Consider the following 72,089-nt stretch of genomic DNA (forward strand, 5'->3'; position numbering starts at 1 on the left):
CTACTGGTATGGGAGCGGGCTTGAGTCTGGTAGCCAGCTGATGCTCAGTTGCCCATCCTAAATCCATGAAATTGCCTGCGGCTCCGCAGTCCAACATTGCCAGTACCTCGAGGGGAGCTGATTCTGACAACCAAAGTACAACCTTAAATACCATCAGACTGTTCTCTTCTGTACCTTCTAAGGTTCTTGAGCTGTTGCAAGGATACTTGTCTAGTCCCCCGACTCTTCCCTTGCAGCAGAGCGGGGGCTGAAGTTTTCCTTCCGTCGAGGTGGGACCTGCGGACAGTCTCTGAGTAGATGTTTAGAGGAACCACAATACATACACAATCCGGTCTCACGTCGTCTCCTTCGCTCTTCCGAAGTCAGGGGACCTCGAGCTGCTCCGACTTGCATGGGTTCTTCTACCATGTTAGAAGCTCTTGATTGAGGTGAAGGAGGAGGAAGATTTAAAGCCTGAGGAGTTCCTCTGGGTCTTCTTCTTTCTTGTCTTCGTTCCTGTAGACGAAATTCGATCTGGAGTGACAAAGTAATCAGCTCTCGGAAAGAAGCTGGTCTGGCCACTCTAGCTAGTTCATCTTTAATATCTTCGTGAAGACCTCGTCTGAAAATGGTCTGTTGAGCCGAATCTGGCCAGTCAGCCTTGGCAGCTAGTCTCTGAAAGCGAGAGATGTAAGTTTGGAGATCCGTGCTTCCTTGACAGACGTCTAGAATAGCCTCCAAAGATGAGTACAGCACTTCGGGTCTGTCAAACCTTTCTTTAAACACCTCCAAAAAATGGTCATAGTCGTTCAGAGATGGATCATTGTTCGTTACCAACGGAGTGACCCATGATAAGGCATTTCCTGAGAGGTTAGCTATGATGAAGCCAACCTTTGATCTGGCTGAGTCATAAGCATGGGTTCTGAAGGCAAAGTACACTCTACACGCATCAATAAAGTCTTTAAAGCCTCCTGGGTAACCATTATACTTCCCGAAGGAAAGTGGCATTGTAGGCAAGTCGCCGTATTCATCCCGGCGTAACACTACCTGTTGTCGGAGTGCTATATTCTCTGTTCTCAAGGCTTGAACTTCGACGGTTAGATTCTGCATAGCGGCCACCAATTCCTGATATTGTTCCAAAGAAGCCATAGTGTGAGTCGGGCGTTGTATGCTGTCAAGCTCAGGTTTACGCTCCCCCTTCTCCTCACCTGAGACTTCCGAAGAACTCCCCTTAAATGTAGCTTCCGACCTCTTTGGGTTCTTCTTCTTCTTAGGATTGTCTTCCTTAGGCTTCCCACCTCTTCGGTCGTGTAAGTAAGGTCTGGCCCCCCCAGAGGCCACCGTGGCAGAGTTGAGAACCTGCCCCCGGGGGCCCCCACGGGGCCAGCCTCGCCCCAGGGAAAAAGCCGGAAGGCAGAAAAAACCCTGGATATGGTGATATTCCGATGGATGGATGGTAGTTCCAAAGACCAATAGTCCAATGAGAGTAGCAAGATGATTATTGAAAAGACTTATAATTTGCCATCCGGGAATGGCAGAAAGGATGGAAAACTCAATTCAAGACTGAACTGGAGACGGCAAGCTGGGAAGGTGTAGAGAAAAGAAAGGATGCAAGAGCGGCACTACAGAGAAAATAAGGAAAAGAAAGGAAAAAAAAGGGAAAGAACGGCTAGTGCCGTGAAAGTAATTACAAAGGTAAAGGCAGAAAACAAGGTAGTATTAGGAAATACGGCCACACCGTACGAAAAAGGAAGGTTAGCAACCCAAGGATAGAGTAGGACTGGAAAATCACAGGCACAGGATACAGCAAAAGGAAAAAGCGGATCACAGATTTCTTTAGCAAAGTCACAAAAGTACGAGCGAAGTAACGAGAGGGTATACAGATACAACGCACTGGAGGAAGGGGCGGGGCAGGAAGTTATAGTGTAAGCCGCCATGTTGGATGAGGACTAGAGCGTGACTCTGAGTAGGTTAATGCCTCCAGTAATCCCAAAGCCTCCACCCGCCGATCCTGACACTAGGCTGCTAATTGCATATTGCACTTTATCAACACTAAGTTGTATATTGCAAATTTGCACAGTTAGTAAACATTAATAAGGCATTTGCACTTTAAAAGCATATTTCAAATATATGTATTAAAACATATTCCTGCCTTTGAGCACTATGCACCTTACCCCGAACACCGTATTACCTTTTCAGCATTTGGCCTGATGACCCATATATACTATATGCCTAAATAGTAAGAACTAATCTTCACATTAGGCTACAGTTTGCTACTGTGGTGAATTATGTACCCGACAGAGTTAAGTCTTTAATTTATTTGAAAGGAGCACAGTCATGCAATGTTTCCAGAAGTAACTACCTCTAGCCATGTGAACAGGGAAACTCAGTCAAACGGCATGTAACGTATCTTGCTAGTAATGTGATTGTACAAAATGAGTGAGCTGAAATACTTATCAATGGCAACACTTGCTATGGACATGTGCATGATTGCGATCCCTGTACACTGTTGAAAAACGACAAAAATAAATAATGTATTTTTTACTTCTGATGCTCCTTTTGATAACATTACTGTTTACGTACTGTGATTAACCATGCTGTTTACACCTTTCAAACATGGCAGATTTTAAATCCGTGACTGCCTGGAAGTACATGCGACACTCTATATGATAACCATAGAGATGATGTTAGTTCATAAGTCCTTCCTCAATGTTTACAACCTCAACGTGAACAAGCGGTGTGTTCGCCGCAAAACGTGTCATCGTTTTCGTGCAATCTTTCTTGTCCTGGACATAATTTATTAAAGAATTATTTTTTGTTTGACTAACGTTGGTTTCCTGCCTCTATGTTTGGCGAAGATCACTGGCTCCAAACCGCTTCCTGGAGTGCACTCCACTCTTCTTGTATCACGGTACAAGGACTTCAAGATATATATATAGTAAAAAAAACTTTATTAAAGGGACGTTATGGTTAAGTTGCGCAACTAAAAACCTATTAAATTCACAAAAAAAAACATTGTTACCGGGACGTTATGATTCAACGTAAAACCGAAAAACCCTTGACATTCGCCAACTATGGTAAGCTAAGCAACCATAACTCGCACCACCACCGTACACTGCTAAGACTAACACCCAAGACATCAAACATGACATCACAAATGTCATTGATGACATCACTGTCATGTTTGATGTCTTGGGCGTTAGTCTTAGCAGTGCACGGTGGTGGTGTGAGTTATGGTTGCTTAGCTTAAAATAACTGGCGACTTTCAAGGGTTTTTCGGTTTTACATTGAACCATAAGGTCCCGGTACCAAAGTATTTTTTAGTGAATTTAATAGGTTTTTAGTTGCACAACTTAACCATAATGTCCTTTTAATAAAGTTTTTTTTACTGAATTTGATAGGTTTTAAGTAGCGCAACTTACCTATAACGTCCCTTTAACAAAGTTTTTTTACTAAAGGTCATCGGTTTGTTAGTAGTGGCACATAACCATACTGTAAAGTAACATCTGACTTCATTGCACACCTTGCGGAGAATGCCACATGACCAGAACCGGCCTTAGGGGGAGGGGGCAAGCAGGCCGACTGGCCAGGGCGCCGCGCTCCCCAGGGCACCATTAGCCCCCACCACACCAGCTCGGGACACTCTCTCAAGGGCTCCGTGAAGCTGGCGTAGCGGCAGAAGGCGCAGCAGGTGGGCACATTCAATGTCAATCGGGTGCGTAGCACCCGATTGACACCAAAAGCGCCCCCCTGCAGCAGGCGCCTCAACCAAGAAAAGGGACAGTTAGCCCCACGCCAGCTTGGGGGAGTCTTTGAATGGCTCCCTCGAGCTGGCATAGTGGCGGCAGACGCCTCATTGTTGGTCAATGCATCCGCGGAGCGCCTTTAGGAACAATAGGGTGCTAATGCGCCCTATTAATAGAATTACCTCCTTGCTGGAGTGAGGAGGTTTAAAAAAAAAAATACACTCCGTAGCCATGCCCCTGTTGACCAGGGGCACGTGGGGAGGATGGCTGCCAATTCGCCCAGGGTGCTGCTGCCCCTAACACTGACCCAGCACATGACCATATATTGGCGCACAGCAGGGGACGTGTCCGAGAATCCGTACACACCTAACAATAAGATCTATCCCGCATGGACAGTGTGGAAGTACATTTTTTACTGATGTACAAACTGCCACCTTCAACATTTCCCTTGCACAGCTCTAACACCTATCCGTAGTGAGCCATTAACAATGTAGCACACAGTGCATACTTTTACCAAAAATACTATTTATCTGAAAACGACATGAGCTAAGGCCATCCCTCCTCCCCAAAAAACAGCAGCACTGCTGTAATGAAGGAGCATGAGAAACACTGCCCTTACCCTAGAAAGAACACACGCACAACATTTTCCCCCCTTCTGCCTAGCCCCCCATATTACTGTTTGGTGCCTTTTTGCTCATTTCCGTCTACAACTTTCCTTCTTAGCTGTCCTTCCAAAAAAAAGCCATCCACAAACAAATTAAGTGTTCCTGTAAGAAGCACCTTTCACAGTTTAAGAATAGTAAAAAAAATATTTGCATACAAAACAAAATGCTTTTCCAAAATGGTCACCATAGAAAGGAAAGGTGTTTTTTCCATACATGGCACCTCTTCACTTTCCATGACAGCCTGCAAATAGCACAAAGGAAACACTGTTAACATATTATCACCAGCACTTCTTTCCTTCCTTTCAAATGTATCGTAATGTCGAACAACTTTTCCACAAAGCCAGTCCTAGGTGGACATGGCCACTGTAATCTTATCTTTTCTCCCTTCTGGTCACAACCAGTAGCCACATTGTGCGGATCATGACCTTATACCAGTGGTCTTCAAACTTTTTTGGCCTGGGCCACCCCTGAGCAAAGTTTGGGCAGGCCGGCCCCCCCCAAAAGTGCCAGATGGACAGTATGTAGAAATTGCTATGAACTTTTGTGTGCCGTCACCACACCCTACTCCCAGTACAGACCATGGGCTCTCCCCAGCCTACTCCCACCACTATCCCAGTGCTGCTGCCCATCCTGCTCCCACCACAGTCCCATAACACAAGCATACACACATCCATACATATTTAAATAAAAAATAAATCACCGTAAACGTACCTTCTGCAGGGGCCTGCGCGTGGTTGCTAAAATGTCCCGCTCAAGGTTGCTCTGCCTGTATGTCCGAGGAGGCGCAGGAGCACCCCCTCACACATACATACATGCAGTGCCCCAGCCAGCATTTCCAATGAGCTATGCAAGGCTGGCAAAGCAAAATACCCCCAGTGTTGCATGGCTCAGTGATCATGTGCGGCTGGGGAAATTAACTGTCAAAGGCAAGCAGTGTTTCCCTTTGACAGTTCAGCCAGCCCAGGAGCACTCCCTCAGCTGGAAAAAGCAGCTGAGGGATTGCTCAGTGTTTCACTGGGCTGGCTCCTCGGCTCCTACATAATGGGTGAGGTGGCCAGTGGGCGGACGCCCCCTCACGCATTATGGATGAGCTGGCAGGCTTGTACTGGCCCATACCGCAATAGGGGATGACCATACCAAAAATGCAAAAAGTTAGCGTAGGCCAGTCAAAATGGGCCACTTTTTTAGCCAATGTGGGCCAGTTTGATGAGTTGCTTCACTATGCAGCTAGTAATTTTGACCATTGTTGCTGAATAAATATTCTTTAAATATCACAATCTGTTTACATTTGAACAAAAAACAACCCCTTGGGTACTATTCAAACAGTCTGTGACTAAAGGACTGAATATCCATTTGCAACTGCTGGCCATTGTTTCATTGGTGCCTAAGACCGTTTTATGGTCCATTCTGACCATGTGAGCTGCCCCTTCCCATTTTCTCTAATCTAAAAAAAAAAAAAAAAATGTAATATTTTTTATTTTTTACATTTCATGCTGGGCTCTGGCGACTCCCCTGGGATGCGGCCGCGCCCCCCTGGGGGGCGTGCCCCACAGTTTGAAGACCTCTGCCTTATACCATGACCCCTACATTCTGCCCAGTCCCCATGGCTACAGCCTACCCCTCAGTCAATAAATGTTTACCGCAGCGTTTTTTAAAAACATTACAAAACTTGTGTAATACGAAAACACTCCCACATCTCCTAACATAACCAACCCTAGTGATATTCAACACCTTTCAGGATGACGTTGTAACGCTCACCTGATTCCCACGGAGGCGCAGGTCTGGCTTCGAGTGCTGATGCTTCTTCAATGGTGAAGCGCAGGACTCTGAAGATGGACAGGAAGGGCCCTCAACTCTGGCTTCTCCGGCTCGCAGGAATATTCCCCTGTGCGTGAAAAGGGAGTATTACCTGCTGACTGAGTTATGATCAAGCCTCCCACTCTCTTCCAACCCTCCACGATACCCTTCCACGATTCCCTGTGAAGTCTCACCTTAGGGTCAGGAAGGATGAGCTCTCCATCCTGCTTCTGATGCAGGGGCGCGTTGAAACCCAGTTACTTCACTGGATTGAGGATTGATGGGAGTTCAGGTAAGCTTGACTATTCAGGTAAGGCTCTGTAAAAGTTCTGTTGCAAGTTCAAAAGTCCAAGCTTAATAATAATGTTCATTGTCTTTTTGCAGCAAGCGCTAATGTTTATGTCCTTTTTTCCCCTTAGGGGCCGGGGTTCGGAATGCCGGAGATATGGCGCCGACCCGAAGTGAAACCTGCAGTTCCAGTTCCAGTGAATGGCAGGTTAGTTCTGGATGAGCGCTCGGGAACTGACTTTGCATATGCTCATTCAATGTCTTTGTCTTTTTTCCCCATAGGGGCCGGGGTCCAGAAAATGCCTGGAAGCGGCAAGACCCGAAATGAAATGAGGTAAGTCTTATTCCCTTCCTTCTCTCACCTCTTATTCTTGTCTTTTTCTCTAGGCTCTGGGAAGTGGCTGTGTATCCGGATGATCGCTGCTGAAGATGGAGGAACCCAGGAAAGGTGAGTGAAATGCAGCGCTGCAGCGATCGTAACGAAATGCTTTTAAAAATAATGTCTTCCCTTTCAGGATCGTCGGTGATGTCTCCGTGGTGCAGATTTAGATGGTAAGGTCTCTTGTCTCCCTTTGCAGGTGACCCAGGATGCTGACAGGCGTGGCTGAAGTCCAGAAGCAGGAGCTGACACAGTGAGCGTCCAGCTGCGAGGAGCAGAACAACGCGAAGCGTGAGTTGCTGATCAGGTGTGGTTTAAATAGCTTTGGAAGAAGTCCCAAGTGTGTATCCTTCCTCCGATCAGGTATGTATCCTTCCCCGACCACACCCCGGTGGAAAGTAGTCCCACAGGTAAAGTAGTTCCATTCAGGCCTTAAGTGGGCCTGGATGTGGCAGCATGATCTGCATCAGGTAAGTGCACATGAAAACACTTGCACACATGTATAGCTTTATGAGCCTGGCGCCTAAGGCGCCAGGACAGAGGTCCAACATGAGCCTGGCACCTAAGGCTACAAAGGGCCCCAGCTTGGGCCCGCTGGCACTCCCCTGGGGAAAATGATGCCTGCCTCTGGGGTCGCTGGGTCGGACCTGGCTCCTTGGAGGTAGGCATCATGACAGTACCCCCCCTCAAGGCCCCTCCCAAGGTTCTTCCCTCCGGGGTTTGGGCTTGTTCGGAAATCTCCGGTGAAACCTTTGTACTAATCGAGGTGCGTGGACATGGTTACTAGGCTCCCACGATCTCTCTTGAGGTAAATATCCCTTCCAGTCAACAAGATAGAAGAGTTTCGACTTTACCACCTTGGAGTCTAAAATGTCTTTAACTTCGAATTCTAATTCCCCTTCAACTTGAACTGGATCTGGAGGCTTGGACAATCGGGTTCCTGGTTCTACTGGCTTCAAAAGTGATGCATGAAAAACTGGATGAATACGCATGTTGGACGGTAGATCCAGTTTAAAGGCCACTGGGTTGATTATAGCTTTGATGGGATAAGGTCCTATGAATCTGGGATTGAAGGTTCGTGGGCCCTTGAGGGGTAAATGTTTTGTTGCTAGCCATACCTGGTCTCCTACTTGGTAAGGAGGAGTTTTACTAAGGTGCAAATCAGCGTTTTCTTTATACTTTTTCTTGGCTTGCTGTAAATGAGTTGCAGCTTCTTTGAAGGCTCGGGTTATTGTGGAATGCAGATGATTTACTGCGGGAATTTTCAGGGTCAGAGGTGGATCTAGGTCAGAGTTCCGAGGATGGTGACCATACAAAGTATAAAAGGGGGTGTGTCCGGTTCCAGAATGCACTGAATTGTTGTATGCATATTCTGCGATCCAAAGGATGTCTTTCCAATTTAACTCGGATTGGTGTAACATGCACCGAAGATATTGCTCGAGGGTCTGATTGGTTCTCTCGGTTTGTCCGTCGGTCTGGGGGTGGTGGCTGGTGGATAACCGCACATCTATTTGTGCTAGTTGGCAACACTTCTTCCAAAAATGTGAGATAAATTGACTTCCACGATCCGAGACTAATATGGAAGGGAAACCATGTATGCGAACTATATTCTCCAGGAATTCCTTGGCCAAGGTGGAAGCTGAAGGCAAACCCTTTAAAGGGATAAAGTGGGCCATTTTGGAGAATAGGTCCACAATTACAAGGATTGTGTTGTAACCAGCACAAGGAGGCAGATCTGTTATAAAGTCCATTGGCAGGGTGTGCCATGGCGCCAGTGGAATATCCAAGGGTTGAAGTAGGCCGGCTGGCCTTTTCTTTTGAGCCTTGTTTTGGGCGCAAATTCCACAAGACAGTACAAAAGACTTTATGTATTTTCTCCAAGAAGGCCACCAGAAGTGGCGTTTAATTTTTTCCTCCGTTTTAGCGATACCAGGGTGTCCTTCCATTAAAGATTCATGAAGATGGGCAATAACAAGTTCTTGCAATTCTTTACTTGGCAGAAACAAGCGCTCCTGGAAGTAGGGTAAGTCATCCTTAACGGTGTAATGAGGACCCTTCTGACTCCATTCCAGTAAGGTTAAAGAGTCTAGAAGTTGTTTTACTTGCGTTTGGATGTCCTCAATAGTGTGCAATGAGGTTAAGCCTAAGATTCTTTGCTCTGGTATGATGGGCACAGGTTCTAAGCTCGAATTAGATTCTTCCATGCCAATCCGGGATAAGGCGTCCGCTTTTCCATTCTTTCAGCCAGGGCGATAGGTAATTACAAAATCAAATTCCGCAAAGAATAGAGCCCAGCGGAGTTGTCGTGAAGATTGAGCTTTGGCCGTTTTTAAATACTGTAAGTTTCTGTGGTCCGTAATTACGGTGATGGTGTGTCTTGCCCCGAGAAGGTAGTGACGCCAAGCCTTGAAAGCAGATTTGATGGCCAGTAACTCTTTATCGGTAATTGCGTAGTTGATTTCAGGAGGAGAACATTTTCTGGACCAAAAGACCACTGGGTGTAGTTGGTTAGTTTTTGGGTCTCTTTGCAACAGGACAGCTCCCATGGCCGAACTGGATGCATCGGTTTCCACTATGTACGGGAGATCGGGGTGCGGGTGCTTCAATACAGGTGCAGAGGTGAATTTGGTTTTCAGATCCTGGAAGGCTTGTTCGGCCTCAAGAGTCCATTCGAAGCGTTTGTTTTTCTTTAGGAGAGCAGTGATGGGTTGGACTGTTCGGGAAAATTCCGGGATGAATCTTCGATAGAAATTGGCAAAGCCAAGCATGCTCTAAACTCCCTTCACCGAGCTTGGAGATGGCCATTTGAGGATGGCGTCCACCTTTCGCGAGTCCATTCGGACTCCTTGAGGTGTCAGGATGAATCCGAGAAACTCAACTTCTGTGGTATGAAAAACGCATTTTTCGAGTTTTGCAAATAATCTGTGCTGGCGCAGTTTCTCAAGAACTGCCCTAACATGTTTTCTGTGCTCAGATTCTGAAGAAGAGTACACCAGGATGTCGTCAATGTAAACAATGACACAGACATCGATAAGTTCCCGAAGAACATCATTCATAAAGTACTGAAAGGCGGCAGGTGCATTGCACAAACCGAAGGGCATCACCTGATATTCGAAGAGCCCAAACTTGGTGCGGAATGCAGTCTTCCATTCGTCGCCTTCTTTTATGCGCACCAGGTGATAAGCTCCTCGGAGATCTAACTTGGTGTACACACAAGCGTCTTTCACCTGGTCGATAAGCTCAGGGATCAAGGGCAGAAGATAACGATTCTTAATCGTTATTTGATTTAGGGCGCGATAGTCTATACACGTTCTAAGGTCGCCTTCTTTTTTCGGCACGAAGAACAGAGCTGAAGAGAAAGGAGACTTGGACGGGCGAATAAAACCATTGGCTAGGTACTGATCTAAATACTGACGCAAATGCAGGTTCTCAGGTTCCGTAAGAGCATAAATCCTACTACAAGGTTGTTGAGCATTGGGTACCAGATCGATTTGGCAATCATGAGACCGATGGGGAGGTAACGTGTTAGCCTGTTTTTTCTGAAAAACGTCTTGGAATTCTTGGTATTCTGACGGTAGCTGTACAGGGGTGGAAGTTGCTGAGGCTAGACCCATAGCTGGATTTCTTGGATAACAAGTTGGTTCACAATCAGGAAAACTTATCTTCTTTGCTCGCCAGTCAATTCTGGGATTATGTGTTTCTAACCAAGGAATTCCAAGAATTACTTGAAATTGTGGGGCCTTGATCACATCAAACACGATTGCTTCCCAATGTCCATCCTGACCCACCAGTGTCACTTCAACAGTGGAATGCGTTACAGGCCCTGAGGCTATTTTGGTTCCATCTACTGTAGTAATGACATCTTGGGTTACTTTCGGGCGGAGAGGAAGCTTAATCCTGGAAGCCAATTCACGGTCTATGTAATTTCCAATAGCTCCACTGTCGATGTATGCTTTTATAGCATGCAACTGCTGAGGCTGTTTTGGGTCCAAGAGCACCATTAGCATGAAAAAAAATGCGAGGTCAAAGAGTTAGTTTTCAAGCTCGGCAAGCGGACCCCTACGCTTGCCGGGCTAGGTCGTTTCCCGAATCAGGTGTCACTAATTCGTTATCAGTAGCTCCAACCACCTTCTTAAGCGGTTTAACTGGACAATTTCGAAGAAAGTGACCGGAAGTCCCGCAATACAGACAAAGTTGCATTTGCCGCCTTCTCTCTCGTTCTTTCTGCGTTAATGGTCCTTTAACACCACCGATTTGCATAGGTTCAGATACGTCGGTACTCTTGGAGTTAGCGTGGGTTTTGATCGGTGCTCGGTTTTCATACTTGAACCAATCTGCTTTTCTATTTTGAAGTCTGTGATCAAGTTGAACCACCAAGTCAATGTAGTCTGCGCCGACCTGGGGTGGGTTTACTATCTGAGCTAGAACATCCTTAAGCTCTCCGCGCAGGCCTCGATGAAACAATGTGATCCTTTTGCTTTCTGGCCATCCAGTTTCCACAACCAGTCTGTTAAAGGTGGCTATGTAGGACAGAAGATCCTGATTACCTTGTCGTAAGGATAGCTGTTCGTTATCAAGGGCCTGTCCTTGAGAGTGTCGAGCGAACAATCTTTCCATGCTGGCCTGGAAGCCCTGAAAATTCTGGAGAATGGGATCATCCTGATTTACCAATGGGATAGACCAATCGGCAGCACTACCACTGAGGTAAGATAGTATAAAGGCTACCTTAGTCTGGTCGTTAGGGAAGGCTCCGGGTCTGCATAGAAAGTGTAAATGACATTGGTTCATAAAGACGGCATATTTCTTGGGATCCCCCGCAAAACGTTCAGGCGGGGCCAAAGGCATGTGTCCAGGTAGATTAATTTGTACCGGGTTACTCAAACCCATTGATGTGGAAATGTCTCCGGAATTAGGTAAAGGAGTGAGCCCTGCCTGGGCCTGTAATAACCTTTTGGCTAGGTCATCTGTTCTTTCCTTGGATAAGATCAGTTCTCTTTTGAGAGTGTTAGTCTCCTGGCAGGCTGAGTGCACCTCTGCCCGTAATTCCCCCAAAAGCTGGGCCAGCTGGTCAGTCTCGGAAGTCTCCATAGCGCCCGGGTGGGAAATTGTGGGTAGGCTTCGCATTCTGTAACGCTCACCTGATTCCCACGGAGGCGCAGGTCTGGCTTCGAGTGCTGATGCTTCTTCAATGGTGAAGCGCAGGACTCTGAAGATGGACAGGAAGGGCCCTCAACTCTGGCTTCTCCGGCTCGCAGGAATATTCCCCTGTGCGTGAAAAGGGAGTATTACCTACTGACTGAGTTATGATCAAGCCTCCCACTCTCTTCCAACCCTCCACGATACCCTTCCACGATTCCCCGTGAAGTCTCACCCTAGGGTCAGGAAGGATGAGCTCTCCATCCTGCTTCTGATGCAGGGGCGCGTTGAAACCCAGTACTTCACTGGATTGAGGATTGATGGGAGTTCAGGTAAGCTTGACTATTCAGGTAAGGCTCTGTAAAAGTTCTGTTGCAAGTTCAAAAATCCAAGCTTAATAATAATGTTCATTGTCTTTTTGCAGCAAGCGCTAATGTTTATGTCCTTTTTTCCCCTTAGGGGCCAGGGTTCGGAATGCCGGAGATATGGCACCGACCCGAAGTGAAACGTGCAGTTGCAGTTCCAGTAAATGGCAGGTTAGTTCTGGATGAGCGCTCGGGAACTGACTTTGCATACGCTCATTCAATGTCTTTGTCTTTTTTCCCCATAGGGGCCGGGGTCCGGAAAATGCCTGGAAGCAGCAAGACCCGAAATGAAATGAGGTAAGTCTTATTCCCTTCCTTCTCTCACCTCTTATTCTTGTCTTTTTCTCTAGGCTCTGGGAAGTGGCTGTGTATCCGGATGATCGCTGCTGAAGATGGAGGAACCCAAGGTGAGTGAAATGCAGCGCTGCAGCGATCGTAACGAAATGCTTTTAAAAATAATGTCTTCCCTTTCAGGATCGTCGGTGATGTCTCTGTGGTGCAGATTTAGCTGGTTAGGTCTCTTGTCTCCCTTTGCAGGTGACCCAGGATACTGACAGGCGTGGCTGAAGTCCAGAAGCAGGAGCTGACACGGTGAGCGTCCAGCTGCGAAGAGCAGAACAACGCGAAGCGTGAGTTGCTGATCGGGTGTGGTTTAAATAGCTTTGGAAGAAGTCCCAAGTGTGTATCCTTCCTCCGATCAGGTATGTATCATTCCCCGACCACACCCGGGTGGAAAGTAGTCCCACAGGTAAAGTAGTTCCATTCAGGCCTCAAGAGGGCCTGGATGTGGCAGCATGGTCTGCATCAGGTAAGTGCACATGAAAACACTTGCACACATGTATAGCTTTATGAGCCTGGCGCCTAAGGCGCCAGGACAGAGGTCCAACATGAGCCTGGCGCCTAAGGCGCCAGGACTGCGTCCAAAGGGCCCCAGCTTGTTCCCGCTGGCACTCCCCTGGGGGAAATGATGCCTGCCTCTGGGGTCGCTGGGTCGAACCTGGCTCCTTGGAGGTAGGCATCATGACAGACGTTCCTCTACAGGACAGCCAAATGCGCCCATAAGCACCTAAGTGCCGTGATGCAGAACCTGAAAAAGAACACACAGCAAAATAGAGAGAAGCACGTTACATTTTGAAATAATAAAGTGTTTTTTAAAGGAAAACATTAACAATTTTAGAATTTGTAAAGTACTTTAATTTCACAATAAACTGTCCGAGACCATCGGACTATTCCCATTTTCAATGAAATAGTAACTTTGTTTATTCCGTCGTCAATGAAAAGGTTCATCGTGAGCCACACGTTGATCTTTTCTCATACACAAAGTATTCGCTTTCGATAAAGCAACTGCTTCAGTCGCACAGTGATTTCCAAGATGTCAGCATGAACTTTGGACTACACCACCATACAAGATGTTATGTTACTCCTAATGGCCACTCCAGCGTACGGACAAATGGGGCTGGGCCGGTCGTCCCACAATACAGTGACAGTTAGGCAGCCGGTCACGAGTATGTGCATCTGGCGTCCAAAGAACCCATCACTTGGCATCAGGAATCCATGGAAATCACAGTACGGCAGAATGTAGCTGTTCAGAAAACATAACAGAAAATACGTATCAATACCCAACCCTTACCAAACAATTGATAAAAAGACAAAAAGAATGTGGAAACTGATACACAAATCGATGTGGTCATACATGACATTTTAAAGAAATAATAGCGTTGCACATGGGTGAACCTAAGGATAGCCTACAAACGGTGAGAATCTGCATTCTCCATAATGGTAAAAAAAAATTGACAGCTACACAGAAAGATAGTACCTCAGTTATAATGCCAAAATTACTGTTCTGGAAATAACAAATTAAAACTTGTTCCGGTGTAGAGTCGTCAAAAGTAAATGTACACAATATTTACCGGCTCCATTGTCTTCGTTATAACCCAGACAGCGAGGTACTTGCAGCAAAAAAACTTCTTCAACTGATATTACATGTGTTTTACAAACGTTTTGAATACATAACCTTATCAAATGGTATTTTTCCCAAACTTGCACTCCCTGCATTCTTACAGAATGTTTCCCTTTAGCTCAAGGTCAAAAAACAATTGACCCTTATGGGTTTCTTTCGGATGCGTGGGCCTACTGAGCTTGCAACCACAAAAGCAAAGCAAGTGACCTTCGCTCAGAATGTAAATACATTCGGACTTTTCAATATGTCTCAACGTATGCATGTGAAGTGGTACTTCCATACACTTGCAAACCCGCTCATTCCATCAAACACTGCAGGTGGCTGCCTCAGATTTCAAATTCTACAACGCTATTTACCGTATGGCTTAGATGACAAGAAAACACCACTTTTTGCCTTCCTGCTCCACATACCATCCCAGCCTCATTAACCCTCACCTTCCGATGCAATATTTCACAAGTTTAACAAGTGCATCTTTGTGTTGTTTCATATGTGTTAGCGGTGATATCTGCGTACACCAAAACACGAATAAAACATGGCGGCCGCAGCAACAGAATCTGACGCACATCACGCCGTTCAACACCCAATCAGTGAATGCACCACATGTCCGCGAACATGCCGCTACGGATTAGCCAATCGGTATCTTGTCCGCGGAGCGAACAGGGAAGTGTGTCTGCGGAGCGGACATAGATATCACAAATTTATTCAGATGTACTTTTTGGTCGTTTTAAAGAAAAGTACTGGACGGATTGGCACCAAATTTACAAAAGGCTACTTTCGGGTCCAAGCTCCTGCTCCTGCTGCATATTTGGTGAAATTCCGTCCAGCCGTTTGGGCTGTAGACGTGCGCAAACTTTTCCCCCCATTCAGTCTATAGGGAAAAAAAGACGTTTTGGGACCCCCCACCCCACTATAACTTTTCCACCCCTGGGGAAAAGTTTATTTGCAAATAAATTCAGAGTGGCCCATATACTTTTTTTGCAAAGTTTGGTGAGGATTCGTCCAGGGGGAACAGAGTTATAAGCCGCCCAAAAAGTGCTCTTCTTATGGAAGCAGCAACTTAACCATAACTACATGGCCACTACTGTGGTAGTGTAATATATATATATATATATATATATATATATATATATAGCCATAAAAAGATTCTTATCCACAAGATCTCTAAGCTATAGAGAACGTTCTCTAATGCTACTTGAAATGTTAACATTCTGTCTAACACACAATTATTTTATGTTTGATGGGCAATGCTACACCCAGATATGTGGCACAGCGATGGGCACAGCGGTAGCTCCCACATTTGCAAATCTATTCATGGGAGCATGGGAGGAGAAGTTATTTGCGGAAGAGACAATGGAAATGTATACCAACAAAGTTATCCTTTGGCGTCGATATATTGACGATTTATTCATCTTATGGGAAGGTTCAGAGACAGAGTGGAAAGACTTCTTTCAAATCATCAATACTTGCAGTGGAAATCTAAAATTTACAGAGCATCACAGTAAAATTGAAGTAATTTTTCTGGACATTATGGTGAAAATTGTAGATAACAAAATAACAACCGAGGTATACAGGAAACCAACAAGTACAAACACAGTTCTACATGCAAAAAGTTCCCATCCTACGACTCTAAAGAACAGCAAACTATATGGAGAGTTCCTTCGCATGAAAAGAAATTGTAGCGAGACTCCCACTTTTATACAAAATGCCAAAATGGCAGCAAGTAGATTTCAAGCTCGAGGTTATAAAAGATCTGTCATCAACCGAGTTTACAATGAGTGCAACAAACAGACTAGGCAAGAACTTCTAACCAAAATAACAACGAAAAATGCGGAAACAAAGACGAAACATACTAGTAAAGAACAAATGACGAGATTCATTACAACTTTTAACAACGGGGCCAAGGAGATCAAGAAAATATTGGCTAAACGCTGGCATATCCTGAGGAAAGACAAAGACATTAGCTCAGTGATTAATGTTAATCCAAGTGTTACTTTTAGGAAAGCCAAGTCCCTACAATCCAAAATCTCTCCTAGTATGTTTCAATCTAAACCCAAAGAAAATTGGCTTCCAGAAAAACCAGTAGGATTTCAGAGATGCATTAAATGTAAAGCATTGGACCAAATAGCAAACAATATACTAACCCACGAACAGGGCAAAATGTTACAATCACGAAAACTATATGCTGCAGTACGAAATTTGTAATCTATGTAATCACCTGCAGCTGCAATCTCTGGTATATCGGAAGCACAAAGTTGGAAATTAAGATCAGAATCTTGCAGCATCTTAGAGCAATTAAGAACTTGGATCCAACCTATCCTTTAGCAAAACATTTCTCTGACATACATGGAGGAGACATTCAGTCCCTCAAGTTCTTCGGCATAGACCAGGTATAGCCACACGCAAGGGGAGGAAACAGAGAGCGCAAATTGAAAGTCGATATATAATTGACTACAACACCAAGTCCCCTGGTGGACACAACAAAGATGATGAATTATATACATTCATTGGGGAATGATATAATTAAAACAATGTCTCAGAGAAATCCTAAAGTTCCTAATTGGATATTGGAAAAAGAAAATAGAAGTTTTGATTGATCCAGCATAAATGAGATAAGAACTTGATGGCAGAAACAAAACATTGCTAACATTGGATAATAACCTAGCAGTCTCACTGAATAAGTGCTTTTTTCTATGTGTGATTTTTTCTATGTGTGAAAGTTTTGACGTTTATTCAGTTGTGTTTTATACAGTTTTAATCACTTTCTCACATGTGCACATTTAGATATCCGGGTTTTTAGCACATCTTTTTTAATATATCTTCTACTGACACCATGCTGGTTTTATCATTCAACAAGCAAGCAAAAATAAAGGGATAGACAAACAAAATTATGTACAGCATAGCAAAACATTAGAATCTAAATAAGTATGCAAGCCCTAATTCATAGTCATTATATTAAATAGATATATAGTCTATATTGGATCTAAATAAGGAAATAGATAATACTAAGGCAAATATCAAAAGTGACCAAACAATACAAAAGCGCAACTGATGTTGTAACTTTTAAAGGCACTAGGCACTTTATCAAAATAGAAGGCACTGCACCGTAAAGCTGATATTGCACAATGGCGCCTGGCACTATATTTCTTAATGTATTGATATTGAATTGCATGTGAATTTAGCTTGCTTAGTATAGCTCATAATTAAAATATCTATCAAACAGCACACTTTGCCAAATATCTAAGATCACTTGATCTTTATTACCATCAGATCCAATATATGAAAATTCAAGCAAGGGAATACATATCCACTGTGTGTTTTATTGATAAATGTTAGCACTTTATATTCAAGCAATTTTTGCACATAATAAATTAAATTGTCTTTCCCTGTTGCCTCCTTTATTCACTCTCTTTCCTAAGCACATGCACTTTTTGCAAATAAACAAATATATTTTTTTTAAAAATCTGTTTTTTTTTTAAATATATAATCTCCCATCATGTTTAGGAAATAGGTAGTGAGTATACACTCACCAAATATGGCCGCCATTAGAAGGCAAACAACATTGGTTAAAGCACAAGTCTAGTGTTTTAAAAATATTTTTAAAAAACACAGGAAAGAGGTTGAAGCTAAACAGGAAAAGAAATAAAATACATTGCAAACAAGGTATCAGTTACAATCCAACGAAGGCCAGTTTGGGGTGAAACGCGTTATTGTGCTTTTTCACGGGTGTGCTTGAATGTCCACACCAAAAGAATAAAGGACATTTTTTCAAATGAATGACTGTGTGGCGTACCTTTCTTGAAAAGCGAGATGGAGGAGTGCCGCTGTTTTACAGTTCGGTTTTTGCTTTGGATATATATATATCGTATATATATATATATATTTTCTTGTTTCTAAAATACACTTGCAATTCCCAAAGGGAAAAAAATAAACAAAACAAGTGTGTATGTCCAGGGATGAGAACCAATAATAAACACAGACATGCAATCTCTCACAGCGTAAAGACTGCAGAACAGCATAAAGTACACCAAAGCAATCGGCCTTTTGAAGAAGGTGAGACTTTATTTCAACAGTATTTTTAGACAGATGAAAAAGTCCACAGATTGGGAAGTTAAGTGTCTTTTAGGCTGTGGAATACTCAAAATCGTACCAATTCATTTGGAAGAAGCCTCTAATTATGAAAATTAAGGGATATCCCCAAGTTCTGAGTATTTTCACAAGCAACAAAATACTTAACAGTTTGGAAACCACAATGATTGAATCCTCTAAGCAACCAAGTATTTCCGGTCTTTTGTAGGAAACTGTCCTACATTTTGATTGCTGAACATTTGGATCCTGATGAAGACTGTTTTGCGACACAAAGCAATTGATGCAATATTAGGGTCGAAACATGTAGTTCTATTTTCATAACTAAAAGATAGCATATATTGACTACACAATTGATTTCTTTTGATGGCGAATTAACGAGAGACATCAAATAATTATCTCAGTCTATTTCGGTGTCAAAGGCGGAAACACAAAGAACACATGATAAACATTTTAGTGGATGAATGTGATAAGTACGCATTAGAGTGATTGAGAGTTGTTTATGGATGCAGTGATGTCATCATCCTTTGTTAAATGTACTTATGTCGCACAGAAATCATGTATATATAAGTGTTTTAATTGACTATTCGTTTTGCTTTTGTTTGATCTTTTTTGAGGTAACTTTAAACAAGGAAATACAATTCCACTGAGATAAAATTAGGGACACTCTTGTTTCTTAATAAATGATTAGGGACCAGCTCTGAGTTGCAAGGATGGCCAGGGCCCAGCCATTCACATGCAAGCCTCCCCTCTAAAGTTCCAGGGGTGTCAAGGGCGAGTGCGGTTTCCCTCAGTCCCACCTCTAAGAGGCCAAGGCTCAAGGAAGGAGTGTTCACAGGCCAGGGGCGCATCTGGAGGGCCAGAAAAGCTAAGACAGAATTGGTGCCCCTCAGGAACCGAAGTGGGAGTGCAGCAGCGCATTGGCGCGCAACAGCACATGTCAGCTGTGAGCAGCAGTCACTGACGCAGCCCCAGCTCTTCTGACTTTAAGAGACGCTGTCCTCTACGTGCACCCTATGATTTCCAGCGCACTTCCGTATACACTGGTGTAGAACGCGAATGGGGTTATGGCCCAAGTGCCTAGACGCTGAGCCTTATCCTAGACCTCTGGAGGTCACACCATCTAGTTTTAGGGCGTCCAATGTGGCGCCTGTGGGAACCCCCCTGCAGCCCCCCCCCCCCAAATGTTGATTGAATCTGGATCGTGCCTGAAAGCGCGAGGCTCTCCAGCCTACTGTCTCCTGTCTCAAAGAGTCCCCCCAAACGCACACACACACCTCCACACCCCGCCCCATAACTCGATAAGGACGTTACCAGCCCAGACTGGGGGGCGGCCGAGCCCCCCTCTGCACCGCAGGGCTGCGGGGATTTGGAAAGTCAAATGCCTTTAAACCTGGGGTGGGCACTGGACACCGCTTTGGTGTCTTACACTTGAAAGGGCTCTTTAAACTGTCACATTTACCGCTTTGCAGTTTCTGAGAGGGGTTCTTAGGCAGTCAGGGACCGCCCTGGCCCTGATATCGATTCTTGACAATCAAAGGGGTTGATATTCGCAAAATAAACATTCCTTCTTGCCCTGATAATCTGCAGTGTTTGCCAGTCATTGATATGATATGGGATTTATAAAGCGCCAATACACAAGTGTTTGAAGGTGCGACGAGGCAAGGGAGGGGGAACAGAGGGAAGACAGAGACAGCGATCTTACTAGGCTAGGTGACATAGAGATCATGTAAGTGCGGGGGTTTGGGGGTGGGGGGCTAGTGGGGAGAGGGAGGTGGCAGTCCAGCACATGGGATAAACAGTAAGAGTAAATAAAAACAATACATAAAAAGTGCGTCCAGCTGGTAGCAAGTGCAAGGGTAAGTACAGACATCAGGTGTCAAGTGCTGGTAGGTGGCTGTAGGGATACAGAAACAGCCCCCGAGTGCAAGGGTTGCCAGGGCGGCAGTGCAGGTGTGTAAGTGGCAGGGAGGGGACCTGGGCCCGAGATCAGAGGGTGGCCAGGTACCCAGTGCAGTTTCAGATTCAGCCAGGAGATCAGCAGGGGAGAGGAGGAGAGAAAGCAGAAGCAAAGAGGAAGGTCTTGAGGTGCTTCTGGAACCAGAGATGGTTCTCGTCAAGTTTCAGAGAGGCAGGGAGGCTGTTCCAGAGGGAGGCCCCATCAGAGGAAAGAGATCTACCACCAACTAGTTGCATGGAGAAGCGACTGATCCTGAGGGAGTTGAAGGCGGATGAGCGAATAGCTCAAGAAGTTAGATATTTAGGAAGAAAGAGTTGGAGGTATTGAGGTCCCAGAAGGCCTTGTGGAAAATGCAGAGGGTTTTGAACTTAATCCTCGCCGCCACTGGGAGTCAGTGTAGAAATTTCAGTCCTGGAGAGATACGATCCCTGGGCGTGAGGCCAAGGACAAGTCTCCCAGTCCTGTTTTGGATGAGTTGCAGAGGGCATAGAGTAGAGGCAGGCAGATTTAGAAAGAGGTTGTTGCAGGAGTCCAGCCTAGAGAGAACCAGAGCTCTGGAGACAGTGAGCTTTTGGGGGAAGGAGAGGAAAAGAGGAATACCTTTGAGGAGGTGCAGCTGATAGTGTGACTTCTTAGAGATGTCAGAGATGTGAGGAGAGAAGGAGAGTGTGGTTTCGAAGATGAACCTGAGGATTTAACCGTCACAGGTGGCAGCAGGAAGAGGGCCAAGAGAGGCTGGCCAGAGAGTGACAGGAAAGGAGGGAGCGGGTGTGCCGATGAGGAGAATCTCAGTCTTACTAGCATTAAGAAAGAGATCATTGGCGGCACACCAGTCCTGGATGGCGGACAGGCAGTCAGAGATGAGAGAAGAAGAAGAGGTGGTGGAAAGAAGCCTGAAAATGAGCTGTCATCTGCATAGCACTGAAAATTGGGGCAGAAAGCGGCAATGTGGTGGGCAAGGAGTGCCAGGTATAGGTTGAACAGCCAGGGAGAGAGGTTAGACCCATGGGGAACACCACAGATAGAGATACAGATAGAGATACAGATAGAGATAGAGATAGAGATAGAGATAGAGATAGAGGAGAGGAAGGAACCAAGTTGGAACTGGGAGGGTCAATCGGAGAGGAAAGAAGTCAGCCAAGCCAGGGCCTGATCGGTGATACCCAGGTTATCACGCAGACAGTTGAGCAGGATGGCATGGTTGACTATGTCATAGGCAGAAGAGAGATCAAGTAAGATGACACAGGGGGTATTGGAATCGAGGTTGGAAAGCCGGTCTTCATGGATGTTCAGGAGAGCAGCTTCCATGCTTCTGGCAGCTCTGAAGCCAGACTGATAGTCATGGAGACAACAGATTTAGTGTGAAGATTAATCTGGGAGATGGCCAGCTTTTCCAGGAGTTTGCCCAGTAAAGAAGTAATGGATATTGGGCGATAGCCAGGCAGGAGGGGTTGCAGAGGATTTCTTAAGATGAGGGTGCACAAGGGAGTGCTTCAGGCGGGAATGGAAGACTCCAGTGGCGAATGAGTGGTTCCAGAAGTCAGCCAGAACAGGAGCCAGGGTGTCAATGTGGTCCTTGATGGTTTTGGATGAACAGGGGAGAACCTGTTTTGATGAGACTTTCATAGATCAAACTTGTCTAGAAACCGCTTCTGGGGAGAACAGGGAAATCGATGACGGTCCGATAGCACAGCGAGTAGAAGTGCTCGCTTTGACATCCGTGCACAGCCTGCTGACACAGGTTCGAATCCTGGCAGGGCCAAACTCAGCCTTTCATCCTTCCGAGGTCGATAAATGAGCACCACACACCGTGGGTAATAATAAGCAGCGCTCAGATACCTGATGGTTTGTAGCGCTATATAAATGCTAAATTATTATTATTATTAAAAGGCATAGAAGGAGGGAGGCTAGGTGGCCAAAGAAGGGCCAGAGGAAGAGCAGGGAGTAGAGGGAAGAGGTGGAAAGGAAGTGAGAGAGGACAGGGTGTCCTGAGTTTTAGAGATGAAATGTGAAGCCAGGGCCGTGTAAAGGGCCTGGGAGGGGACAAGAGAGGTAGAGACTGCAGAATGTTTGGCCAACTCCTTGCAGATTTTAAAGAGTTCAGCCGAGTTATTGGATGCCGCAGAGACACAGGCTTGAATTTGGGCTCTCTTCTTGAGGTGGACAGAGAGCCGGTATTGCCATTGGAGCAGGCGGCAGGCCAGTTTGTCAGAGGATGTACTGGAAGCAAGCCATTTCCTCTCAGCCACCCTGCATTTGCATTTAAGGGATAACTGAGAAGTTAGGTGGCAGTGCTGGAGTTGGCTTGGCCTGAAGGGTAGAGAGGGTGAGCATGGAGAAAAGGAGAAAGTGACCACTCCATGAGAGAGGAGTGGTGAGAGGGATAGAAAAGGGAAGGTCTGAAGAGATCAGAACATCCAAAGTGTGCCCTGCAGAGTGAGTCGGGCCAGTGGGGAGAATAGGAAGTGAGGGAGAGTCGCAGAGGTCTCAAAAGAGTCCAGAGGAAGGACAGGAAGCATCCAAGTGGATGTTAAAATCTCCCAGAAGGAGGAGTTGAGTGGAAGAAGGGTGGTCTGCCCACTCACAGGGGAACTAGGAGATCTGACCAAGTGGCCAATAGATGGTAGCCACAGTAAGGGAATGTCCAGGAGAGAGAGAAAGCCTGCAGATGAGGCATTCGAAAGAGGAGTAGGCCTACGTAGGAATGACAGAGGTAGGAAATCACTCCGGGAAGATCAGGGCTACACACCCTCCAGAATGTTTGGATCTGGGCTTGCAGAAGATTTTGTAGCCATCAGGGAGGAGAGTGTCAAAGCTTGTGACAGAGTTGGCCGTGAACCTTTTCTCAGTAAAACCATGGACATCAAGGTCAAGTTCTTCCAGGAGGTGGCAGGTGTCAGAGGATTGTTTGACAGCTGAGCGAGAGTTGAGAGTGGCAATATGGAGAAGGTTGCCATCCTTGAAAAACTTCCGGGGAGGGGTACAAATCAGAGGTACGCCCTGCAGAGGTGTAGAAGAAGCCCAAGGGGGGCAGAAGAGGAAGGAGGAGAGGGTAAGGTAGCCAAGGAGGAGACAGCAGGGGGAAGCAAGGAAACCGTGGAGGGGAGAGAGGGGACAGCAGGAGAAGAAAGGAAATTGATGAGGCGCGGAAAGTGTCTATCAAAGAGAAGAAGGTTGGCCTGAGGGCCTTGGACCAAGACAGTACAATTCAGGTAAATATTAATGATGACTTTAGAGGAGTGGAAGTGGGGCAGGAAGGCCTCCCACTGGGTGCCACTTTTATTGGGAGAAGAAGAGAAAGGAGAGAGCACAGCGACCATATGTAGAGTCCATAGATCTGGCGAGGGAACGACAAAGAGGATGTCAGTGAGGATTTGGCTAGAGGAAGCACTGGTATAGGTGTCAGAGATAGGGAGGCCTGGGTTGGAGACCAGGATGTCCTTTTTAAATTTCTTCCTACCAGATTTAGTGAAGAGAGCCGGATACTCGATAGAGAAGCAGTTAGAAAATATAGGAGAAACAGAGAGCACCATAGAGTAATTAGGGAGAGGGGAGAAGAAGAAAGTGGGTGAGAGGGGGGGAGGCGGGGAGACACTAGGGAAGGACACATGGAGGGGTGCAAGTAGACGACACAAAGAGGCACGAGACAATAGTCGACAATTGAACAATATGACAAGAGCTTAGACAATAGTAGAACAATTTGCTAATTGAACGATTTGCTAAGAAGACAAAAAGAAAAACAACAATGACAAAGTAGTTGGCGAATGAGAACCTAGAGGAAGGAAGAGTGCAATGGAACATACAGCAGTACAATATAGAACAGAGCAGTCAGTGAGGCGAATACAAAAAAACACCAAAAACCAACACAGGAGAAATTGGCAAAAGTGGACCTAGATGAGGGAGGAATATAAGGAGAAATAGACCACAGCACATAAAAAGCCCAGGCCTCATAGAATCGATATACGGCATTCACCTTTCTGATATTAGAGCCACAGAGAGATTATCAGATTAATTACAAAAGTAATTTTTTATAACGTGCTTAATACTGGAGACCAGTCTCTAAACCCAGGACCGGGATTTGAACCTGCATTGCTCTGTCGTTGCGCCCGAGATTTCCTCCCGGCCGGGAATTAGAAGCTGCATTCTAATTCCATTGAGGCTCATTTTCTTATATTCAACACATCTGCAGAGAGTGCCTTACCGCTACCACTTCTGCACTGTCATTTCACCAGATTACCACTAAAGAGGCAAGGAAATCCAGGCAGGTCCCAGATTCCTGCCCCCTACACTCCCCATGCGGAAAATCCAACCGGATCTCCGCTGTGCATGCATGGACAGAACACACGGCAGAGGTTGGTCATGGAGGCCTGCCTGAAAGAAACGTGGTGCCCGCCATTGCTGGTGCCTATGGATTCTGTCTACTCTTAGCAGGAGCTCACAGGGAGGCAACATCCATAGAAGTCCCTACCCGCCGCCATCCGCCGACGAAGAACGATGCTCATCTCTGCACAGAGAAGTCAAACTCACAGAAAAAGGAATTCCCACTCTGGTTCCCAATGCAGCAAAGACTCTGTAAATATTGTTTGCACGAGTGTTAGTGCATCATCTCTATTCTACAGCGTCATTAAAATGAAGGTAATTGTGTGATCCTGGGCAATTCACTTCAACTCCCTATGGTTTCTTTGTCCACCTATATTGGGAGCTCTGCAGAGACCTTCAGTCCTTCAGTACTAAGCCACAGATGGTTTCTAAAGAGTGCATAAGGACCCACTTGTGTTCAAAAGTGTATGCAACTGGTGGATATATTCTGTGCACCCTCCTACCCCTGCCACACCCACGGGAGCAACTGCAGGAGGTCCAATACCCTGGACTTGCACTGTCTCCTGATCCCGCACCCTTGGCCACTGTGGCCCCTGCTGGCCCAGAGACTTCCGGTGAGTGCTGGTTTGTCTACTGCACTGGTAACCCTCAGGGGAAAATCTCCTTCCAAACAGTTCCAACCACCTACAACAGGGCAGTTGGGCAGGAAAAAAAACACTGCCACGGGGGAGTTCCTCTTCAGGGGCCTGTCGCTGGTGCAGTGGTGCAGGGCCATCTTAAGCACTTTTGGGGCCCTGGGCACAGACATCTTTGGGGTCCCCCTCCACCAAACCAAAGGAATTAAGTGATCAAGAATATCTGCCCGCCCCCCGCCGCAATCACAACCCATAGGTTGACATGCTGCCTCACAGCATTAAAAATAAGGATGTTTACTCCTTTTAAGTCCCCTTGCCCTCTTTATTCTTGCTCTAATCAGAATGATAAACAAGTACCATTTGAAGGCCAACATTATCAGTCTACGAAGAGTTTATTTCTGTTCTAGCATAGATTCAGGAGACTTTTTATCAATAGAATCCAGGAAGGTATGGAGCCTGTAGTATTAATGCAGGAATGTATGTAAAAGGTACATGTAACCCAGAATAGACAGAGAACTCACATTTGCTGCCTCACAGAATGCAAACGTGCTCAAGCATGGATAGAGGAGACCAATTGGTAGGAAGGAGAAAGCTACACATACCATAGCATGGATAGTGGATGCAGATTAGAAGCTACCAGGAAGGTGTTTGTATCCAGACAGACAGAGATTATAAGTGACCATGGTTTTCAAATAGTGTTGCCATTAGAGATCAAAAGAATAAAGTGCCTGTGGTGTGGAATATATCAATGCTCACCATTCTAGTGGAAGCACCACTATAGCCAGTGAAACCACGAGTGAGGCTGCGTTGAAGGTCATACCCTGAAAAGTAAATCTCTCTGAAGGGCTGACCATTTTGAAAGGTTTAGGGACTGGCAATGTGCTATTCTAATCTTGCATAGGAACACGTATCTCTGCAATGCGTGCTTAACACACTGAGCTAACCTCTGAACCATTGTGGCACTCAATTTACCAATATGCATTTCAAATTTGGCTATTGCACATGATCAACATAATTCCTACAGGAAGAAAGAATTCTACAGGAATTGTGCCACAAGGAACACACACACTATATATACCACAGTAAACAGACAGCATTACATGATGAATTGATCGAGGCAGAATGTACTTGCCAAAACAGACAAAACAGGCACAACAGCCTCAGCACCATGCCATAAAATATCTTGATGTGCGCTATTTAAGTCTGGTGAACAAAGGAATGTTATTTCTTTAGATCAGGCAGCCTTGTGGGCCCCTCCAAGGTTGGGGCCCTGAGCAAGGACCCAACTTGCCTTCCCATAAAAACGTCTCTGCAGTTGTGGGGGGAAGTGGGTGATGCCTACCCTGACTGCAGATAGCCTTTTTTACCACCTGTTCCGGGGTGAAGCACCACCACCTCTGCCCCCACAAAGCCCACCAAACTGTCAGCTGAAGGGGCCGGAAGGGTCGTTGGCAGTCCGGAACCACTTGCCCAAACTGGCAGCCCTGGCAAGGTGCCCAGGGCTCAGAGCAGCGACTTACAGCTACCAGGAATTTTTACACAAGATATACGGAATGGCACGGACACTAGATGCCACACGATAAGATTTCACTTTCACGCAGCTCTGCGATTTACCAGCCACTTTTACTGCACATGGCCAAACAATCAGTGCCTTGAGCCCTGATGTCGGACATAGTCCGAAATGCATTGGCATACAAACATAATGGCACTGAATAGTTGGGCTACTTCGAGCCTCTGAATAAAAATTTGGAAAGATGGCTACACATGCATAAATCTTTGTCTTATTTAAGCCAAGTACTTGAATAAGAAGCTTGATTTAACATATGCCAAATGCAACTCCAGAGGAGAGCTAAACGAGAGCACACCTAGAATAAGATTAGTTTCGGACTCTTTCTTTTCTCAGATAGTAGTAACCTTGTGCCAAGGCCTCAAGGCGTGTTCTGATATTTACAACTCTTTAACTAACGAACTTCATAAAACCAGATCACCAAGGTGCCCGGGGCTTGCCACCATTGTGATACCAAAACATGGCCTTCCTCCAAAGGCATTTCTTCTGCATATCTTCGACGAATACAACGTGCCTCATTTACAAAATGTTTAGCGCAGCGCAAAGTGACTTTGCTCTGTAAAAGTACACTTTGCGTTGTGCTAAAAAACACAGTTCCGCTTCACAGATCATACTTCGCTCTGCCCTTTCCCAAATAGCGCTCTGTGTGAAAGTTTTGCACGGGAGGCACGGGAAGGGCTATCACAAAGAATAGAAAGGGGTCAAAACATGCAAAATCCTCATTAAACAAGGAAAATTAGGAAGAACATGGGTTTGGGTAGGTAGGCACCACGCCAACAACCAACATGCCCCATCAAGTGCTAAGTAAATCCTATTCACAGAAGCTATTGCCCAATTGTTTTGACTCCAAATGAGAATGCTCTTCCCGCAATCCTACCACCATCTGTGACCCATCGCAAAGCGCAATGAAAGCTCACACATAAAAGTGCAATGTAACCCCAATAAACATACGATTGCCACAATGCCGGATCTTGCATTGCTAGCACTGATATTACTACATGGAAGGAGAAGGAGGGCCAGAATATTCCATCCATGAAATCATTACTTGGGATGCCAGATGAGGAGGTGTATGGAAGATACTGCTTCCTTCCCGATGTCATCCTAGACGTGGTCAGGGAGTGGGAGAATAACCTGGTATCACCCACCATGTGCTCACCTCTTGTCAAAGTGTTATCATACTTACACTTCTTGGCCACAGGATTATTCCAACATACAACAGCCATTTTAGGCAGTATAGCACAGTCCACAGAGTCAAGGTGGCTCGACCAGATTGTGCGCTGATTCCTAGTACGTGTACATAGGCACATTCACATGCCGCAAACACTACAGGCAAAGCAGAGAGTGTGCCAGGAATGATATGCATTTGCACACTTTCCCTGTGAGCCATCGACTGAATCCATGTAGCACTGCAACCCCCCAACCTCCTGCAACACAGAGCACATTTATCACAACAGGAAGCATTGGCATTCCATCAATGTGCAGCTGATCTATGATGCCAAGGGACACATCATACATGAGAGCTACATCTTCTGCTATTCCCTTAATCTACCAGGGTCTGGCACCAGGAACCTTTGGAAACAGCTGGCTAGTGGGTGAGTATCAACTATCAAGCACACACAAGCAGTCGTCACATGACACACACAAACACAACATGCAATTAATAACCATTTACCTCTTTGCAGGGGACAATGCCTACCTGCTGTCACCATTCCTGTTGACGCCCATCCGGAATCCAGCTACCCCAGGTGAGGTACACAGCACACATAGCCACTAGGGGCATAGTGGAGTGTACATTCGGAGCGTGTAAGTCACGGTTCCACTGCCTTGACCATACAGGAGACATATTGCTAAATGCACCCCCTGTAGTATGCAAAACTATTGTGGCATGTCGTGTCCTGCATAATATTGCCACTCATGGCATGGCCGTAGAGGAGCAGGACGTCTTCTGCCCTCATCCACAGGCACCACCAATTCTCTTAGCAGACCAAAGGGCACACGCACAGGGCAGACATAACCAGGTAGTACAAACCTACTTCAAATGAATACAACCCCTGTGGAGCACACACAGTAAAGGCACATCCCTGATGGCCTTCAATACTGCAATTGGCTAATCCAGCTTGCCCATAACAACACCCTGAGAATGCATGTCTTGGATTGGCAAACAGTGTGTGCTCCATAACATTAAAAGTACACTGCAACCTCATTGATATCCTTGACATAAAGTGGACAAACCATGTCCATACGCATGTCATGTATGAATAAAATTGTCCATGTCACATGCACAAAATACCTGGTATTGCAAGGTCAGCCACTGGAATGATGGCTCCATCACATGTGTTCCACTGAGTCCCATGCATCAAGTGCAAAACAAAAACCTCTCACCTGACTGCCATCTTGCAACTGGGTCCGTCTGCACCATTGCAGCTGGTTCTGCTCACCACCACTCAGCACTGCCATGTACGTGCTCCTGCAATGAGGAAAAGCAACAGCTGCCCATCCACCTACTCCTCGTACATGTCTCTGATACTCTCAATATGTCCCTTGTCCCATCGTGAAAATGCACACCAGATCTCCCAGACAGCTATCTAGCCGCTTGCAGGATATACACACCTACAATAGATGATGCAAGGTTACACAACCCTGACTATCAACAGCCCTTGATAACCATGATGGGAACACAGCAGCAACACGGCACATGAGAAAGACATTTAGGCCTCCCCTGCATGCTTCACACATCACCCGCATGCAACCTTGTCATCCGAATTTCCCAACTACGTGGATTGTAAGAGTCTTGTGTGTTGCATGCCCATGTATCATGGACGGGGTAGACAGGGAGCCAAAAGAGGTCCTGGAAATAAATCTCAAAGTGGACCCATATCACACTCCCACAACAAGCCCAACACTTTTCCCATTAAACATTTTTGAAATACTACACAAAAGAGGCCCAGGTGGCAAATGCATACCATTAAATTACCAGACTTCTCTATAGGCCAGTCCACCCCTAATCAGATAGTGGCTACTTGACAAGAAACATGTCATGAGGCGGCATGCAAGACTGGCATGACAGGAGTGTAAATTTAATGGCAGACCAAAAAAGAGCTACTGCATCAGCCCTCATCAAAAACATGTGCACAGGAAGATCCCGAGGAGACTGACCCCAAGCAGCAAGTCGTGGATGTGCAACCAGTGACACCAGTAACACAAGGAACATGCATAGCTGATCAAGGAGACATGCACACGCACACAACTATGTAGGCCAACCTGCATCTTCAGTGACAGTGACCATCACCCAATCATCACCATATCACATGTGTCATACAAACCCTGCGTGTGCCTCATCATGCCACTATTGGGAAGCATAGGTCACCAGCTATGAACATATATGAGAGTGCATAACCTCACCTAGCAGTACAGCTGTTGTGTTGTGAATCCCTTGTCACCTCTGCCAAACATTGGGCATCTGCATTGGTGCTAGGAGGGTCAGTGTCCAGCAGAGGGAATGTGGTCTTTGGTGGGAAAAGGGTGCTAGGAGGGTCCTCGAAGGGACTGTGGGCACTTGATGGGGCAAAATACCTGAAAGGACCTTGGAGATGTGTTTGCTTTGGACAACCTAAAAGAGTCTCTCTGACAGATTGCACATATACATACCAATGTGGAATGGAATGTTCACCTGTATGTGGGAGGCGGTAGCAGTCCACAAGACCACAGCAGTTGACTCCACTGAGCATGGCCAAATATACAGTCGCCCGGCTGAAAAATGTGCCCATTACCACGAGCAGTTGGCTCATGGCCCTCGAGAGCACAATGGCCATGCCATGAGGATTCAAAAATACAATACAATCTACCTTGAAAGGGGCGAGAACAAAATGTCAGTCCACCTTGGATAGGGTAAAAAGAAAGAAAAACAATGTGCAACCTGCAATGGGGGTTTGATAAAAACATAAAGGAAAACAATCCATGCCCTTCCATTGGTTCATGGATACAAGGTTGCATAAAGATGGGGTGGTAATGGAAAAAGCATAGGGGTGTATGGGGCCATGGCCTATAGCATTAACTGCATTGTTCAGTTGGTTCAGTTGGAACTCCCATTCTGTGTTGGACCCCGCGATGGTGCATTCTCACCATGCATGGCCAAAAACATGTCTTCATTGGCTACGGCCACCCGTGAGAGGGATGTGTGCATGTGTGACCCAATTGCTACAAGGTCCTTTTGATGGGTGTCATGAGTAGACACAGAGTCATTATGCATGCTGACCCTTGACTTCTCCAACTGCATGTTGAGAGATTGACTCAAGGAATCCATCTCTTGGCAGTGGATGTCCCTTGTGGCAAACATTTCATCATGCAGAGATTGCCTCAAGGAATATGTGTCTTGACGGTGGGATTCCTTTAAGGCCAGTATCTCCTCATGCAGTCCTTTACTCTGGGAATCCATGTCTTAATGTTGGGATTCCCTTGAGGCTATCATCTCCACATGCAGTCATTTTCTCTGGGAATCCATGTCTTAATGTTGGGATTCTCTTGAGGACAGTATCCCCACATGCAGTCATTTACTCTGGGAATCCATGTCTTAATGTTGGGATTCTCTTGAGGACAGTATCCCCACATGCAGTCATTTACTCTGGTAATCCATGTCTTAATGTTGGGATTCCCTTGAGACTAACATCTCCACATGAGTGGTTTGCCTCAAAGTGTCCATCTTTGGACAGGCCACTGCAATGGTTCCCTCCTTATCTGTGCCGGAGTCATCCTCAACTGAGACATCCATGGCAGCTATCACCATGGCCTCCTGTGCCCCTGTCCAGCCTTTGGCCAGTCTGGATGTGCCGGCATCCCTGGTGGTGGAGGACATCCATACCATGGCAGATGAGGTGGTCACTGTGCCTGACCAGAAACATACAGGGGAACAGGCTCTGGAGGAACAGTAGGCACTTGATGGCAGTGCAGGTTCTGAACTCCCCCGATGCAGATTGTCATCCAGTCCCAGGGAGTACCTGCACCCCATAAACACTGCCAGGCAGCAGGAGATGTCATTGTGGAGGCAAATCTCCTGGGCAAACACTGGGCATCTGCATTGGTGCTAGGAGGGTCAGTGTCCAGCAGAGGGAATGTGGTCTTTGGTGGGAAAAGGGTGCTAGGAGGGTCCTCGAAGGGACTGTGGGCATTTGATGGGGCAAAATACCTGAAAGGACCTTGGAGATGTGTTTGCTTTGGACAAGCTAAAAGAGTCTCTCTGACAGATTGCACATATACATACCAATGTGGAATGGAATGTTCACCTGTATGTGGGAGGCGGTAGCAGTCCACAAGACCACAGCAGTTGACTCCACTGAGCATGGCCACATATACAGTCGCCCGGCTGAAAAATGTGCCCATTACCACGAGCAGTTGGCTCATGGCCCTCGAGAGCACAATGGCCATGCCATGAGGATTCAAAAATACAATACAATCTACCTTGAAAGGGGCGAGAACAAAATGTCAGTCCACCTTGGATAGGGTAAAAAGAAAGAAAAACAATGTGCAACCTGCAATGGGGGTTTGATAAAAACATAAAGGAAAACAATCCATGCCCTTCCATTGGTTCATGGATACAAGGTTGCATAAAGATGGGGTGGTAATGGAAAAAGGATAGGGGTGTATGGGGCCATGGCCTATAGCATTAACTGCATTGTTCAGTTGGTTCAGTTGGAACTCCCATTCTGTGTTGGACCCCGCGATGGTGCATTCTCACCATGCATGGCCAAAAACATGTCTTCATTGGCTACGGCCACCCGTGAGAGGGATGTGTGCATGTGTGACCCAATTGCTACAAGGTCCTTTTGATGGGTGTCATGAGTAGACACAGAGTCATTATGCATGCTGACCCTTGACTTCTCCAACTGCATGTTGAGAGATTGACTCAAGGAATCCATCTCTTGGCAGTGGATGTCCCTTGTGGCAAACATTTCATCATGCAGAGATTGCCTCAAGGAATATGTGTCTTGACGGTGGGATTCCTTTAAGGCCAGTATCTCCTCATGCAGTCCTTTACTCTGGGAATCCATGTCTTAATGTTGGGATTCCCTTGAGGCTATCATCTCCACATGCAGTCATTTTCTCTGGGAATCCATGTCTTAATGTTGGGATTCTCTTGAGGACAGTATCCCCACATGCAGTCATTTACTCTGGGAATCCATGTCTTAATGTTGGGATTCTCTTGAGGACAGTATCCCCACATGCAGTCATTTACTCTGGTAATCCATGTCTTAATGTTGGGATTCCCTTGAGACTAACATCTCCACATGAGTGGTTTGCCTCAAAGTGTCCATCTTTGGACAGGCCACTGCAATGGTTCCCTCCTTATCTGTGCCGGAGTCATCCTCAACTGAGACATCCATGGCAGCTATCACCATGGCCTCCTGTGCCCCTGTCCAGCCTTTGGCCAGTCTGGATGTGCCGGCATCCCTGGTGGTGGAGGACATCCATACCATGGCAGATGAGGTGGTCACTGTGCCTGACCAGAAACATACAGGGGAACAGGCTCTGGAGGAACAGTAGGCACTTGATGGCAGTGCAGGTTCTGAACTCCCCCGATGCAGATTGTCATCCAGTCCCAGGGAGTACCTGCACCCCATAAACACTGCCAGGCAGCAGGAGATGTCATTGTGGAGGCAAATCTCCTGGGCAAACACTGGGCATCTGCATTGGTGCTAGGAGGGTCAGTGTCCAGCAGAGGGAATGTGGTCTTTGGTGGGAAAAGGGTGCTAGGAGGGTCCTCGAAGGGACTGTGGGCATTTGATGGGGCAAAATACCTGAAAGGACCTTGGAGATGTGTTTGCTTTGGACAAGCTAAAAGAGTCTCTCTGACAGATTGCACATATACATACCAATGTGGAATGGAATGTTCACCTGTATGTGGGAGGCGGTAGCAGTCCACAAGACCACAGCAGTTGACTCCACTGAGCATGGCCACATATACAGTCGCCCGGCTGAAAAATGTGCCCATTACCACGAGCAGTTGGCTCATGGCCCTCGAGAGCACAATGGCCATGCCATGAGGATTCAAAAATACAATACAATCTACCTTGAAAGGGGCGAGAACAAAATGTCAGTCCACCTTGGATAGGGTAAAAAGAAAGAAAAACAATGTGCAACCTGCAATGGGGGTTTGATAAAAACATAAAGGAAAACAATCCATGCCCTTCCATTGGCTCATGGATACAAGGTTGCATAAAGATGGGGTGGTAATGGAAAAAGGATAGGAGTGTATGGGGCCATGGCCTATAGCATTAACTGCATTGTTCAGTTGGTTCAGTTGGAACTCCCATTCTGTGTTGGACCCCGCGATGGTGCATTCTCACCATGCATGGCCAAAAACATGTCTTCATTGGCTACGGCCACCCGTGAGAGGGATGTGTGCATGTGTGACCCAATTGCTACAAGGTCCTTTTGATGGATGTCATGAGTAGACACAGAGTCATTATGCATGCTGACCCTTGACTTCTCCAACTGCATGTTGAGAGATTGACTCAAGGAATCCATCTCTTGGCAGTGGATGTCCCTTGTGGCAAACATTTCATCATGCAGAGATTGCCTCAAGGAATATGTGTCTTGACGGTGGGATTCCTTTAAGGCCAGTATCTCCTCATGCAGTCCTTTACTCTGGGAATCCATGTCTTAATGTCGGGATTCCCTTGAGGCTATCATCTCCACATGCAGTCATTTACTCTGGGAATCCATGTCTTAATGTTGGGATTCTCTTGAGGACAGTATCCCCACATGCAGTCATTTACTCTGGGAATCCATGTCTTAATGTTGGGATTCTCTTGAGGACAGTATCCCCACATGCAGTCATTTACTCTGGTAATCCATGTCTTAATGTTGGGATTCCCTTGAGACTAACACCTCCACATGAGTGGTTTGCCTCAAAGTGTCCATCTTTGGACAGGCCACTGCAATGGTTCCCTCCTTATCTGTGCCGGAGTCATCCTCACCTGAGACATCCATGACAGCTATCACCATGGCCTCCTGTGCCTTTGTCCAGCCTTTGGCCAGTCTGGATGTGCCGGCATCCCTGGTGGTGGAGGACATCCATACCATGGCAGATGAGGTGGTCACTGTGCCTGACCAGAAACATACAGGGGAACAAGCTCTGGAGGGACAGTAGGCACTTGATGGCAGTGCAGGTTCTGAACTCCCCCGATGCAGATTGTCATCCAATCCCAGGGAGTACCTGCACCCCAGAAACACTGCCAGGCAGCAGGAGATGTCATTGTGGAGGCAAATCTCCTGGGCAAACACTGGGCATCTGCATTGGTGCTAGGAGGGTCAGTGTCCAGCAGAGGGAATGTGGTCTTTGGTGGGAAAAGGGTGCTAGGAGGGTCCTCGAAGGGACTGTGGGCATTTGATGGGGCAAAATACCTGAAAGGACCTTGGAGATGTGTTTGCTTTGGACAAGCTAAAAGAGTCTCTCTGACAGATTGCACATATACATACCAATGTGGAATGGAATGTTCACCTGTATGTGGGAGGCGGTAGCAGTCCACAAGACCACAGCAGTTGACTCCACTGAGCATGGCCACATATACAGTCGCCCGGCTGAAAAATGTGCCCATTACCACGAGCAGTTGGCTCATGGCCCTCGAGAGCACAATGGCCATGCCATGAGGATTCAAAAATACAATACAATCTACCTTGAAAGGGGCGAGAACAAAATGTCAGTCCACCTTGGATAGGGTAAAAAGAAAGAAAAACAATGTGCAACCTGCAATGGGGGTTTGATAAAAACATAAAGGAAAACAATCCATGCCCTTCCATTGGCTCATGGATACAAGGTTGCATAAAGATGGGGTGGTAATGGAAAAAGGACAGGAGTGTATGGGGCCATGGCCTATAGCATTAACTGCATTGTTCAGTTGGTTCAGTTGGAACTCCCATTCTGTGTTGGACCCCGCGATGGTGCATTCTCACCATGCATGGCCAAAAACATGTCTTCATTGGCTACGGCCACCCGTGAGAGGGATGTGTGCATGTGTGACCCAATTGCTACAAGGTCCTTTTGATGGATGTCATGAGTAGACACAGAGTCATTATGCATGCTGACCCTTGACTTCTCCAACTGCATGTTGAGAGATTGACTCAAGGAATCCATCTCTTGGCAGTGGATGTCCCTTGTGGCAAACATTTCATCATGCAGAGATTGCCTCAAGGAATATGTGTCTTGACGGTGGGATTCCTTTAAGGCCAGTATCTCCTCATGCAGTCCTTTACTCTGGGAATCCATGTCTTAATGTCGGGATTCCCTTGAGGCTATCATCTCCACATGCAGTCATTTACTCTGGGAATCCATGTCTTAATGTTGGGATTCTCTTGAGGACAGTATCCCCACATGCAGTCATTTACTCTGGGAATCCATGTCTTAATGTTGGGATTCTCTTGAGGACAGTATCCCCACATGCAGTCATTTACTCTGGTAATCCATGTCTTAATGTTGGGATTCCCTTGAGACTAACACCTCCACATGAGTGGTTTGCCTCAAAGTGTCCATCTTTGGACAGGCCACTGCAATGGTTCCCTCCTTATCTGTGCCGGAGTCATCCTCACCTGAGACATCCATGACAGCTATCACCATGGCCTCCTGTGCCCCTGTCCAGCCTTTGGCCAGTCTGGATGTGCCGGCATCCCTGGTGGTGGAGGACATCCATACCATGGCAGATGAGGTGGTCACTGTGCCTGACCAGAAACATACAGGGGAACAGGCTCTGGAGGAACAGTAGGCACTTGATGGCAGTGCAGGTTCTGAACTCCCCCGATGCAGATTGTCATCCAGTCCCAGGGAGTACCTGCACCCCAGAAACACTGCCAGGCAGCAGGAGATGTCATTGTGGAGGCAAATCTCCTGGGCAAACACTGGGCATCTGCATTGGTGCTAGGCTAGGAGGGTCAGTGTCCAGCAGAGGGAATGTGGTCTTTGGTGGGAAAAGGGTGCTAGGAGGGTCGTCGAAGGGACTGTGGGCATTTCATGGGGCAAAATACCTGAAAGGACCTTGGAGATGTGTTTGCTTTGGACAAGCTAAAAGAGTCTCTCTGACAGATTGCACATATACATACCAATGTGGAATGGAATGTTCACCTGTATGTGGGAGGCGGTAGCAGTCCACAAGACCACAGCAGTTGACTCCACTGAGCATGGCCACATATACAGTCGCCCAGCTGAAAAATGTGCCCATTACCACGAGCAGTTGGCTCATGGCCCTCGAGAGCACAATTGCCATGCCATGAGGATTCAAAAATACAATACAATCTACCTTGAAAGGGGTGAGAACAAAATGTCAGTCCACCTTGGATAGGGTAAAAAGAAAGAAAAAAAATGTGCAACCTGCAATGGGGGTTTGATAAAAACATAAAGGAAAACAATCCATGCCCTTCCATTGGCTCATGGATACAAGGTTGCATAAAGATGGGGTGGTAATGGAAAAAGGATAGGAGTGTATGGGGCCATGGCCTATAGCATTAACTGCATTGTTCAGTTGGTTCAGTTGGAACTCCCATTCTGTGTTGGACCCCGCGATGGTGCATTCTCACCATGCATGGCCAAAAACATGTCTTCATTGGCTACGGCCACCCGTGAGAGGGATGTGTGCATGTGTGACCCAATTGCTACAAGGTCCTTTTGATGGATGTCATGAGTAGACACAGAGTCATTATGCATGCTGACCCTTGACTTCTCCAACTGCATGTTGAGAGATTGACTCAAGGAATCCATCTCTTGGCAGTGGATGTCCCTTGTGGCAAACATTTCATCATGCAGAGATTGCCTCAAGGAATATGTGTCTTGACGGTGGGATTCCTTTAAGGCCAGTATCTCCTCATGCAGTCCTTTACTCTGGGAATCCATGTCTTAATGTCGGGATTCCATTGAGGCTATCATCTCCACATGCAGTCATTTACTCTGGGAATCCATGTCTTAATGTTGGGATTCTCTTGAGGACAGTATCCCCACATGCAGTAATTTACTCTGGTAATCCATGTCTTAATGTTAGGATTCTCTTGAGGACAGTATCCCCAAATGCAGTCATTTACTCTGGTAATCCATGTCTTAATGTTGGGTTTCCCTTGAGACTAACATCTCCACATGAGTGGTTTGCCTCAAAGTGTCCATCTTTGAACAGGCCACTGCAATGGTTCCCTCCTTATCTGTGCCGGAGTCATCCTCAACTGAGACATCCATGGCAGCTATCACCATGGCCTCCTGTGCCCCTGTCCATCCTTTGGCCAGTCTGGATGTGCCGGCATCCCTGGTGGTGGAGGACATCCATACCATGGCAGATGAAGTGGTCACTGTGCCTGACCAGAAACATACAGGGTTACAGGCTCTGGAGGAACAGCAGGCACTTGATGGCAGTGCAGGTTCTGAACTCCCCCGATGCAGATTGTCATCCAGTCAAAGGGAGTACCTGCACCCCAGAAACACTGCCAGGCAGCAGGAGATGTTGTGGAGGCAAATCATGGAAGGCATTGCAAGCAGGAGGAAGTAAGGAGCTTCACACATGGTGTAAGTGAGAAAGGAGTATGACAGTGCTTGCAGGCACTGGTGTTATCACAGGTGACATTCATGATGCAGCAGGGCCATGAGAGGAAGGTGGACAGGACCCTGTTTACAGAGAGAATGGTGCAGACACGGGCTGCCATCCGGGTGGATTCTTACAGGGCAGCGGAAGAGATTGAGGGCCTCATCACAAGTTTGGTGGTAACCCTTAAATCCGGTGGTAGCGCTGTTACCGCCGGATTTAAGGGTCTGCTAAATCAGGGCTTCGGTGGATTTCCCCCCAGCTCCGAGCTGGGGGAAATCCGCCGAAAATGTGCACTCATACCGCCGGCGGGAAATCCGACGGCGGTATGAGCGCGAAATTTCCCCATTGAGCCCAATGGGGAATGGGGCATTCCTGAATGGGCTCAATGGGGAATGAGGATTTCCAAATCCGCCAAACCCGTGATCCGGCGCTAATAGCGCCGGTGGGTTTGGCGGTATGGCAGATAGCACCAGCGCCATTAGTGCCGGCGTTACCGCCCAACTCGTGATGAGGCCCTGAGTCTCAGATGAGGGAGACCATGCAAGCCCTCTGCAGAACAACGGAGGTCTGCCTGCAAGAGGCGGATGTGAATGGGGAACCGGCCTTGGCTGAGGCATTGTCTGAGATAAACATGGACTAGCCTGCTGACTAGTACATATACGCCACTAGTTTTAGGTTTCCTTTTGTTGCATTTATTTATTCAAGTAAAATGTTTCTGTTACCATCATTGTACATAGTTTTGCATCAATACATTAACTGTTTTCATTCAACAGCACTGTTTGCTGTCTCTTTGTGCCATGTGAAGCATGTTTGGGCTTGCTCATGTATGCATGCCTTTGTGCTTCTTTCTCCCTTTGTTCCTTTTGTTGGAACATGATCTCCAACTAAGTATGTCCTATGGTTGTCATATGTGTTTAGCCACCATCTATGGGTCATATTGGTACTTGACTATTTGCTGTAGACCTGTGTGATATGATATGGCATTTATAACCTGCTTCATGTGATTGTGATGTTTAGTGCGATGCCTCCATGGGCAATGTATGTGTGTGAACAATAGTACATGTGGTGAGCTGACATGTTTGGAGTTACATGTGTTTCACATCTTTCTCGTACACCTCTGTTGCTTGGCTACTTACATGCTTTGCAGTGCAGACATGTTTGTCATTTATGGACATGGTGTGTGTGTCAACCATGTATGCTGTGGTTTGCATGACACTTTCTATGTATATGTGTTTATGGTTGTTGAGTCATGTTGGAGTTGTTTGACATAGGCATGGTGGCATTTCTTTGATTGGCATGCTCATATGTACATGTGTTTCATGAGTAGGGAAGAAACCCTCGAAAGGGTGGGGGTAGCCAAGGATGGTTGCCTAATGCCATTCATTGTGCAGGGGCTTTGCAAGTTCCTGTCAGTCTATCTGTGTTGGTTGAATATGTTTGGATTGTGTACATGATGGTGGCGATGAGTGGAGGCATTTGGAGATGAGAGGTGTGACGGGTACTGCCCAGATGTTTAGGTGTGTGCCCAGAGGTTCCACATAGCAGGGAGGCTTGGAGTATCTGTTGGCAACTCACTCCCATTTACCCATGCACTTTTCATACATTCAGTTTCTAGCATGTTGTGGTCCTTCATGCTACCACAGCTTTTTAGGTATCCCTTTGGCACTTGCTTGTCTATGTGGATGTGCTCACTCTTCCACATCATCCCCAATGGCTTATTGGCATTGGGGGTGACCTGAAGGGATGTGGCCTCATTCTGATTCACTGGGCTGCATAGCTCACATGTGAGTGATGTCACCTGCACATCAAGGGACCAAAGTGTAGCTGCAGCGACAGTGTGGTTGGCTGTTGCTGTGCAGCTGAGTTTCATCCAAGGGAAGCCATGGATGAGGTGACTGTCCTGGATTCACCAGCACTACTTCCAAGTGATCATGTGGGAGGAGGATGTCTGCCAGGTCTACCTCATGGAAGACACAGGCAAGAGGAGTTGAGGTAGGTTAATGTTCCACAGTGAGCCTGGCCGTGGTTGTTCTGGATGCATAGCTGGCAAGTGTTTCTGCAGTTATGAGTGTAAGTCTAACACCATCATCATAGAGAATAAGGCCCACAAGCCTGTTTGTGGCCATGTAGGGACAGTGAATGGGTGTGCGCATCCATTATTGTTGGGTATGTGTTACGCTCATCTGGTCTCTGCAGGGACATTGAGGCATGGTTGGAGCCCTCCATGGACCTGGCTCCCTTGGATCGGCTCTCTCCCAGAGCTGCGGCGAAGTCAACTGCCCTGGATACTGGTACTACCCCTGAGAGAAGATGAGAGGAAATGAGAATGACGTGGTGGTGTCATGATTCCCCTCGAACCTTTCGTGCCAGAATGAAGTGAGCAAACGTTTGCCCATGCAAGCTCACCTGTTTTTTCATAATGATGGGCTCTCCGTCCTGCTTCTGGGTGCAGGGGTGCTTTGGATGGACCTAGTTGTGTCACTGGCACGTAGATGTGGCAACCCAGACCGGCAGTGACGAACCGCTAAGAAGGTGAGTGTTCTTGGCAATGATTATTGTTCGTATTCTTATCATAATGTCTTTTGCCGTGATTATACTTTGTAATTCTTGCAATGTCTCTTCTCTCCTCTATAGGTGTGAAGATGGCTGCCCGGAGTCGTGGTGATTGGAGCGAGTCCAGTGATTCCCCAGAGGATGATGAAGCCTTAGAATTAGATGGTAAGTTGGCTGTCAGGGTAGAACACTAGGCTCTGGTATGGTGCAGCCGAGCGTTAGTTATTTATGCGACTTCTACTAACCTGTTGTGTTCTTTTCTCTTGCAGGCGAAGTCTGGTGACATCGAGCGGAGGACGACTGTTCGAAGGCCAGTCCGTGGATGCAGGATGGAGGTTCCGTGAAGATAAAGAATGGAAGATAAGCTCCCACGTAGCTGGACGTCTGGAGCAGGTGAGAAAGCGCTCCAACTCCGATGACCATCGGAATCAGATAAGATGTGATGCGCTGCAGACTATGGAGTGCAGGAGACAGGTAAGGTGCGCATACAACAGTGGTATAGCTGGAGTCAGGTAAGGTGCGTTTTCAGTGATGGTGTATCTGGAGCCTGGTAAGCTGCGTGTTCAACAAGGGTGTAGCTGGAGTCAGGTAAGATGCGCCTTCAGCGATGGAGTAGCTGGAGTCAGCTAAGATGCGCCTTCAGACATGGAGTAGCTGGAGTCAGAAAGATGCGCAATGAGATGATGAGCAAGAAAACAAGGTAAGGTCGGCAGTAAGCGTTACGCTGCAGAAGGCAGACCAACGCGAAGCACCAGTATGTGGGTGGGTTGGCCTTAAATAGGCTTTCCCCGGCCCCTCCCTTTGGGCCCACCTTGTGGCTGCACCTTGCCACTCCCAGAGGTTCTTGCATGTGCTCCCCAATGCTTTTCAATGGCCACGCCCGGCCCTGCTGCACGTGCATTTGGACCCTGTAGGTGATAAAGACATGGGCCCTTGCCCAGTGGCCATGACAGCACTCCCCCTCAAGGCCCCTCTCATGGGTGTTCTTCCCTCTGGTCCTGGTTTGGCTGGGTTATTACGGTGGAACCGTCTGATTAGTCGAGGTGCATGGACAAATTCAACAGGTTCCCATGTGCGATTTTGAGATACATAACCCTCCAGTTGATTAAGTAGTACAGTTTTGATCGTACAATCTTAGAGTCCAGAATGTCTTTAACCTCATACTCAGATTTGAGGCTCAGGTGGTTTTTTGATCCTAGTCTCCGGCTTCACAGGTTTTAGGAGGGACACGTGGAATACTTGGTGGATCCGCATATTGGTGGGTAGATCTAATTTTACAGCGGCAGGATTGATGATGGCATTGATGGGGTAAGGTCCGAGATATCTTGGACGGAAGACCCGAGGTCCTGTTAATGGTATATTCCTGGATGCCAACCATACTTTATCGACAATTTGGTAATGCAGAGCTTCCCTTCTGTGCCTGTCAGCAAACTCCTTCTGTTGTTGGCTTTGATTAGGTTCTTGGTTGCTTCCTTAAGAGTTTGAGTAATGGTCTTATGTAGAGAAGTGATCGCCAGCATTTCTAGTTCATCAAGCGGATAAAAGGAGGACGTCCGAGGATGTCGACCATTCATGATATAGTTTCGGTTTTGTCCAGTACTAGTGTGGATGGAGTTATTGTAGGCAAATTTAGTCAACCAGAGAATGTTTTTCCAAGATCCTTCCATCTGCTGCAGCATGCATCTCAGGTACTGCTTTAGCTTCTGATTGGTCCTTTCCGTTTGACCATTGGTTTGGGATGGTGACTTCTGGATAGGCGAAGATCGATTTGAGCTATCTTACAACAACTCCTCCAGAAGGCTGAGACAAATTGAGTTCCCCGATCTGAAATCAGTACCGAGGGGAAGCCATGTAGTTTGGTTATTTGTTCTAAGAATACAGTAGCCAGAGTTCCAGGAGTAGGAAGCCCCTTTAGTGGAATAAAATGTCCCATTTTGGAGAATAAATCTACTGTGTTAGGCAGAATTATATGCAGTACCCTTTGGGAACACTACACAAAATTAGGACTACAAGTGGCAGCACAAATTCACCTTTGGTACAAGCCTGTACTAGACAGTAAAGTGGTAGCAATGGCTGAGCAGCCAGACCTATCTCAAGAGCAAGTGAGCAGTATCAAATAGTTACACAAAGGACAGTAGTTACTATGATTCAAACAAACACTGACTCAAGGTTTCCAAGTAAAAGAATATACATTTATTTACTCTTCAGCTGTATAACATTTCACTAAAGTGAAGCAGTTCAAAAATCACACTCTTAATACACCACACCACTCCCAATAGTTTCCAGACAAGTTAAGCTAACAAAATGAAGTGGGAGCAAAGTGGCACTCAGTTAATAAAAAAAGGAGGGAAAGACAAAATTAGGTAGACATGGGACAGTAACAACAGGTAAATAGGCAGGGAAATCTAGAAAGAGGAACTACAGTGATAGAATCAAGTCAAATAGGCTTAGGGCCAAAGTCAATAGGACAAAGGTCTTTTGCACAAGATCACACAGTTCAGGGTAGTTTGCGGTTAAGTCTTTGCCAAGAGTTCAGAACGCATTGGTCAGCAGAAAAGTTAGTTTAAAGGGAAGAGAAGGACAAGCCCTTGGATTGGCGAAACGTTTCACACATTTCCACAGTGGCTGGACGAAATGAACAACCAGATGTTGAACAGTACCTTAAATGGAGAAGAAACTGTAGCTCCGGCGGACATTCCTGGTAGTTCCAGCAGGCTCACGGTTCCTGAAGTGACTGTCGGACTGACATGAAGTAGGAAGACTGGAGGGTCCTGCACCACTCAGGGAAGAAACCAGCAGCAGAGCAAAGCAACGAATAAAAGGTGTGCTCCTTAAAACCCAAGCAGGGTCCGACCTTCCTGGCTATATGGCCCACTGTAACTCTGTAGAGCAAATTCATCCAGCAGAGTGGGTCCTGGCTTGCAGTTTGGGCAAACTGGTTGGTCCCACCAGCTCAAGGGAAGACGATTCTTGGAAGATCCTCTCTGTCATTGGAGTCTGAAGATTCGGACCTGCAGCAGGGCTTCACCAGGCGTTTCAGTCGTTGTATAGGTGCTCTTCTGTCAGCTCCTCTTCGGTTCTCTCGTTCCAGTGGCGACTCTGCTCTTCCAGACCCAGAGACCTGCTTTTTATGCAGTTATCCCCCATTCACACAGCCTGGCTTTAAATCAGACAGCAGGGTGGCTGTCCTGGAGGGGAAAGTCACCCAGCCAATCAAACAGGAGTGTGACCTGGGTTACCAAAGGAACCCGTGGCAGGGGTCCTAAAACCCATCCCTCACATCCTGCCTACCCAGACTTTCAGGCGCCTAAAGAGGGCTTCTGTACAGAAGCCCGCGAAAGACAGTGAACAAAGGAACCAAACCTGGTTTGGCGCGTAGATACAAACACGAGAAAGACTTTTCCAAAAAGAAATGGTGACTAAACCCAGCCAGAACAATATTAAAAACAATATGGTCAAGCGGGTTTAAGTTCGAGGATACCAAGAAAGCCTAAAACTATACCATGTTTATTTAAGATAACCGCGGTAGGAAAATTAGGGTAGTTACCACTGCCAACAGCCAAGTCTTAATGGAAAGGGAGCAAAACAATGCTCCAAGAGAGACAGACAACAAGGGATAAGTATTAATCCTTTCCAGTACTCCATGTAAAATGGTTTGTACTGGGTCTGTGGATTCTAAAAGACTAGTAAAGTTAATGGCAACTTTACATCTCCTGGGAGACAGTAGTCAGTCCCAGAAAATGGAGTCTGAGTTGGGAAGTCTGAAAGACAACCCTGTGTCACTGCACTGAAGGTGCTGTGTAACACACAGTAAAAAGATGATGCCTGTAGAGTAGGTGAGGCTCCACAGTCTATGAACACAAACATGTTAAACACACACAGCAAAACACATGTAAGAGTGGGAAAAAGGGCTCACACTCTTACCAGTTGGAAAAAATAAATCCTAGAAATCCAGCAAAGCTGCTGTGGGACTCACTAGGTAAGGGACATTAGCCATATTTCAGAATTCCCCCTAACATGCCATGGCTAGAATTGTGTTGAAGCCATCAAAGGGTGGCGAATCTGTAATGAAGTCCATGGATAGTGTATGCATTGGTGCTGGTGGTATAGCAAACTGACGCAATAATCCTGCAGGACTTGACTTTTGAGATTTTTGTTGCGCGCAAACAGCACAGGTTGCAATAAACTGGACCACGTCCTTTCTCCAGGTTGGCCACCAATAGTTCTTCCGGATTTTGGCCTGTGTTTTGCTAATTCCGGGATGTCCCTCCACTAATGGGTCGTGGTAGTTTGCTATAATTTTGTTTTGTATTTCTTTGTCTTTAATGTATAGTCTTCCCTGAAAATAGGGTAAATTATCCTTGATGGAGTACTGGTACCCTTTGTTCAACCATTCTTGTTGGGCTGTTTGGTCCATTTGAGACTGGAGGTCGACCGTCAAGTCTTCCCAGCAGGCGGTTACTGCGATCTGGTTTTGAATTTGCCCTTCAGGAATGATGTTTACTGGTTCTGATTGTATAAATGCGTCCTTGTCCTCTCCCATTCACGACAGAGCGTCTGCTTTTCGGTTACGCACTCCTGGTCTGTATGTAACAACAAAATCATACTCTGCGAAGAAAAGAGCCCAACAAAGCTGACGTGAAGATTGGGCCTTGGAAGTTTTTAAGTATTGCAGATTACGGTGGTCTGTAATAACTGTGACGGTATGCCTAGTTCCTAGAAGGTAGAGTATCCAGGTTTTAAGAGCTCCTTTAATTGCTAGTAACTCTTTGTCAGTTATGGCATAGTTCATCTCTGGTGCAGTAAACTGACAAGACCAAAATGGGGGTGTAATTGCCCCGTGTCTGGGTCCTTTTGTGATAAAACTGCCCCCATGGCCATGCTGGAGGCATCTGTTTCAACTACATAGGGCAGGTCAGGTCGGCGATGCCGAAGAACGGGTGCTGAGGTAAAGGCCAATTATAATTCCTGGATGGCTTTTTCAGCTTCGGGAGACCAGGAAAAGGTTTTATTCTTTCTTAGTAAAGAAGTGATAGGATAAACGATCGGAGAAAATCCCGGAATAAACCGCCTGTAAAAATCGGCAAATCCGAGTACACTCTGCACTCCCTTGGTCGATGTTGGGGATGGCCATTGAAGAATAGCTTCCACTTTGCGAGTGTCCATGTGAACCGCTCATGGGGTAAGCATGAAGCCCATGAATTTGACTTCCATGACATGGAAAAAAAAATTTCCAATTTGGCGAACAGCCGATGCTTACAAAGCTTTTCCAGAACAGCCCTTGCATGGCCCACATGATCTTCCTTGGATGCTGAGTAGATGAGAATGTCTTCGATGTAAACGAGGACACAGACTTCCAACAGTTTGTGAAGTACATCGTTCATGAAGAACTGGAATGCTGCTGGTGCATTGCATAACCCAAAGGGCATAAACTGATACTCAAAGAGTCCGTATTTGGTTCGGAATGCTGTCTTCCACTCATCGCCCTTTTTCACTCTTACCAAATGTTAAGCTCCTCGTATGTCCAATTTTGTATATATTTGAGCATTTGTTACCTGATCAACTCGGGAATGAGTGGCAGAGGGTATCTATTCTTTACGGTAATCTGGTTCAGTGCCCTATAATCTATACAAGTTCTGAGGTCCCCTTCCTTCTTTGGCACAAAGAAGAGAGCTAAGACGGTGGGAGACTTTGATGGGCGGATGAACCCATTGGCTAGGTACTGATCTAGGTATGTTCTCAGATGCTGATTCTCTTGCTCAGTGAGAGCGTAAATTCGACTGCAAGGGACTTGTGCTCGTGGGACCAGGTCGATTTGGCAGTCGTAAGGTCTGTGTGAAGGCAGGGTGTTTGCTTGTTCCTTTTGGAACACATCCAAAATGTCCTGATATTCAGAGGGTAATTAACCAGGAATTCCTAGGATGGGTTTCACCTTGAGTTGTGGATTCCTCATGTCCCTGTGGTAGCAACTCTTTGCGCATTCTTGAGGGAAGGTCAGCTCCCTTGTGTGCCAGTCAACCCTTGGGTTATGGGTTTCAAGCCACGGCATTCTTAGGATCATTTGGAACTGGGGGTGCCCTATAAGATCGAAAGAAATGTCTTCCCGATGACCATTCTGACACATCAGCATCACCTTATCGGTATGTTGTGTTACTGGACCGGAAGACAACTGAGAGTCATCTACGGCACTGGCATCTTCCGATTGTGGTTTTTGCTGAAGCAGAAGGCCTATCTGTGTGGCCAAATTCTGATCGATGTAATTTCGCTCCACTATCAATGTAGGCTTCTAGAGCATGTACTTTTGATGGTTGGTGGTGGTGGATTAATAGTACCGGGATGACCACGTGTGAGGTCTGTACAACTTTCTTTATTCCGCTCAACAAGTGGACTCCTACACTTGCCGGGCATTGGAGTTTTCCGACTTCTGTTCCTTTTCTTTGGTGCCGTTGTACGTGGCACCGACTATCCTCTTAGGTGGTTTTATAGGGCAATCTCAGAGGAAATGTCCAGCTTTTCCACAGTATAAACAGAGTTGTTGTTGTCTCCTTTTTTCCCTTTCAGCCATGGAATTAGGGGCTCGTAACCCCCCAATTTGCATGGGCTCAGTGGATTCATGAGTTCTGGTTTGGTTGTCCTGAGGTCGTATGTAAACTGACCTCCCTTCAGCTCTCGTGCGGTCCATTTTTCGGTCCTATAACCTATGGTCCAATTGCACCATCAGATTGATATAATCCGCAGAGCACTCGGGCGGGTTGACCACTTGAGCTAGCACATCTTTTAACTAACCACGCGGCCCCCGGTAAAAAAGTGTGGTCCTTTTCTCCTTCAGCTTATTAATCTGTGCTACGAGATTGTTAAATGTGGCAATATAAGTCAACAAACCGTGGCTTCCTTGTCTGAGAGACAATAATTCATTATCTAAGGCTTGTCCTTGGGTGTGTCTGGCAAACAATTTTTCCAATTCCCATTGGAATTCCCCAAAATCTCAAAGTATTGGCTCATCCTGGGTTACTAATGGTATGGACCAGTCTGCTGCGCTGCCTCCCAAATAAGAAAGTACAAAGGAAACTCTTGCACTATCGTTAGGGAAAGCCCCAGGTCGACACAAAAAGTGGAGGCGGCACTGGTTCATGAATATGGCATATTTGTTAGGGTCGCCGGTGAAACTGCCCCTGGAAGTACCACTTGCACTGGTGGTGATGGTTGTGGCAAAGGAGTTGGTGCAATCCCAGGTAACGTAACCTGTCATGCGTGTGTCTGGAGCATTTACCTTGCCAAATCATCTGTCCGTTCACGGGCTACAATAAGGTCTCTCCTCAAGGCATTGGTCTCTTGCCTAGAGGCATGTACTTCAGCCCGCATCCCCCAGTTATTGGGCAAACTGGTTGGTTTCAGAGGTGTCCATAATGCCCAGGCAGAGATTCAGAGAGGCTTTTCGTTCTGTTACACTCACCTGGTCTCTGCTGGGACGTTGGGGCACGGTTGGAGCCCTCCCTGGAGTTGGCTTTCTTGGATCGGCTCTCTCCCCCAGCTGTTGCAGAGTCAACTGCTGTGGATGCTGATATTGCCCCCGAGAGAAGAGGAGAGGCAATGAGAATGACGTGGTGGTGTCGTGATTCCCCTCAAATCTTTCTTGCCAGAATGAAGTGAGCAAGCGTTTGTCCATGCTAGATCACCTGTTTATTTCGTAATGATGGGCTCTCCATCCTGCTTCTTGTAGCAGGGGCACTTTGGGTGGACATAGTTGCTTCACTGGGCTGTAGATGTGGTGACCCAGACCGGCTGTGACCAACCACTTAGAAGGTGAGTGTTCTTGGCAATGATTATTGTTCGTATTCTTATCATAATGTCTTTTGCCGTGGTGATTGGAGCGAGTCCAGTGATTCCCCAGAGGATGATGAAGCCTTAGAATTAGATGGTAAGTTGGCTGTCAGGGTAGAACGCTAGGCTCTGGTATGGCGCGGCCGAGCGTTTGTTATTTACGCGACTTCTAATCTGTTGTGTTCTTTTCTCTTGCAGGCGAAGTCTGGCGACGTCGAGCGGTTGACGACTGTTTGGAGGCCAGTCCATGGCTGCAGGATGGAGGTTCCGCAAAGATGAAGAATGGAAAATAAGCTCCTGCGTAGCTGGACATCCGGAGCAGGTGAGAAAGCGCTCCAACTCCGATGATCATGGGAACCAGGTAAAATGCGATGCGCTGCAGACTATGGAGTGCAGGAGACAGGTAAGGTGCACATACAGGGGTGGTGTAGCTGGAGTCAGGTAAGGTGCGCCTTCAGCAATGGTGTAGCTGGAGCCTGGTAAAATGCGCGTTCAGCGAGGGTGTAGCTGGAGTCTGGAAGATGCGCAATGAGATGATGAGCAAGAAAACAAGTTAAGGTCGGCAGTAAGCGTTACGCTGCAGGAGGCAGACCAACGCGAAGCGCCAGTATGTGGGTGGGTTGGCCTTAAATAGGCTGGCCCCGGCCCCTCCCTTTGGATCCACCTTGCCACTCCCAGAGGTTCTTGCACGTGCTCCCCAATGCTTTTCTATGGCCACGCCCGGCCCAGCTGCACGTGCCTTAGGCACAAAGTGTGCAAAGCACAATTTCTTATGAGTCTGGTGCCAGAGGCGCCAGGACTGGGTCTATTTGTACCCTGTAGGTGATAAAGACATGGGCCCTTGCCCAGTGGCCATGACAGCATGTGACTGTACTCTTTTCCAAACAGATCATGAGTGTGTGCCAGTATACTGTTGTGTCTGTTCATCGGGCAACAGGATTTTTACATGCGTGGCAACAGGATTTGTACATGTGTGGGAGTTTGATTGTTGTGTCCCGTGTACATGTGTTGTGGCCAAATGACGTGGGAATGGATGTGGTCCACCGAGGTGGACTGGGGATTCCTCATGGACCCCTGCGAGCAAGTTGCTTCATCCAGCTCCTGGTGTCAGCACTGTGCACTGTCAGAGTAAGAGTGGCTGTTGGGGGTGATGTGTATTTGGGGTGCTTTTTTGTGATGTGGCTCCTTGATGGGGCAAGTACTGTGTGTGAGAGGGTGGGCATAGAGTGATGCGGATTTTGGGGAGCAGCTAAGTGGGGATACAGGGATAAGGACGGACTTGTGGGTGCTGCCTTGATGTCGGCAGCTGGGGGCGAGGTTAGTGTGGGTGCTCTGACAAGGTTGGATTTGTGTGTGTTGTGTATATATATATAGTTATTCCGACAAGGCTGTTAAAAAGAAGAACTTAGAGAAACAACTAGGAGAAGGGCACGCAAACAGGTGCAAGGATGACAACCTCCTGTCCCCCAAAATGAATACAGAAATTGAATACAAAAAGTTATACTAGGTGTGTTGGTTAAGAATCACTTTTTTGGCACTACAAATAGATCAGACCTGTAGGAAAGGTGTCACGTGTTTAAAGCATGTTTCTAGCGCAGATTTTAAGGACCGCAAGACCAGCCTGGCGTCCTTAATGTCACTACATCCCATCTACCTGTGAGCGTGACTGGTCTGCTTTCGGCGTGTGGGGGGTTTAACCACACACTCTGAACTCGCAGAACGCCTATATCATCTGCCTTACAGCTGAGCAGTATGGGGGTTGAAGTAAATAGTTTCATGAACTGTTGAATAGCGCCTGAGTTCATGAACTAGCGTCTCTTTGCGCTCGGCGTATGCAGGTCTACGGGCAGCCATGATGTCAGCAACGGGGGCTTCTTGAAAAAGAAAGTCATTTGGGGACACGAGGATGGGGGGGGGACAAGTGGAACTGAGACAAACATGTCCGGCAGTCACGCTGCTCTCATCCTAGGCAGGGGGTGGGGTGCCTGGGTGGCAAAGTGGCTGGGGCTCGCAATGCCTGCTGGAACTGCAATGCCACCGCTGGTAACCTCGTCTGCTCGCCTCTGAAGAGGTGAAGTAGGTTTGAGATATAGTTGCTAGGTCAGGAAAACATCCAGGGCTAGTAGGCTAATGTCGGGACTGTCGCAACTGGGGGCTAGACCGGCTTTTGGTTGTAGCTCCTTCGCTTCTATCCGGGTATACAACAAAATGACCCGGATCTATAGCTCCCTCAGCCCCCTTGTGAAGAATCGTCATGTCACGAGGCCTAATGCTAGCAACGTTCTTTCACTCATTCATTCTCCCAGGACCATTGCGCTGTGCATTGGTTGCTTTTTAGCACATTGCACACCATAAAACTGGTCAACCAAGCACTTTATAAACATTGGCATTACGCAAGAAAAACACAGCAGGTGGGCACACCGAGACTGCTCTCTTCATTTCTAATATTGAAATCATGCCACCCTTGTTTATGAATATATATGCGGTGTCCGTAACTTTGTACTTGGCAACTGTTCACACGACAGAACCTAGTCTGAATATTCAGACATTCCTGAAACAGTCTGACTTGAATATCTCCGAAAAGGCTATGCTATGTTATGTTGTGTTATGGTATGTTATGTTGTGTTGTGTTGTGTTATGTTGAAGGTTCTTTTACTGTGCACTGTTGCACCTGTGAGGTGTCTTGGTGCTATTTGCAGGAAAAAAGAGGAATGTCGTCAGATCGATGGGAAAGGTGGCTTCCTTCTTGCCCCTCCTGGGGAGTTAGGGAAGAGGGCATGTGTCCTTGGGCTTGGTAATGCCATGTTTCCAAGTGGGTCCTGATGAAGGTGTATGCTGCTGCGAAACTTCCTCCATATCCTGTCTGTGAATGCATTTCATCATCTCCCATCAACTTGGGTTTTGCCCACTGGATGCAAATGACATGAGATAAATGTGGCCAGTGTTAGATGTCTATACGCCGACTTGTCCTCGCGTTGCCTCCTTACCAGGAAAAGTCGGCATCAAAGACTCCAGTGTTAGGTCAAGAACTGGTGACGTCCCCCAGTGCATACACATAACTCAATGTATTATAATGCCATGTATCACTTGTATTGTGTAGGCTTTGCATTGGATTTCTCTTGTCGCGTGATAGCTGGCGTTATTATCACTCCACTGAACTGGATCCACATTTCATCGACTAAGGATGAGTGAAAGGCTAAGTTTGGGGTGCCAGCATTTTGGTGTTTGCTTTGGAGATAACCACTTTAGTGAGCTGCTGACGGACACATAATGAGGTGAGAACAATGTGTTTAATGGAGGAGATATGCACTGGCCAAGTGTCCCATCTGTACTGGCCTTGCAGAGGCACCGGCCTGTCCAGATGTCTGCCTATTCACCTACAGGCAGGTGTGGTGCTGTCTATTGGGCAGTTACTTGTGTAGGTGGCACCTCATAGAAACTGCCCAGGGTGCAGGGAAGCTGAGGGTTGTTATCTATCAACATCACAATAATAGTTAGCTGCACATTTCCAATGTTTTAGTCCATGGTCCTCGTGTTGAAGGACTGCCATAAAAGAGCTGTACTCACGTATACTGCATTTTTTAATTATAAATAAATATTTTACAGCACGTCCTGAAGTGGGGTGAAAACTTTGATATGTCAGATGCATTCTGGGACATTATAAATGCAAATATAGCTGCTTTGGGGCTTAGCTTAGAAGAGTAAAACCTGCTGGACATGTTCCAGTGTCCCCCGATAAACGCTGGCAAGGTTGAGGGTTTGGCGAGCCTGGACTTCAGGCAAAAGGGGCCTGGGCTGCTTCTCTAAACACAAAGCGACACTTAAATATCGTTATTACGGATAATAACATACACACGGGCATTTGCTGTCTCACACAAAGAAGAAGACCTTCAAAGGTACTTAGCTGATGTCAAAATAGTGAAGAGGCGCTCCCCTATGCGACCTCAGCGCCACGGCACCCCCGAGTGGGATCCAAAACACGGGCGGTTTCCCTCGACATTCACCGAGATATTGGACATTTGACTTATGAAAGATGGGTACAGACAGAATGAATACAGCAGAGACCCCCAGTGACACATATTCACCATCTGAAAACGTTATTGCAAACATTATTCGCGTGAAATCATTTGCCGTGTTTGCAAATAACCCGAGACACGAAGAGTTCAGCCTTTTGCCTCTGGCCAAGGTGCTGAAATCTGGGCTTTTGGCCCCTCCTTCTGCCGCTTGCTGACTGGAGAAGACGCCTTCTCAGCACCCAGCCTGGCCCACGAGGCAGACAGAATAGCTGGAGTCTCGTTTAGCTAACGGTCTGCTATGCTCCTGTCACTGTATATAGAAGATATATATCTAATATGTGGCCAGCCAAAACATCAACAGAGTTCACAGGAAAAGGCCCTTGTGCAAGGAAAGGTCTGAGATCAAAGCCCCGCCCCCCTTCCTCCTTGTTGTTCCTCATCAGACAGGAGGCTCCAACGTGTGTTTCTTTACCCTGTACTTATTTGAACTCTTATCTGTTTTTCCACGGGGTCCATCTGTGAATATTCCACACCTGCCCGTGATGAATGGAGGGCATTACCCTGGACAAGTTGATCACATGTCATCAGTGATGGAGGTGTTGGGGCTGTGGGAAAGCCACTGGGGCCTGCCTTAATCTGGGTGGGAGATCATGGTCCCTGAAGCCAGTTCTAAGGCCGAAGGAATTCATAAACACAGGCCTTGTCCACGTCACTAAACACCACCCCTCTGCCCTCAGAACTTTGCCTCCCTTTGCTGCCTTTTCCCACTCATATGCAAAGAGAGCCCATGGGAAGGCCCTCCTCTGCCAGGCTTCAAGGGGAGGCTGCAGGGCCCTTGACTCCAGAGAGGCTGTATCATTGTACTTCAAACAAACCTGCTTTGTTTACAGCACTTAAGCCCAGGGGGAGGACAAAACACCCTTTAACAGCTTTAAATGGGGCAATCATGGCTCAGGCCCCAGCCCACATGGTGCATAAGAAGAGTCTCATACGAATGTCCCCAGTCCCACTGAGAAGCACCATCCCTGAAAGGCATGTAACTTAAGAGGATGGGAAAATCCCCCACCAGTGTTTAAGACATTACACCTACTAAGCCCCCTGCAGAAACAGGCTGCACAAGCCAGTGGCAAATTGTTTATAACAGCTTGACAGCGTCTGTGAGAAGTTAAAGTCTGATGGATTAGGGGTGGTGCAGGGCAGACAAATGAATGGCTGGCACCTTCAACGTCATTACCATTGGAAGGGTTAACAGGGTCCATAAAATTCATTGCTAATGACCAGTTAAAGTGTCAACAATGTTGACTCTGGTGGGAATTGGGAATACGAATTAACACACACTCACTTAGCCTGGGAGCTGCCCACCCTCCCTGTCTAGGCGTCCCTTCTGATGACAGGCAGTCTCCAGCCTCCTTGCATCCAAAGCCATGGGGTGTCCCTAGTGCCTGGCCTGGGACTCAGCAGGGATAGCTGGCTGAGGCCTGTGTGTTTGCAACTCCTAGTGCTTGCTCTCCTATTGCTTTCAGTGCAGATTGGATGTCACTTGTCAAGGCAGATGGGTTCAGAAACATGTAACCCCCATGGACACTGGACAAACCAAGTGCACTGAAATCCAAAAGCAATTCTATGAAACCTTCAAGAAATGGAAGTGGCTTAAAGCACTCCAGGCACATGCAAAGGTTGGACTCTTCCATGCGTTGGGCCTTGGAAGCAGCAGCCTACAGTTTCATTGGACAGTTTACCATTAGCAGCCATATTTGATGTAGGCAAGTATAGTCTATTCCACTGTTTTACCCAGAATCCTCCTCTGAAGACGAGATCCTAGAATGGCCGGATGAGCCTGCAGTTCCTTGCGACTCAGTTCCATCAAGACGAATGCACCGACTTTGCAGTATCTGCATATGTGGAGCTAATCATTGCGCTTGCTGACCTCACATGTGATAGTAATGTCAATCTGACCTATGTCACAATCCTGAAGAATCCATGATGGGTAAAGGCCACTCTCAAGGGCACCAGAAGCAGAGAACCAAAGGGAGGAGTGCCCGCGTGGAAGTACCGACAGGCCCAGGCATCCCGCCAGAATCTCGGCCTGACCGTTGCTTTCCCATTGCTGCCACCTTAATGGTCCTGATATAGGCCTTTATATTTAATTTACTATGTGCAGCTCCAATCCCTTCTGCTGGGATCCTCTTCTTTCATTTACTATCCTATCCATGGATATGTGCATTTTGATATTCAACACCTGAATCCTTCCACTCCAGTCTTCTGAGCACTAGCGAGGAGAGGGCCCATCTATTGAAACAGGTTCAATTCACACACTTCATTTAGTCCCATTTGGGCTTTCGACATCTGTAAGATCCACCATAACCCTAGTGTCCTGCTGTGGATTTGTGTTTAGAACCACAAGTCTCTCCCTTTAGGACTTGCGGTGTAAATCATTGGGCACTTTAGAAGCCCACCAATGGAGTCTACCCTATCCACCTTTCTCCTTTTAGAAGATGGGGACTTTGGAACTGGACACAATACCCCGAGTCAGCCTTAACCATCATTGTATGTGCTCATTAAACCTTACCATACACCATACGAAGTCCTCTTGCTGTTCCCAGATCCCGTCATATCATTTACACACTACGTGGTCAAATTATACAACGGTTGTAAGATTCTGCTCATATTTTGTGATTTTTAGGACCACAACTACAATACAATATTGAACAAATGAATGACACACTCCATAATGAATGTATTCATCTTTTATAGCACGCTTATTACTGAACCTTCCAAGACAAACACATTGCCCCTACGCTATCCTCCCGGCCCATACCACATCTCTTAACAGAGACCCATTGAGATGACCCCTGTGTAGGGAGAGTGGGTTCATAGAGAATGCCGGAAGGAGGCGTTTTCAGGATTCCTGATGATGACTGGTGCACTCGATCATCAGGAGCAGGAACCAAAGCCTGGACCATTGGAGTGCCAACTTACCTTCTCATTTCTGGATGCAGATTGGTTTATGGAATCTGGTGTCGGTTTTTGTGGCTGAATCCAGGAGTGTCGGGGATGGAGTGATTTGATTTGCTAACATGATGGGTGAATTTCAGGATATTGAGTTTGAGTTGGACCTTGTTGGGAAGTCAGTGTAGGGATTCTGGGATTTGGGGTGATAAACTCCAACTTTTCAGCGAGCACTGATGGCCAGAGTGATGCTTGCCGGTTGCCCCATGAAACCTGAATGCAGTTGAACAGGAAGCAGCAGAGTTTTACATTATTGAGATTGGTTAAAGGAAAAGGGCCGGAGCCCAGTGGTGGAGGATTCTGAGACCCCTGGCACCATCTGAGATGTGATGATAAATGATATCCTGACTGCAAGTCTCAAAGGCAAGTCAGTGGTGCAGATGTCCTAACCGGCATATGTCTTCCACTGGTCTGATACCATTGGACAAAGTTTGGAGGTTGGCTTTGTTATGATATGATATGATTGTTTATTTGTATAGCGCCTATACACAATGTGTTTCAAAGCGCTTCAAGGGAAGGTAGGGAACACAGGGGAAAAAAAACAGTGAGCATTCTTAAAAGGCCTTGAACAATAAGATGTGAAATGTACTATTGTACTAGGCCTGGTGCCATTTCTGATAGTGCCAGAGCTAAGACACAGACAAGGGAGGGAGGAGGTGGGTGGGGAGGGAAAGGGAGCAGACAGGTGTCTAACATACTAGGCCTGGCGACATTTTAGATAGTGCCAGAGCTAAGACACAGATAAGGGAGGGAGGAGGTGGGTGGGGAGGGAAAGGGGGCAGACAGGTGTCTAACATACTAGGCCTGGCGACATTTTAGATAGTGCCAGAGCTAAGACACAGACAAGGGAGGGAGGAGGTGGGTGGGGAGGGAAAGGGAGCAGACAGGTGTCTAACATACTAGGCCTGGCGACATTTTAGATAGTGCCAGAGCTAAGACACAGACAAGGGAGGGAGGAGGTGGGTGGGGAGGGAAAGGGAGCAGACAGGTGTCTAACATACTAGGCCTGGCGACATTTTAGATAGTGCCAGAGCTAAGACACAGACAAGGGAGGGAGGAGGTGGGTGGGGAGGGAAAGGGAGCAGACAGGTGTCTAACATACTAGGCCTGGCGACATTTCAGATAGTGCCAGAGCTAAGCCACAGATAAGGGAGGGAGGAGGTGGGTGGGGAGGGAAAGGGAGCAGACAGGTGTCTAACATACTAGGCCTGGCGACATTTTAGATAGTGCCAGAGCTAAGACACAGACAAGGGAGGGAGGAGGTGGGTGGGGAGGGAAAGGGAGCAGACAGGTGTCTAACATACTAGGCCTGGCGACATTTTAGATAGTGCCAGAGCTAAGACAAAGACAAGGGAGGGAGGAGGTGGGTGGGGAGGGAAAGGGAGCAGACAGGTGTCTAACATACTAGGCCTGGCGACATTTTAGATAGTGCCAGAGCTAAGACACAGACAAGGGAGGGAGGAGGTGGGTGGGGAGGGAAAGGGAGCAGACAGGTGTCTAACATACTAGGCCTGGCGACATTTTAGATAGTGCCAGAGCTAAGACACAGATAAGGGAGGGAGGAGGTGGGTGGGGAGGGAAAGGGGGCAGACAGGTGTCTAACATACTAGGCCTGGCGACATTTCAGATAGTGCCAGAGCTAAGACACAGATAAGGGAGGGAGGAGGTGGGTGGGGAGGGAAAGGGAGCAGACAGGTGTCTAACATACTAGGCCTGGTGCCATTTCTGATAGTGCCAGAGCTAAGACACAGATAAGGGAGGGAGGAGGTGGGTGGGGAGGGAAAGGGAGCAGACAGGTGTCTAACATACTAGGCCTGGTGCCATTTCTGATAGAGCCAGAGAATTACAAGAGGAGTGGGTGAGGGGGAGGAGAAGGAAGGAGAGGAACAAAACAAGCGACTATCGTACTAGGCCTGATGACATATCAGATAGTGCTGGAAAGGAAGGGGGATGAAGAGAAACGAGGTGGGGGAGGAGGTGGGAGACAAACAATGTAGCGATCATACTATGTCTGAGGACAATTCTGCTAGAGTAAGTGCATAGAGTAAAGAAGGGGAAGGGGGAGAGGTGAGAGGGAAATGGAAGAAGTGGAGAAGAGGAGAGAAAAGAGTGAGCGGTGAGAAAGAGTGGAGAGGCAAGTGGGGAGAGACTAATGCAGTTGCAGAGTGGGTGATTAACACATAATGTGGCAGGGAACAGCTAATGCAGGACAGGATTCAGGATGAAAATACACAGCACGATACAAGAGTCAAAAGAGTAAACAAAGTCCAAACCAAGCATGTGCAACACCACAGTGAGGGGTGAGCAACAGTGCATCAAGACAGAGCCCCTACATGCATTAGGCCTAATCCTGACTGTGCTGAGCTGGGAAGGGTGTAGTTCTCAAGATAAGCCAGAGCAGGGAACTCAAACCATTCTGCCTGCGGTGGGTAGGCCGATGATTGGCCTGTGCTCACTGAGGACCCGGCACAGTGTGGCTTCTATAGTAGTGTGGCTCAGTGCTGATTCCTGGAATCAGTCCTTCATTCAGAGATGAGTAGTTATGGGGGGCGGGGGGATGGAGGGGTCTCTGGCCTCGTCAACGATTATAATGTGTACAATAGTGGGGGGTTGGTGCTGTATCATGTACCCCCAGGAAGGCCTTGCCAGGAACAGGTCGGTTTCTTCTCTTACCCTATAGTGAATGAAGACGAGAATGAGGGGAGGGGCCTGTGGCAGTGTGGGCTTTTCTTGGGGCCACTCCTTCTGATTCCACTCCTAATCACTGGATTTCTGTGTAGTCTGGCCGGCCAGGCATATGGTGATAACGCGGCCTGCTAGCCGGACTGGCCGAATAAAGGTGCCTAGGTAGGGTTTACCACCCCAAGTCTTTGCCCTTAAAACTTGGGATGTCATAATTGGGTACCACCCCCCAATACATCACGGTGGGAGTCACCAACAATCCCTGTCTTAGCCTTCACTACCCCCCAGGTGCTCCTGAGTTACCCAGACACCCCCAAACATCCATCACAGATTGACACCTTCAAATGTTATTTGCCGTGAGAAAATCCCATGTGCAGAACGCAAACCATATGTGCGTGTGGGGGAGGGGCGGCAAGAGGAATGCCTACTTCCGTGCAACACATAGGTGCAGTGACGCACAGGAACCCACTGAGTGGTCTTCCCTGACTAGGAAGCTTGTGCTCCGTTAAAAACACGTCCGGCGACGTCTTCTCTTTCCTCGTGCGCCCCTAGGGCGCCTGCACGCAAAACACCTCTGCACGGGAACGTGTGCAGAAAAGGGTTGCAGAGTTAAAGAGGTTGCAAAAGGAAGTGCAGTTTAGAGACAAACAAATACAAGTGGGGAAAAATACCAACACGGCCATAGTAACTGGCGGTGTTGAACAGGCGCGAACTTGTGAACGAGGTGACAACAGCCCCTATGTTCGCTCCCCTGGCTGCGGTGAGCAGAGGGAGGTGGGGCACTCTGGGGGCACCTGAACGGCAGCAGCTCCCCCTACAGGCGTAACTAGAGAGTACTTCCTCGCCAAATGGGTACACGCCTGAACATGCCCCGGCCGTCGTTTGGCAAGAGAGGCACTGGAGAGGCAGAAGGTCTGCCGGCCATTAAACCAGGGGACTAGTCCCAGATATCCCTAACTGAGCAAACCCTGCGGGTACTTTCTCGGCCAGAGACTCTGTTCACTAACCTGTCAATCATTGTGTGCGCCTAGAAGCAGGCTAAAGAAAGACATGCATTAAACAGAGTGGCAGCTGGTGAGTTTTTAAGAGGAGGAGCGTAAACGTTTCTCCCAAATCTGCGCTAGCGACCGAGGGAGCCAGAACCACCCAAGAGGTGTTCGGGTGAGGGTTCGCCCACCCCACCCCCCGCCCCGTGGCATTGTTTACAATAATCGGTCGACATGGTGCATTTTACAGCACATGCTTTAGAAACATTGGGTAAAAATACAAACAGTTTCAAAATGGTTTTGTAGAGTAACTCAGGGAAAAATCCAACAGATGCCAGTCACCAACAGTGCACAGGAGCATTTCCCCAACACATGGTCATGATGCCTTTGCCCACAATATGTGCCACAGTAAAATATTTTCACACTGGCTGTGCCCATACATTTCCTTGCTGACTGCAACATTATACCCTATTGTTCCCATATAAGAACATACTCATGTTAGAGTTACCATACAAATGCACCCCGCAGTATGAACATATGTCCCAACAGGCTGCACCAAAATGCCAGTCTAAATGGTAAAGGCTAAAGGTATTTGTACCCCGCACCTTCACCAACGGAGTTGCTCCCCAGGGGTTCTGGCGGATCTGCAAACAAGAAGGCGGGCGGGTTAGGTTAGTCGGGTGAAGAGGGAGTAGGAAAGTGAGGGAACTGGTGTGCTGTTGGTGGCTTCAGTCCGGTTTCCACGTGCACTGAGCTTTGTTTTGAGTATCGGACCGATGCGAGACCTTGTGTGCTGTTGGTGCAGTTTATGTGTTGTTTGTTTGTTGTTATTGCGGTGTGGTGTAATGAGTGCGGTTTGCTGGGTGAGAAAGGGTTGTGTGGATTTTCGGTGAATTAGGTATGCATAGATTTGAGTTTGGGTTAGTAGCTAAATAATAACACTTATCATGCTTGCTTTATCATCCATGCCCATTCCTGGCCTCTGGTGCGCCAGTGTCTCACACACAGAAACACTCACATTCATTATCAATGTGAACATGTGTGAGTGTGAGGCGCTGAGGGGAATTGGGGCAGATGTATGTGAGGGGCGGATCCCAGGGAACAGCCACAGTATTTTTACTGGCATACATGCCCCGTAAAATCTGACATGCCAGGCCCCTGGGGCCCTCAGCACCTTGCAGGCACACAATCAAGTGTGTCTGTGCAAGGTGCTGGGGGGCCCAGGCATGGCATTTTTTACGGGGCATCCATCCATCCCTGGGCCCTCCAGCTCATCACAGGTGTCAGACATGACATTGCATATGAAGCTAGGAAGCCCGGGGACTGGCCCGGCATTCTTTACTGGGTAGTAAAAAATGCCATGCCTACCCTCTGGGCGCCCCCATCGCCTCACACGCACACAATCAATGTGATTGCCTGTATGCAAGGCACTGGGAGGCACAGGGATCAGACAAGGTAGTTTTTTTTTTTTACTGGACATCTATTACAAATACCCAGTCAAAAAAAAAAAAAAATGACATGCCTGCCCCCTAGATCCCCAGCTCCTCACACATAAACGATCAATGTGATTATGTCGGTATGCTAGGCGCTATTATTTTCTTATTTTCTTACTAGATATCCGTCATAAATGTACAGTAAAGTAATACTTTGCCTGGCCCCTGTGCATACACACAATCACATTGACTGCATGCGTGTGAGGCGCTGGGGGCCGAGGGGACAGGCCTGGTATTTTTTTTACTGGACAAGATGTCACCCCCCCCCCCCCCCCGGGAACACAGAAGGGGAGCTGATTTTGGCTGGTGTGAATGTGGGTTGTGCAACAAAGGCATTTTTAAAATGCCACTGTTGTACAATCCCCCAGCCCCAGCCACCCCACTCACCAAAATCAGCTCCTTGGCCTACCACAAACACACATACACTACACAACAACATTCATTCACACGCAGCATGCACCCGCTTATTCACAAAAGCACCCATCAGCATACACTCATTCATAAAACAAGCATACACACATCTATACATATGTTTAAATAATTAACATATAAACGTACCTTCTGCCCCAGTCCTGAAGTTTTATTTCCCCCCAGCACACCAGCTCCCTCATCAGACGAAAAGGACCCAGTGTTGCACGGCTCTTTGAGCATGCGTGGCAGGGGAAGAGAACTGTCAAAGGGAAACCGTGCTTCTCTTTGACAGTTCAGCCAGCCCAACAGTGCTCCCCCAGCTGCAAAAAGCAGCTGGGGGAGCTGCTCCTGGCTCCTCCATAATGGCTGAGAGGGCCGGTGCGTCGACGCCCCCGTGCCCAATATGGACGAGGCGCCCCTGATTAAACACTTTCTACGCATTGGATGGGTGCTATGAAGCCGTGGAAATGTACACCGTCTCTAAACCCATTGGGCGGCCAAGGGTCCTGCAGACATCTCTGGACAGGATATCACAGATCACACGGCTATACCCGGGACCTCAGGAAGCAGTAGGAAGGACCTAGCACGTGAGTGTAGCCCCCCTGCACAAGCTAACATAGAGGCCATGTTATTCAAGAGCAGGTGGGTATACCAGAAACTGGGCTGGCAGAGATTTTGGGTCTGGCAGGAACAATGAAGGGAGATTTGGGGGCTGGCAGAGAGATTCAGGGTTTGGAAGGGGGTGTTCTAAGGCTTCCAGTGTGCTCTAGAGCTGGCAGAGAGAATCTGGGCCTGCATGGGGTGTCGGGTTAGCAGCAAGAGCAAAGTCCCAAGACTAACGGAGAGAATCTGGGGTGTATGATGGAGTGTGAGGTTGTCAGGGAGATCAAAATCCCAGAGTTGCCAGAGAGAATCCAGGCTTGCGTTGAGTGTGAAGTTGGCAGATATATCAAATTCCCAGGGCTACCAGAGAGAATCTTGGCTTGCATGCAGTGTTGGGGTGGCAGGGAGATCAGAATCCTGGGCTTCCAGCAGGGGCGCAACAAAACCTACATTTCGGGAGAGACTAACCAGTGATGGTAGGGGCCACTTCAGAAACTGGGCAGGGAAAACCTGGAGGCTGCACTCAGTTTTATCCAAAGGGTTGTCTGGCGTGAGGCCCAAGTATCACTTTTAATTTGCAATATGCCAATCAGAATGATCAATATGCCAATCAGAATGATCAATATGCCAATCAGAATGATCAATATGCCAATCAGAATGATCAATATGCCAATCAGAATGATCAAGTGATGGACTTAAAGATCTAAAGCCCCCAGGTATCTGATCAGGAATCACCCTTTAAGCAAAAGCGACGACCAGGGGACCAGGCGGCAGTACAGTGTGCCACTGGTCCAACTTCCATAGGAGATACACACCATACATGTCAGTTCATTATACCATTATGTGACAGTATACAAACATGTTCATGCTGGCTGTGCCCAGGCATTTCCATTCTGGCAGCACCAAAATATGTCAATATTTCCATATATGAACATACTCAGTTTTGCATAATGCCAGTAATGATAGTATAAGAAAACCTGTCAATGGGAGCGCGGCCAATATATGGCAGTATTCCCATATAAGGACATATGTCTGGTGGCTTCGCCATTAAAAATTCCATGTCATAATGAGAAAATATGTACAAAGTGGTTGTAGAACATGGTCCAGTCTAGACACATAATAACACTTAACATGATAACTTTACAAGAGATACCCAGTAAAAAAAATGTCAAGCCACAGAAAGAAATAGCTAGATAGGCTGCACCAAAATGTCAGTCTTGCCACGTAATAACACATGTCATGTCTACTTTATTATAGATGCCTAGAAAAAAAAGTCATGCCAGAGTAATACATTACTAGACTGGCTGCACCAAACTGCCACTCTAGTCACATAACACATACCATGCTTACTGTATCATGGATGTACACTAAAATGGCATGTTTAGGGAAATCTTCCATCCCCCACCTGTCCCTCTCCCACCCACTCCCACACCCACAACTCCCACCCTCTACCCAAGAAAGCCAGCTCCTCGACCCAGCATTACACATAAGCGCGCGCGCACACACACACAAACACACACACACATGTACCCACCATTTACTCACTTATTTAAACATACCATTCATGCACGCCCCCATTCACTGTACACTCGCTAATTCACATGCCCGCCCAGTCCCCCATTCAACATACACTCATTCACACACATATTACATAATACATATCCACACTCCTTGCACACATGCATGCATACAAAATGAGCTAACATGCAGCATTGCTTCCCTCATCTCTTTGCCCAAGAAAAAGTTAGGGCGCATTCCAGCCCCCTCCCTCTAGGATGTGAAAGAACACATGAGATTCTTATATGTTGGCTCACATCCGTGGGGAGGGAGCTGATGTGTGCATTGGATTGTTCTAAGTTAGAGAGGCGATGGAAGCCTTCCTTGAAAGTAGTAGCTTTAAAGTTGTGCCGCGTGTGTGCAAATACATTTTTCTGCACGAGCACAGTAAAACATTAACGCGGCCACTTTCAGGAAATGATTCCAACCCTCTTTGTCTAACAAAGGCAAGTGTGGAAGCCCACCCCTCAACTTACATTTCATGGGGGGGGCTGAAGCCCAATTAGCTCAATGGCGTTGCACGCCTGGCTGCCAGAGAGAATCTGGGCTTGCATGGAGTGTGGAGTTGGTTAGGAGATCAGAATGCCAGGGCTGCCAGAGAGCAGTAGGGCTTGTGTGGAGTGTGGAGTTGGTTAGGAGATCAGAATCCCAGGGCTGCCAGAGAGAATCTGGGCTTGCATGGAGTTGGTTTGGAGATCAGAATCCCAGGGCTGCCAGAGAGAATCTGAGCTTGCATGGAGTGTGGAGTTGGTTAGGAGATCAGAATGCCAGGGCTGCCAGAGAGCAGCTGGGCTTGTGTGGAGTGTGGAGTTGGTTAGGAGATCAGAATCCCAGGGCTGCCAGAGAGAATCTGGGCTTGCATGGAGTTGGTTTGGAGATCAGAATCCCAGGGCTGCCAGAGAGAATCTGGGCTTGCATGGAGTTGGTTTGGAGATCAGAATCCCACGGCTGCCAGAGAGAATCTGGGCTTGCATGGAGTGTGGAGTTGGTTAGGAGATCAGAATGCCAGGGCTGCCAGAGAGCAGCGGGGCTTGTGTGGAGTTGGTTAGGAGATCAGAATCCCAGGGCTGCCAGAGAGAATCTGGGCTTGCATGGAGTTGGTTAGGAGATCTGAATGCCAGGGCTGCCAGAGAGAATCTGGGCTTGCATGGAGTTGGTTAGGAGATCGGAATGCCAGGGCTGCCAGAGAGCAGCAGGGCTTGTGTGGAGTGTGGAGTTGGTTAGGAGATCAGAATCCCAGGGCTGCCAGAGAGAATCTGGGCTTGCATGGAGTGTGGAGTTGGTTATAAGATCAGAATCCCAGGGCTGCCAGAGAGAATCTGGGCTTGCATGGAGTTGGTTAGGAGATCGGAATGCCAGGGCTGCAAGAGAGAATCTGGGCTTGCATGGAGTGTGGGGTGGTTAGGAGATAAGAATCGCAGGGCTGCCAGAGAGCAGCTGGGCTTGCGTGGAGTGTGGAATTGGTTGGGAGATCAGAATCCCAGGGCTGCCGAGAGCATCTGGGCTTGCACAGAGTGTGGGGTTGGTTAGGAGATCAGAATCCCAGGGCTGCCAGAGACCATGTGGGCTTGCGTGGAGTGCGGTTGGCAGAGATATCAAAATCCTAGGCCTGGCAGAGGATTAGGGACTGGCAGAGGGAATGGGAAGTAACAGGACAATCCACAGTGTTTTTCAGGTCTTACGGGCAGTTGTATGGATGTCAGGGTTGGTTAGAGTGATACGAGGTTGGCAGGGAGATCTGGGCTTGCATGGAGTGTGGGGTTGGCAAGGAGGTCAGAATCCCAGTGTTGCCAGAGAGAATCTGGGCTTGCATGGAGCGTGGGTCTTGGCAGGGAGATCAGAATCCCAGGGTTGCCAAAGAGAATCTGGGCTTGCACAGAGTGTGAGGTTAGCAGGGAGAGCAGAATCCCAGGGTTGCCAGAGAGAATCTGGGCTTGCACAGAGTCTGGGATTGGCAGGGAGAGCAGTATCCCAGGGTTGCCAGGGAGAATCTGGGCTTGCACGGTGTCTGGGATTGGCAGGGAGAGCAGTATCCCAGTGTTGCCAGAGAGAATCTGGGCTTGCATGGAGCGTGGGTCTTGGCAGGGAGATCAGAATCCTAGGGCTGCCAGAGAGCAGCTGGGCTTGCACGGAGTGTGAGGTTAGCAGGGAGAGCAGAATCCCAGGGTTGCCAGAGAGAATCTGGGCTTGCACAGAGTCTGGGATTGGCAGGGAGAGCAGTATCCCAGTGTTGCCAGAGAGAATCTGGGCTTGCATGGAGCGTGGGTCTTGGCAGGGAGATCAGAATCCCAGGGCTGCCAGAGAGCAGCTGGGCTTGCACGGAGTGTGAGGTTAGCAGGGAGAACAGAATCCCATTGTTGCCAGAGAGAATCTGGGCTTGTGTGGCGTCCACTTGGAAGATATGGCAAAATCCCAGGGCTGGAAGAGGATTAGGGATTGTCAGAGGGAATGGGAGTGTCAGGACAATCCGCAGCGGCAGTTTTGTAGCTCTCAGGGAGTGTCCGGGTTGGTTAGAGAAATACAAAGTTGGCAGGGAAATCTGAGGCCGGCTTTAGTGCTGCCAGAGAGATTCGGGGTTGGCAGGATGTAGACGCAGATTCCAGCACGTGTGCCCTTCCTTTCAATGAAGGACTAGTGCGTGTTTCTTTTTGGTCGCCATCTCATTAATATTTGCCCTTGTACGTCATTGCTACCAGCACAACTCCACACACGTCCCCAATAATGGTCAAGTAGGTTGAAACTCGTCTGTGATTGTTGACTGTCTTTGAGCGCAGCCCGTCTCTGGCTGATAGTGGCAGTGCTTGGACAGATGGGTCGATTCCTATACCCGCACCCCTTTCCCAGTGCAAATGCTCGCCCCACAGCTCCTGCCGGGGCTCGACGTGGCAGTGGTGCGCATGTTCACGGAGAGCGTTTCACCCTTACTGCAGGTTTGACTGATAAAGCAAAGTGGAGGGGGTGGCAGAGGGCATACCAGGACTGGCACTGCACTAGACCCGCCCTCTCAACCATCAGCACCTGCGCCTTTACACTGCGGACGTTGCCCGGCCCCGTTGCACAATCTTCGTTGTACACTTGAGCATTCACGCGTGCACCTCTTCTTCTCTCCCCTCTTTGTGCCTGAAGCACCCCAAGTCCCACCCTGCCCTCACCCGTACATTCCCTCATTGCTAATTATCTGCTGCTGGGCGCCTGTTGCCCGGCCTGCTCCGATCTCTGCCATGTTTGTTTGTGTCGTCGTTTCTGGTGGAGACACCACGCATACTTGCCAACCCTACCGATTTAGGCGGTAAGATACCGCTTTTTAAGCAGTCCTACCGCCTACCGATTTTTTGACACCAAATACCGATTTTTTAGTTAAAAAAAAAAAGAAATTTTTTTAATGTTTTTTATTTTTTGCCCACACCAGCTCGGGGGAGTCTTTCAAGGGCTCCCCTGAGCTGGCGTAGCAGGAGAAGGCGCGGCATGCAGGCTTTTAATGTCAAAGGCACCCACGGCGGTGGGCTAAAAGCGCCCCTCCGCCGCGGGTGCCTTTGAGAAAAGGCACCATTAGCCCCCCACCACACCAGCGCGGGGGAGTCTTTCAAGGATTTCCCCGAGCTGGCGTAGCGGGAGAATGCACAGCATGCAGGCCTTTGATGTAAAAGGCGCCCCTCCGCCGCGGGTGCCTTTCACAAAAGGCGCCATTAGCCCCCCACCACGCCAACTCGGGCGAGTCTTTCAAGGGCTCCCCCGAGCTGGCGTGGTGGCAGAAGGCGTGGCAGACGCCTCATTGTCATTGAATGCACCCGCGGCGGTGGGCTCATTCAATGACAATGGGCTGCTGACGCGCCCTATTTCTATCATTACCTCCTCACCTGACTATTTGTGAAACTTTAAGATTCCTACAGATTTTTGGTCACAGAATGTTGGCATGTATGCACCACGGGACGTATCTCGAGCGTGTTGGCGCATTGTCATTGCTGCCGTGTTTAGCGTATCGCCATGTTCCGAGGTGAGTGGGGGGAATACTTCCGGCCCTTGGCAGGAGGCGTTACTTCCACAAACACGTACCAATTACCGTGGGCGGAATCTTCACCGGTGACGATGCTCCAGATTCCACTGCAGTCCCGTGGGCCTCCAAAATAGGGACCTAATACAGCCACCCCGCCACTCCTAATCAGGTGGATGGACTGTCCAAACAAGTGGCGGTAATGGTAAACATGTCCAAACAAGTGGCGGTAATGGTAGCAGTAATGGTAAACATGTCCAAACAAGTGGTGGTAATGGTGGCGGTAATGATAAATGTGTCCAAAGAAGTGGCGGTAATGGTAAACGGGTCCAAACAAGTGGCAGTAATGGTAAAGGGGTCCAAACAAGTGGCGGTAATGTTGGAGGTAATGGTAAATGTGTCCAAACAAGTGGCGGTAATGGTAGCGGTAATGGTAAACGTGCCCAAACAAGTGGCTGTAATGGTGGCGGTAATGGTAAACGTGCCCAAACAAGTGGTGATAATGGTAGCGGTAGTGGTAAACATATCCAAACAAGTGGCGGTAATGGTAAACGTGCCCAAACAAGTGGCTGTAATGGTGGCGGTAATGGTAAATGTGTCCAAACAAGTGGCGATAATGGTAGCGGTAATGGTAAACATGTCCAAACAAATGGCAGTAATGGTAAACGGGTCCAAACAAGTGGCGGTAATGGTAGCGGTAATGGTAAACGTGCCCAAACAAGTGGCTGTAATGGTGGCGGTAATGGTAAACGTGCCCAAACAAGTGGTGGTAGTGGTAGAGGTAGTGGTAAACATGTCCAAACAAGTGGCGGTAATGGTAAACGTGCCCAAACAAGTGGCTGTAATGGTGGCAGTAATGGTAAACATGTCCAAACAAATGGCAGTAATGGTAAACGGGTCCAAACAAGTGGCGGTAATGGTGGCGGTAATGTTAAACATGCCCAAACAAGTGGCAGTAATGGTCTACATGTCCAAACAAGTGGCTGTAATGGTGGCAGTAATGGTAAACGTGCCCAAACAAGTGGCGGTAATGGTAGCAGTAATGGTAAACATGTCCAAATAAGTTGCTGTAATGGTGGCGGCTTGTAAACGTGTCCAAACAAGTGGCGGTAATGGTAGCGGTAACGGTAAACGTGTCCAAACAAGTGGCGGTAATGGTAAACGGGTCCAAACAATTGGTGGTAATGGTAGCGCTAATGGTAAACGTTCCCAAACAAGGGGCTGTAATGCTGGCGGTAATGGTAAACGTGTCCAAACAAGTGGCGGTAATGGTAGCGGTAATGGTAAACATGTCCAAACAAGTGGCGTAATGGTGGCGGTAATGGTAAATGTTTCCAAACAAGTGGCGGTAATCGTAAAGGGGTCCAAACAAGAAGCGGTCATCGTAAAGGGGTCAAGTGGCGGTAATGGTAAACGTGTCCAAACAAGTGGTGGTAATGGTAGCGGTAATGGTAAAGGGGTCCAAACAAGTGTCGTTCATGGTAAAGGGGTTCAAACAAGTGGCGGTAATGGTAAACGTGTCCAAACAAGTGGCAACAATGGTGGCGTTAATGGTAAACGTATTCAAACAAGTGGCAATAATGGTGGCGATAATGGTAAACGTGTTCAAACAAGTGGCGTAATGGTGGCGGTAATGGTAAATTTTTCCAAACAAGTGGCGGTAATCGTAAAGGGGTCCAAACAAGAAGCGGTCATCGTAAAGGGGTCAAGTGGCGGTAATGGTAAACATGTCCAAACAAGTGGCAGTAATGATATGATATGATATGGAATTTATAACGCGCCTATACACAAGTGTTTCAAGGTGTGACGAGGCAGGGAGGGGGGAGCAAGGGGGAAAACAGACAACGATCCTAATAGGCCAGGTGACATTGAGATCACACAAGTGCAGTGGAACGGTGAAGGGGAAAACTGCAAGGGTTGTGGCGATAATGGTAAACGTGTCCAAACAAGTGGTGGTAATGGTAGCGGTAATGGTAAACGTGCCCAAACAAGTGGCGGTAATGGTAGCGGTAATGGTAAACATGTCCAAACAAGTGGCGGTAATGGTAGCGGTAATGGTAAACCTGTCCAAGCAAGTGGCAGTAATGGTAAACGGGTCCAAACAAGTGGCGGTAATGGTAGCGGTAATGGTAAACATGCCCAAGCAAGTGGCAGTAATGTTGGTGGTAATGGTAAACGTGCCCAAACAAGTGGCGGTAATGGTAGCAGTAATGGTAAACATGCCTAAACAAGTGGCAGTAATGGTAAACATGTCACGATAATTGTAGCGGTAATGGTAAACCTGACCAAACAAGTGGCGGTAATGGTAAACGGGTCCAAACAAGTGGCGGTAATGGTAGCAGTAATGGTAAACGTGCCCAAACAATTGGCTGTAATGGTGGCGGTAATGGTAAACGTGCCCAAACAAGTGGTGATAATGGTAGCGGTAGTGGTAAACATATCCAAACAAGTGGCGGTAATGGTAAACGTGCCCAAACAAGTGGCTGTAATGGTGGCGGTAATGGTAAATGTGTCCAAACAAGTGGCGATAATGGTAGCGGTAATGGTAAACATGTCCAAACAAATGGCAGTAATGGTAAACGGGTCCAAACAAGTGGCGGTAATGGTGGCGGTAATGGTAAACATGCCCAAACAAGTGGCAATAATGGTCTACATGTCCAAACAAGTGGCTGTAATGGTAGCGGTAATGGTAAACCTGTCCAAACAAGTGGCAGTAATGGTAAACGGGTCCAAACAAGTGGCGGTAATGGTAGCGGTAATGGTAAACATGCCCAAACAAGTGGCAGTAATGGTAGCGGTAATGGTAAACATGTCCAAACAAGTGGCAGTAATGGTAAACGGGTCCAAACAAGTGGCAGTAATGGTAGCGGTAATGGTAAACATGCCCAAACAAGTGGCAGTAATGGTGGTGATAATGGTAAACGTGCCCAAACAAGTGGCGGTAATGGTAGCGGTAATGGTAAACATGCCCAAACAAGTGGCAGTAATGGTAAACATGTCCAAAAAAGTGGCGATAATTGTAGCGGTAATGGTAAACCTGTCCAAACAAGTGGTGGTAATGGTAAACGTGTCCAAACAAGTGGCGGTAATGGTAGCGGTAATGGTAAACGGGTCCAAACAAGTGGCGGTAATGGTGGCGGTAATGGTAAACATGCCCAAACAAGTGGCAGTAATGGTCTACATGTCCAAACAAGTGGCTGTAATGGTGGCAGTAATGGTAAACGTGCCCAAACAAGTGGCGGTAATGGTAGCAGTAATGGTAAACATGTCCAAATAAGTTGCTGTAATGGTGGCGGTAATGGTAAACGTGTCCAAACAAGTGGCGGTAATGGTAGCGGTAATGGTAAACGTGTCCAAACAAGTGGCAGTAATGGTAAACGGGTCCAAACAAGTGGCGGTAATGGTAGCGCTAATGGTAAACGTGCCCAAACAAGGGGCTGTAATGCTGGCGGTAATGGTAAACGTGTCCAAACAAGTGGCGGTAATGGTAGCGGTAATGGTAAACATGACCAAACAAGTGGCGGTAATGGTAAACAGGTCCATACAAGTGGTGGTAATGGTAAACGTGCCCAAACAAGTGGCGGTAATAGTGGCTGTAATGGTAAACGGGTAAAAACAAGTGGTGGTAATGGTAGCAGTAATGGTAAACATGCCTAAACAAGTGGCAGTAATGGTAAACATGTTGCGATAATTGTAGCGGTAATGGCAAACCTGACCAAACAAGTGGCGGTAATGGTAAACGGGTCCAAACAAGTGGCGGTAATGGTAGTGGTAATGGTAAACGTGCCCAAACAAGTGGCTGTAATGGTGGCGGTAATGGTAAACGTGCCCAAACAAGTGGTGATAATGGTAGCGGTAATGGTAAACATGTCCAAACAAATGGCAGTAATGGTAAACGGGTCCAAACAAGTGGCTGTAATGGTGGCGGTAATGGTAAACTTGCCCAAACAAGTAGCAGTAATGGTCTACATGTCCAAACAAGTGGCTGTAATGGTAGCGGTAATGGTAAACCTGTCCAAACAAGTGGCAGTAATGGTAAACGGGTCCAAACAAGTGGCGGTAATGGTAGCGGTAATGGTAAACATGCCCAAACAAGTGGCAGTAATGGTAGCGGTAATGGTAAACTTGTCCAAACAAGTGGCAGTAATGGTAAACGGGTCCAAACAAGTGGCGGTAATGGTAGCGGTAATGGTAAACATGCCCAAACAAGTGGCAGTAATGGTGGTGATAATGGTAAACGTGCCCAAACAAGTGGCGGTAATGGTAGCGGTAATGGTAAACATGCCCAAACAAGTGGCAGTAATGGTAAACATGTCCAAAAAAGTGGCGATAATTGTAGAGGTAATGGTAAACCTGTCCAAACAAGTGGCGGTAATGGTAAACGTGTCCAAACAAGTGGCGGTAATGGTAGCGGTAATGGTAAACGTGCCCAAACAAGTGGCTGTAATGGTGGCGGTAATGGTAAACGTGCCCAAACAAGTGGTGGTAGTGGTAGAGGTAGTGGTAAACATGTCCAAACAAGTGGCGGTAATGGT

Source organism: Ambystoma mexicanum, chromosome 10 (assembly GCF_040938575.1).
Source record: "Ambystoma mexicanum isolate Mex_15411 chromosome 10, UKY_AmexF1_1, whole genome shotgun sequence".
Classification (NCBI taxonomy): domain Eukaryota; kingdom Metazoa; phylum Chordata; class Amphibia; order Caudata; family Ambystomatidae; genus Ambystoma; species Ambystoma mexicanum.